This window comes from Hibiscus syriacus, unplaced genomic scaffold (genome assembly GCF_006381635.1).
Source record: "Hibiscus syriacus cultivar Baekdansim isolate YM2019G1 unplaced genomic scaffold, ASM638163v2 tig00110348_pilon, whole genome shotgun sequence".
Lineage (NCBI taxonomy): Eukaryota > Viridiplantae > Streptophyta > Magnoliopsida > Malvales > Malvaceae > Hibiscus > Hibiscus syriacus.
The window spans coordinates 2,695,280-2,767,368 of record NW_024062699.1 but is presented as its reverse complement, the minus strand read 5'-3'; the positions used below and the strand labels follow the sequence as shown (position 1 = coordinate 2,767,368).

At 35.2% G+C, this 72,089-nt stretch overlaps 2 protein-coding genes, 1 long non-coding RNA gene and 1 pseudogene across 4 annotated transcripts; 1 reads left to right on the top strand and 3 right to left on the bottom strand.

Moving 5' to 3' along the window:
• Positions 1-12,469: 12,469 nt before the first annotated feature.
• Positions 12,470-12,809, bottom strand: LOC120120844. Its single transcript, XR_005515938.1, has 2 exons — positions 12,709-12,809; positions 12,470-12,621 (listed from the first exon to the last, which is right to left on the bottom strand). It is a non-coding gene; the product is annotated as an uncharacterized LOC120120844 (long non-coding RNA).
• Positions 12,810-13,700: 891 nt separating this feature from the next.
• On the bottom strand, positions 13,701-16,763 carry LOC120120843. Of its 2 annotated transcripts, XM_039140373.1 has the most exons (8): positions 16,704-16,763; positions 15,638-15,776; positions 15,446-15,554; positions 15,273-15,355; positions 14,871-14,934; positions 14,636-14,753; positions 14,148-14,302; positions 13,702-13,949 (listed from the first exon to the last, which is right to left on the bottom strand). In XM_039140373.1, the coding sequence occupies exons 2-8, from the start codon at positions 15,763-15,765 to the stop codon at positions 13,875-13,877; spliced, it is 732 nt and encodes a 243-aa protein (XP_038996304.1). In that variant the 5' UTR covers positions 15,766-15,776; positions 16,704-16,763; the 3' UTR covers positions 13,702-13,874. The 2 variants fall into 2 exon arrangements, with proteins under 2 accessions (XP_038996305.1, XP_038996304.1); XM_039140374.1 differs by lacking the exon at positions 16,704-16,763 and having other exon boundaries at positions 13,701-13,949; positions 15,638-15,778.
• Positions 16,764-21,939: 5,176 nt separating this feature from the next.
• LOC120120935 lies at positions 21,940-22,725 on the bottom strand. Its single transcript, XM_039140421.1, has 2 exons — positions 22,261-22,725; positions 21,940-22,227 (listed from the first exon to the last, which is right to left on the bottom strand). The coding sequence occupies exons 1-2, from the start codon at positions 22,723-22,725 to the stop codon at positions 21,940-21,942; spliced, it is 753 nt and encodes a 250-aa protein (XP_038996352.1).
• A 39,963-nt stretch (positions 22,726-62,688) lies between these two features.
• Positions 62,689-70,382, top strand: LOC120120830 (annotated as a pseudogene).
• Positions 70,383-72,089: the final 1,707 nt, after the last annotated feature.

Genomic DNA, 72,089 nt, shown 5'->3' with positions numbered 1-72,089 from the left:
TCAGTGGTCCTTCGAGACATATCAGTGGTCCTTCGGGACATATCAGTGGTCCTTCGGGATATAGTGGTCCTTCGGGACAAATATTCAGTGCCCCTAGTGGGAATTATTCGAGCTGTTGTGACAACATTTGTGCACAACCTCAGTGTACTCACGTACCTTCTGTTCTCAATAATGTACATGGGCAATTCAAAGATAAAAATTTAAGTGAAATTTGCATAAGAGGATTATTTGCATATGTGCATAACATGATCATATTTGTTATAGTTTAGTAGACAAACGTAAATTTCAATGTTATGTTTGATTCTTTGTGAATTGCTCTAAGTGATTGATGATGTGCACATTTAGTGAATATGAGATTATATGATAAGAAGGTTTGATAATAATGCTAAGTGTGAAGATGATAATATACATGTGCATGCATGTATATGTTATATGAAATATTATATGTTTGTGAATGGTAGAATCATATTAAGTGTTCATGCGTTGCTCTGAGTTAGAGTTTCTATTATATGTTTTTTATGCCTCACTAAGTCATCGACTTAGCGTGTGAGTGTTCACATGTAGGTTTTGGAAAGCGAGAAGAGAAGTGAAGAGGAGTAAGATAGGTCAGACTCTCCTTTCCACAAATCAGATCAGAATGGTAGTTAAGTGTAGGTATTTGTTTGTATATAGTGTGTTGGCATGTAACAAAATATTGGATTTCTAATGCTCTGATTAATTTTGTTTATTTTGGTCCAACTTGTGTAAATTAACATCTTTTATTTTAAAGAAAGTTTAAAATTTTCATATTTTTTTTAAGAGTCAAGGTTTGAAAAGTCAATGTGACATCTCGGACTTGTATCTGAGTCGGGTACGGGTTGGGGTGTTACAAGGTACATGTAGGGTTGTAAATAAGACGAGACAAATCGCGAGCTACTCAAGATCGACTCGATAGAGGCTCGATAAATACTCGGATCGAATTGACTTGACTCGAGCTCGAGTTCGACTCGAGTTCTTAACAAGCCGAAACGAGCTACTCGATATTCGACTCGAAAAGCTCGTAGCTCGTGAGCAACTCGAAAAAATGTTATATTATAATTTTAGATTTTTTAAAATTACATTATAAAAAATTTATTAAAAATACATTATTGATAATTATAAAATTTTAAAAATATATTAAAAATTCTATAATACAACTACCCTCAATTTTTAATTTTTTTAATTGAGCAACCCAAGTTCAATTGTTACATTGTATATTACTAAAATAAAAATAAAAGTCCATTTAATTAAACACTTGTTAGATTATACTCTAAACTTAAACCCTAAATCTTAAACTCTAAACTATAAACCCTAAATTATAAATCCTAAACCCTAAATCATAAATTATAAACTCTAAGTTATAAACCCTAAACCCTTAATCCAATTATGTGATAGGGTACTAAAGGAAAAATAAAAGCTCATTTAATTAAGCACATGTTAGATTATACCATAAACCCTAAATTATAAACTATAAATTATAAATCATAAACCATAAACCTTAAATCTCAAATCTCAAACCTTAAGCCATAAATCCTAAGCCCTAAACCCTAAATCGTGTGACGGTGACCGGAAACATTGGTTTGTATAGATTTTTTTATCTACTGTGAATAATGAAGCAGTAAATACTGCATTTGTACGAGTGCTTCCGAAGTTACAAGCTTGAGGGTTGTTGAGGTAACTCTACAATGGATATGTTCCGGGACTGATTTTGAAAAGTTATGTGTCACCCTTGTTCTATTAACTGTGACATGTTATATGTATCAAATATGTACTCTTATCCGATGTACTAGAGTCAAGTAGCATAGGTGATTGTTTCTCAATGTTGTATCTTGAGTTCTACGTGAAACTATATTCATTAAATAATAGCCTTAACAAAATGGACAAAACAAAAACTTCAAATCATGTGCCAACTGTGATAGAACTGCAACAACTTATTGGGCAAAGTATTGTAAGTTGTAACGGAAACAACTGGTTTCATTCAAACTCGAACGCAAAGTTTCTAAAAACAACCAAAACCGAACCAAACAATACGTTTTTCAGACATTACGCCATTATTAAGCAAATGAAAACTGAGCACAGGTGCCACTTTCAATGGCACTACAATGGCACTATAGGTTTAAGATCGCCTCTGGCACTTCTTTTCCCACCATTCCATGAATTTGGCTTGTGCAGCCATTGTGTCCAGCCTGTAGAGTTGATGCCAGTGGTTTGCAATTTCTTGTCCAAATGTCCAACTCAAAAACGCCTCCTCCTAAGAAAGCCAGTTCGGCACCTGAGACAAAAATCAGTTTGAGAAGCTTAAGATAATTTATACTCATTTCTCGTAACATTAACCAAATCAGGTTCTAACACCGAACTCGCAACCTAGAATTTTCTTCCAAGCCTTTTCGTGTTATTGTATCCAGAAAACCAGTGGGGAGAAGCTTAAAATAACTTCCCTTTAGATCCGAACAGGGTGTTGAAGAGGGTGAAGAACACGGGATAGAGGGCGAAGTTCTGGCCGTATATCCCACACAGAGCATGTGACCTTATATCTCACATCTTTAAGATAGAAGTAAGTTCGCCACAAGTGATTCTAAAAATTAAGGCGCAAACTCAATGGCTCAATTTACAGAGCCACATAGTGTGCACTTGAGCTTGAATCAAGCTTGAATCGAGCTCAAAATCGAGCTTTAGTCTTGAGCTTCAACCGAATTCCTGAATTTTTTGTTTGAGTTTGAACATTTTCGAGTTCGGGTCAAGTTTCAATATTTTCTTTCGAGTTCGAGTCGAGCTTGAAAATTTTAGGCTCGCGAGTTTTCGAGTTGAGTCGAGCTTACATTTAAAGTTTTCGAGTTCGAGTTGAACTTGACAATACTCGAGTTCGACTCGACTCGTTTACACCCCTAGTCAAATGGAATCTTCCAAAAAGCAGCAGGCTGCTGGTGGTCAAAAACTCCATAGACGCGGTCTCCACCAGGCTGCCTAGAGAATGATTGAAACAGAATGATAAAGTAGTATGATTGTATCATTCATCTGTGCTGCAATAATGGAAGTGAAAAGAAAGGAGCTATAAATAGTACCCTCCATTCAAGTGCTCCTCGAAGATAAGATCAAATACTCGGCTTAACTCCATGATGGTGTATAACTGATCCTGATATATAAAAGCAATAAAATATAAGTTGATTAACAAAACCTATGACTGCCCCATATTAAGAAATAAGAGAGCAGTTTAGAGGCTCATTACACCAGCAGCATCCACAGCAACATATATACCGAGATGGGACAACTCTGCTTCAAGTTCTTCGATGCTATTGTTAATTAAAGAAGTATTCCAGGAAGCTGGGCTCTAATTACAGATTCGAAATGTTAACACCGAACAAATATTCTATAATAAGTAAAACATACACGCTAGACAGAAAAGCAAATAGGTGGGAAGAACTGGCGCTTCTTTCGCCTAGAAGCAATCGTGTCGACATTTTTGTTAATATCAGCTTGTGAACGGTTGATGACTCCAACCCAATGGTGTTGAATACTCGAAGTAGGATAACCTCTTCCCTCCAGAACCTGCATTTAATAAAATAGAAACAAACATGCGTAAACTGCGAAAGGATGGGAAATAAGCCTATTTTCAATGTAAAACAAAGATCCTTGGAAAATATTATAATGTTGTAGGTGCAGCGATCCTAACCACATGCTTCTTGCATGCAAAGTGAGCGCTCTACCTGTTGCGGAAGACGGCTATCGGATAGAGTAAAATCGCAAATGATAATTTGAGAAAATAAAAATGAAGATAAAAGAGACACAAAATTTACGTAGAAAACCCCTAAAAATTTTAGGGTAAAAACCACGGGCAACGGTAGAAAAATTTCACTATGAGAAAATAGGAATTACAACCTCTCTCGATCTACCAAGGAGAAAACAATGATAATTCTCTCTAGATAAAAAAGAGAAAACAACTCTCAAGAAACTCTCTAAAATCTCTCTAGTATTGGAAGAAAGCTAGAATGCTTTGGGATGGTTTTGAAGCTAAATGAGCTAGGATATTTATAGTTAAAGCTTTAAAGACTAACTTGTAAATACCCTAAATTACAATGACTAAATTATGCTTATACCATTTAGCAATTTCAACAATTGTATGCTCCTTTTGACCATTGCATCGAATTGTGCATTAATGCACCGTTTTCGGTGCTGACTTTTAACAATCTCCCACTTGAAGATTTGATTGGAACAATCATATCTTCACACCATTCTTTCTACCTTGTACCATCATGTTGCTTACGTTTCTGACAGGCCACATGAGGATCGACACCAAGTATATTTATCGGTATTGATTGCCTTTGTCATAAAATCTGCTATGTTGTCTTTGGTATAGATCTTCTGCATATCTACCGTCCCTTCTTCAACCTTTTCACGAATGAAATGGTACTGAACTCGTATGTGCTTTGTCCTTGAATGAAATGATGGATTCCTTGCTAGATGCAAGGCGCTTTGACTATCACAAAATAGAGAGACATACTCTTGATTGTGCCCAAGCTCCTCCAATAGCATCTTCAACCAAATTGCTTCTTTACTGGCTTGTGTAGCTGCTACATATTCTGCCTCTGTTGTGGATGTAGCCACAACTGACTGCAATTTTGAAACCCAGCTTACAGCTCCACCAGCAACTTTGAACACATATCCTGTAGTAGATTTGCTTTTATCCAAATCCCCTGCATAGTCAGAATCTACATACCCATTGATTAGTAAGTTTGATCCTCCGTAACATAATGCAACATTTGAGGTCCATTTGATGTATCTGAGGATCCACTTTACAATATTCCAATGCTCTTTGCCTGGATTCGCCATGTACCGACTAACCACTCTCACTGCTTGTGCAATGTCTGGTCTTGTGCATATCATAGCGAACATTAAACTTCCCACTGCTGATGCATACGGTACTCGAGACATCTCCATCCTCTCTTCTTCACTGCTAGGACTCATACTGGAGGATAATTTGAAGTTAATAGGAAGAGGGGTAGAAATTGGCTTACAATCTTGCATGTTGAATCGTGACAAGATCTTCTTCAAGTAATTCTTTTATGAAAGCCAAATCTTCCTATTACTTCTGTCTCGGTGAATTTGCATCCCTAAAATCTTGTTTGCTGATCCCAAGTCCTTCATTTCAAATTCCCTAGCCAGTTGTGCCTTCAATTCTTCAATATGATCTTTGTTGGGTCCTGCAACCAACATGTCATCCACATACAACAGCAATATAACAAAATCGTTACCACCAGACCTCTTGAAATAAGCACAAGGGTTTGCATTAAGTCTGTTGTATCCAAGGCACATAATGAAGGAATCAAATCTCTTATACCAACACCTCGGCGCCTGCTTTAGACCGTACACAGATTTGTTCAACCTGCAAACCAAGTTCTTCTTTTCGTCTTCTTCAAAACCTTCAGGTTGGAGCATATAAATCTCTTCTTCAAGATTTCCATAAAGAAAAGCTGTTTTAACATCTAGTTGCTCTAGATGTAAGTTCAATATAGCACACATTGCCAAAACTACTTGAACTGTTGTTAGTCGAACCACAAGAGAAAATATTTCATTGAAATCAATACCTTCTTTTTGAGCATATCCTTTGACCACCAGTCTTGCACGATACCTCTCAACTTGATCGTCACCATTTCGCTTGATTTTAAAGACCCATTTGTTACCAATTGGCTTCCTTCCTTGTGGTAGTGGCACAAGGTCCCATGTATTATTTTTATAAAGGGCTTCGATTTCTTCTTGCATCGCCATCATCCACAGTGAAGCATCTGAGTTGTTTATTGCCTCTTGGTATGTTGATGGCTCACCGTCCTCTGTTAAAAGGCAGTATGCAATATTACCTTCTATAATATAATCTGAGTGCCAATTGGGACGTCTTCTCACACGATCTGATTGACGAGTTGTTGGAGCTTCAGAACTCTCTGGTTCTTGTTCATCATGTGCTGGTTCTGCTTCAGAAGAATCTCATTCTTCAAACTCTTTTTCCACATGTATCTGAGTAGTCTCTGACTTTTCAGCGCTATCATCGTCTTCTTTTCTTTGTATTTTATCTTCTACAAAGATAACATCTCTACTAATGATCACTTTGCGGGAAGTGGGATCCCACAAGCGATACCCCTTTATTCCATCAGCATACCCCAAGAATTTACATTTCCTGGATTTTGGATCCAACTTTGAAATTTCTTGGGAATTGTACATCACGTACACTATACTTCCAAATATATGGAGGTTTGAATAATCAGCTGATTTTCTAGTCCACATCTCCATTGGTGTCTTCAGTTCTATTGCAGTTGATGGAGCTCGATTCACCAAATAACAGGCGGTATTGACTGCTTCTGCCCAGAATGATTTTTCTAGGCCTGCATCCCTCAACATTGCTCTTGTTTTTTCTAACAAGGTTCTGTTCATCTGCTCTGCCACTCCATTTTGTTGAGGAGTGTTCGCCACTATGAACTGTCTTTTGATGCCTTCTTTCCTGCAAAAGTCATCAAATTCTTCACTTGTGTATTCTCCTCCATTATCTGTTCTGAAACACTTGATTTTATTTCCAGAATCAAGTTCCACCCGCGCTTTGAAGTTTTTGAAAGTTGAAAACACATCTGACTTCTTCTTAATAGGGTACACCCAACATCTCCTGGAGTAGTCATAAATAAATGAGACAAAGTATTTTGCTCCGCCTAGGGATGTAACTGGTGCTTTCCATACGTCAGAGTGAACCAGTTCTAGAACACTTTTGCCTCTAGAATTTGATGTGTTGAATTTCAACCGGTGTTACTTACTTGTTATGCAATGCTCACATAAAGTAAGTGATACCTTTGTTAAGCCTGGAAGTAGCTTTTGCTCCACAAGGACTTTCATTCCTTGTTCTGACATGTGTCCAAGTTTCTTATGCCATAGCATTGCAGAATCTGAACTACATGAGGCAACAGAGGCTTCTGCTTCTAGCAATGTCTCTCCCTTCAGCATGTACAAGTTTGCAGCTATCTTTTCACCTTTCAGCACCACAAGCGCTCCACGGAACACCTTCATGATTCCTTTCCGTGTTTCAACCTTGCTAGCATTATTATCCAACAATCCATAGGATAATGAATTTTTCTTCAGACCTTTCACGTGCCGCACATCTCGAACAACTTTAATTGTTCCATCATACATCTTCAATTTGATGGTTCCCACGCCAACGATCTCTAAGGCATGATCATTGTAACTATACACAGATCCTCCTGAGACAGGTTCATAATGATGGAACCATTCTCTTCTTGAGGTCATGTGATATGTTGCTCCCGAATCAATGAGTCATATATCTGCAAATCGTTTTCTTCCTTCCACGGTGGTTGACGCTTCACAGCATAGAGCATCTCCATCATCTGAAGTGTTTGCGGTATTGCCTTGTGGATTGGAGTTTTTATTTAGACTCCAACAATCCTTCTTCAAGTGACCCTTCTTTCCACAGTTGTAACACTTTAAATTCTTCTTGCTTCTTGACTTCGATCTACCATGTTTGTGACTGCTGTTTTGGCCACGTTCTGTTGATCTCCCTCTCATCGTTGTCATCGTTGTCAACGCTTCTGCTTGTTGCAGATTTACTTGTCTGTCTTCCTTGTTCTTGCGCCGATTTTCTTCTTGTAGAACAGCAGCTGCAACGTCATCGAAGACTAGACTGGTGACATTACTGTTTGTCAAGTTGATGATGAGTTGATCATATGAATCCGGTAGACTTTGAAGTAGAAGTTCAGCACGTTCTTGTTCTCCTATTTTACAGCTTAAGGATGTAAGCTGAGAAAATAAAGTGTTCAGTGTATTTAAGTGCTCCGTCACTGAAGTAGATTATGGCATACAGAGAGTGTACAATTTTCTCTTAAGGAAAATTTTATTGTGCAACGATGTGGCCTCGTACAGTTTGGTGAGATGATCCCATATCTCCTTAGCTGTCTTCTTCTCCTCGATACTTGACAATACTTCATCTGCTAATGCTAGATGAAAGTTTGCCATAGCATTTCCGTCAATTTCGATCCATTTGTTGTCGTCTGTGAAATCTACTGGCCTTTCGCTGATAGCTGCTAGACAACCGTCTTTCCTCAGGATGACCTTCATCTTCAATTTCCACAATGAGAAATTTCTCCCATTGAACTTTTCAATATTAAATTTCATTGCCATTGCTTCGTTTACGGATAGCTCCCACTATTTCACTATCGTGAATAGTTCTCTGGAACCTTCAAAGAATGGGTAATAACTTCTTACTTTCTTATTTTGGAGGATCCACCTTTTGGTGGCAACCACAAAGACAATAAGCAGATATTACACACTCTAATCTAGCTCGGATACCAATTATTGCGGAAGACGGTTATCGGATAGAGCAAAATCGCAACTGATAATTTGAGAAAATAAAAATGAAGATAAAAGAGACACAAAATTTACGTGGAAAACCCCTAAAAAATTTAGGGTAAAAACCACGGGCAACGGTAGAAGAATTTCACTATGAGAAAATAGGAATTACAACCTCTCTCGATCTACCAAGGAGAAAACAATGATAATTCTCTCTAGATAAAAATGAGAAAACAACTCTAAAGAAACTCTCTAAAATCTCTCTAGTATTGAAAGAAAGCTAGAATGCTTTGGGATGGTTTTGAAGCTAAATGAGCTAGGGTATTTATAGTTGAAGCTTTAAGGACTAACTTGTAAATACCCTAAATTACAATGACTAAATTATGCTTATATCATTTAGCAATTTCAACAATTGTGTGCTCCTTTTGACCATTGCACCGAATTGTGCATTAATGCACCGTTTTCGGTGCTGACTTTTAACACTACCATATGAGCTACACCCCCCAGTGCTTGATTTGTTGTGAGAACTTTATTTTGATAATGTTAAATATCGTTTTCCTTAACACCTTAACATCTGGAATCATCATATGATTCAGAGTGGATTCTTTACATATCTAAAACATCATTATCAGAAGTAGGGCATAAAGGATAACTATGCTGATTGTTGACCATATTTCTATTGAGACAAGAGTTCTTTTCTTCAAAGTAAAGGGGTCAATTATTTTCTTATTAACAAGTGATCAAATTACTCCATGCCCACCCTCCGCAAAATTGTGTTTTTTACTCTCTTCACGAAACCTCTACAAAGCTTCATTTGCAGCTGCTACATGGAAAGCTATTCAACTCCTGCTGAAGTCCAAAAGATGAAATTACGTTCTTCCACTATCCCTAAAGTATCACAACTTCATCCATGAAGCTCTTTCAAAACAAAGTGCCTCCTAGAGAATATTCCTTTAAAGAATGAAAATGCAATAGATATTTGGTTTTATTTTAAATCCACAAAACAGCATAGCATGAACCCTCAGTAAAGAAAACGCCTACAAGGCTACAAAACCCTTCTATTCTCCAAGAAGAAGTAAAAAATAACAGAGAACAAAGCAAGTTATAAAGAAAATGCCACCTTAAAAAGGGAACTTAAAGCATCAACAGAAGCCTCCACTGGGTCTGAAGTAACTAAAAACATCAATGAGACGTCGGCAGCCTTGCTCAAGCGTGATTAAATGCAGTTGGTACCCATCTGCCTCTAAGACTACTTTCTTTATGTTTTGCAGTGACAAATGACGGTCAAATGGAAGCTTCCTTAGAGCAGCAGGCAGCTGGTGGTCAAAAACTCCATAGATGCGGTCTCCACTTGACCGCCTAGAGGATGATAAAGTAGTATGATTGTATCGTATTATATGATTAATCAGTTGTGCAATAATGGAGGTCAAAAGAAAGGAGCTATAAATAGTACCCTCCATTCAAGTGCTCCTTGAAGATCCGATCAAATGCTCGGCATAACCCCAGGATGGTGTATAACTGAGCCTGATATATAAAAGCAATAAAATACAAGTTGATTAACAAAACATATGAATATCCCAACATCAAGAAATAATAGAGCAGTGTAGAGGTTTTATACATTGCAGCAGATACCAAAACAGTCAAATTGTGAACAAACTATTAATGCATATTAATAGGGAAGAAAGCTTACATCTATAGCATTTGTTCCCTTGTCCATCAAGTCAAGCTTGATTAATACACCAAATCCTTTCACCTAATACAATTAACAATGGCTATGATACTATACTTACACGAAAATCCGATTACACTGTAACCAGAAGTGATAAGCAGACAGATACCAGTTGGATCTACCACTCTATACAGCTTCATAGCATCAGATGTGGCTATATCTTGATTAACTGGAGTTATTAAAAGAATTCTTTTTATGAGTTGAGTTTGTTGTCTACAAAGACTAAAAAATATGCGCAAGAGAATGATAATAATTCCAACAGATAGGGAAAAAACACCAGAGTTCTTTTGAAAATATTAGAGAAATGTTACGAGTCTTTCAGATTAATGTGATGATTGTTAAATGGAGGTGCGGAGAATCGAACCTCGTGCCTCTCGCATGCGAAGCAAGCGCTCTATGATACACCCCCAATGTTGTTGGATCATGAGCTCCTTTATTTAAGCCATCGTTTCCTTAACACCTTAAAATCTGAAAACATCATTTTATATACGTGTGTGTGTGATTCTGAGTGGTTATTTACATGATCTAAAACAGAATGATCAGAAGTAGGGCATAAATGATAACAACGCTAACCGTGTTTCTATTGAGACGAGTTCCTTTCTTCAAAACAAAGGGGTCAATCATTTTCTCATTAACAGATGATCAAACGAGCAGAGCATATTACAATGGATAACTCAGTCTTTAAGAGAGTTCTGAAACCACCAAAGACCACCGGCTATAAGCTGAAAAAGCAGTCTATCACAGCAAAGAAATATCATAACTGCAATTCTGAACTTACTACATGCATTTTGTACGGTACTAATTTTACGTACTTTAATAAGATTTAGTATGATCGAGATTTTAGCAATCCAACCGTTGAATTCATCGATATAATTATGCTTATGATACATGTAGATTTTCGAATCAATCCAACATCTTTATCACGTTGATAAAAAAGTAATATATTTATTAAAAATTTAACATAAAATATTTAAATGAATAGAACATGAAATTCAACAGTTGAATTGTTCATATATGAACGATAAAATCCGTGCATTTGCTATGAAATTGTGTTCTACGGGGTCTCTTGGATTCAGTGTACAATGTTTTTAAAACCGTCCAAAGAGACTCCCGATTCATAATTTGGTAACTTTTCCCACAACTAGCATTATGGATTTCATTGCCTATAAACAACATTAACACTTGACCAAGCGCTCATTCGCACTGTAGCACAAGTGACATGAAGGAAGCATCTCTCAACTGCATAAGGACTAAAAGTTGCCAAAACGCCCTCCCCCACTGGTCATTCTTCGTTGAACTTTATTTTTCATATTCACCACTAATATTTGAAAAGTTACATTTTGGTCACGAACATTGTATTCACCCACTTGTTTACTATTGTACAGGAGTTACAAGACCTGAAATGTGAAAAAAATTGTTTAATACCTAATTTGATCCATCAACTTTAGGGTTCGGCCATGTATTGTTTGATCGGGTTGCTTCTCTTTGTGAATTTACAACCCTCTTCTCATTGGTATGAAGAGTCATGCCTGCTTTGTACAGGGCCTGAGAAGAAATAATTAACTTAAAAAATTGCAGTATTTTCTTTTGAATAGAAGTTGATAGTCTTATTTAAAAGTAAAAATATCGAAAATTACAATAAGAGTTTACAACTATCATCGTAAATTAAACACATAATTTGAACATTTTCGTATAATTTTGACACAATAAACTAACCACTTAGATCATATAAGGAGCAAACACGGAAAAGATTAAAAACCAAACCAAAAGATTTGAACAAAAAATATATATGAACAAATCAGATTGTATCAACAAACGAACCATAAAAGATGATTAAGTTATTGAAAAACTATCGAGAATGGTAAATTAGAACCGAGCGTCATGAGAAACTATCAACAAACATAAAATCGCATATCTAAATTCAATTCAAAAATTCAAAATAGGGAAGATCAACAGGATTACAATTTACAAATAAATGTCATCTTGATCAGTTGTGATATCGTCAAATCCAATCCTGAGAAAACATAAAATAAAAAAAATGACCAAACGACCGAATAAGAAAACAAAAAATACGTCATAAAACAGAATTATTTTATTAAAAAATTATAAAAGAAAACCGATGATCCACGGTCAATATAAAAAACCCGGAGCCGGCGCCAATTAAACAAAGTTAAAGAAAAAATGATCCAATGTACACAGAGCGGCACAAACCCTAAAGAAGCATTAGTATATCCACTTATTCCGATTAAATAAAGATTAAGCTTAACTTGATTCAATTATTCTAAAATTGCAGTATTCCATTCTACATTAAAGAGGCTAAAAGCGATTATTGCTTCTTTTTTGGGTTCGACAACAAAAACAAGGGATTGCCATTTCCCCCCCCCCCCCCCTCAATTACTGATTAATGGATGCCTCATTAGTTGGCTCCATAGACCCATTTCTCTGCGTTGCTTGTATGGCTAACCAATTCTTGTGGCTTGAACCACAAGTTGATTTCATTCTTGGCAGTCTCAGGACCATCACTCCCACGAATTACATTTCTGCACAGCAGAAGATATGAATCTAAGATTCCGTGGCGAAGTTAGCAAATGCAAAAGGTAATCTACATTAAAAACGGATGCTTCTACCTTCCGACAACCACTGCTAGTGCTACATCACCTCTGGTTGTTCCTGAGGATCAGTTGCTCCGATGAGTTTCCGACCATATTTGATCACTTCCTGAATGGGGTTAGCCTATCCCGGCTTAAATCAAATACGATAATAAGATAAGATGTCTGTCTAGTGTCTCCTTACCATAGCAAAAAGAGGGCCAGAGCTGAGGAATTCGCACAGGGCGTTGAAGTAGGGTCTTTCCTTGGAGTCGTCATAATGTTTCTGGGCAAACTTCTTTGAAGGAATCACTATGTATCATGTTTCATTTCATAATATTCAAAAACTCTTAAAAGAGGAGAATACCACAATGTCCTCCATATTTTATGCATACACTACAACATACAGAGAGAAAATGGGAGGAAGAGGAGAAAATAAAGAAAAAGAAAAAAGTTATTATTTAGATCAAAACAAAGTTGCTTTGATAAACGATGTCATTGACTGTCATAGAAAATCACCAAAACGATGATACTAATGGCAAGAGACGAAGGTTCAATATTTTATTTTAAAAGATGGGTGATCCATGTGGGTCAATACACTCACATTTAGTGACGAAAAAATCTGTTAATGTAATTATATCATTTGAATTTTATCCACCGGTGTTTAAATTAAAGACAAAACCAAAGTTTAAATTTATGATTGAATCAATTTTAAGTTAAATAATAAAATTAATATAAATCTTAAAGTTCAGTGATATGTGGCTAGTTTACCTGTGATAATATTTTTTTTAATTAATTTGAGACAAGGTAATATCTGTTTAAAAATAATTCTCACACACAAGAAAAGAATTTTGGAGAGGCTTTAAAAAGTTGTCTGTTCGGAATAGTTTTGAACATCCAACAGCTTCATTAGCATGCAAAGCCAGTTTATTACAAGAGAAACAGGAATCAAACTCTAAGAGATCATACAAGACGGGAGCTAATTCTAATCATATGTACATCAACAAAAGAACTGTTAGTGGCATCCCAGTCCCATTAATTCAATCTAAGCTGTGTTCAATATTATACTTTTGATCCATGTTACATGGACTTGGGATGAGTATCAACTATCAAATACATACACTTTTGTCCGATAGTGATATTTTCCATTCACTTCATCTATTCGGAGAATCGGTTACTGTTACCAAGAGAACCCGTAAATGGTATTACGTTGCACTTGGGACTTTTACATCAGAACCTATATTGCAGTCTGTCTGCAAAGCTGATAACCAAGTGTCCACCTAGGAAAAAGAGAGAAAAGAATCAAAGTTTTTTTTTTTTAAATTTTAAAAAACAATTATATGAATATATATTGTTCAATTGTAGGTTGTCTAGAGTTCAACTTTGCTCCTAGGGGTTCTATTGAAGTTGTATTGTGTGGGAATAAACATTGTACTTTTTTTATGTACGCATATTATGTATGAAAAAACAAGGTATACCTGTACTTTAGAAACATGTGAACACTCGTAATGCAACCCTTGACGTGTTAAGATATAAAAGGTGTATTGTGTCCCTTCGTCTTCTCTTATAAAGCTTGGCAGAGAACCTACTTCAACAACATCAGACAGAAGTGTGGAATCTTGAGGGCTCAAATCTGCAAAGTGAAAAGTTGATCAGAAAGTAGTTTTTATAGCCCACAGCCTGTGCCGTGTTTATATTCGACCAGTCTATTGTATGGCCATGATTGACCAAGTTGAGCTAGGAGAATCTTGAAAGACATTATTTGAAACCGAATGATGTGTCCATTAAAGCTGAGAACAATAAAAAACTTGAACATCTTGAATTTGAAATTTCAGCTACTCCTGACAGAATTTTTTATGTCATTTTCCATGTTAAGCCAACCTTGCATCATCATGCATCACTGAATCTGGATGCAATTTGTAATAGTAAAAGAAGAATAAAGGAGACTACACCAGAGGCTAATTGCCTGTGGAGAATAAATAGAAGAACATACATTGGCCATGAAGAACAATGAATCTAGGAAGCCAGTCATCAACATCAGTATCGTCAACAGGAGCAGGTTCTTCAGGTAAAGCTGTCCACCTCTGTGAATGAAAAGATTCATAGAAAAATCATTACTGAGAACAATACAAGTGCATGAACAGAGAGGATGCAGCATAAACAAAATATGTCGTAAAATAGGAAAGGGAGCGTATTCATACAGTTCGGATGTACAAATAGCCAGAAAGACGTGCAGACCGCAAAATTTCATCAATATGTTCCAACCTGCATAAAATAGAAACAACAATAAAAGAAATGTAGAAATATTGTGTCTAAAACTCCTTACATCAATTCTGCTAGGTAATGTGGATATATCATATCAGGAAAAAAACATAAGTAAACACAGAAACACCAATGGTTCAGGCCTCAGGGATATTTCTTTGCTAGAAAAACTCCATGTAACTGCCAGTTTCAGAAACAGTAATTCAAAATTCTAGAATCAAGTATAATTATTTCTATTAATTAAAGGCTCAAATTGTCAAACATAGTCCAGCCACTGCATTAAACTACGATGAACACACATACATAGCTTATGGTTCAAAAGTCAAGATTCTACTCCTTACTGAGCTTTCAAGTGAGCTTCTCTCTCTTCTATATTGGCAAGTTCTGATCTTAGTGATTCCAACTCCGCAGCAGTCAACTGAACCTGCAACCGAAAATAAAAAGTTTGGAAATAAGAAATGCCCGACTATCAATAAAACCAAATGGCAATAATCAAAGAGGATAGGATACGAACCTTTTCCTGACCATCAGCACCAATCCATGGCAAGCCTTGTAAACTAAATAGATTCAACATGAATGCAGCCTTTCTAAATCTTTGACGAGACCATAAACTGCTACGGGACCTATCCTAAAGCAGAACCAAAAGATATTGAGATAAGATGAACTAGAAATACTTATTCTTTTTTTGACCTTCAGAAAGTAATACCTTGAAGAATTTCCAGTACTTGGTTGTGAATCAGGTGAACTTCTGTTTTGGAGAGAATCTCCCCTGGGAGGAGTTGAGACTTGAAAATGATCTGAGATCACCTTGATATTCCCAAAACCGTCATCCATAAAGTTACATTCACTGTAGGATTATTTACAAACTTATTACTGATAAAACCAAAATGGCAGCCGAGTCATAAAGTACAACAAAAACTTAAGAAGATAGAACAAGCTTCCAAGTCCTGGATTTATGTAAGAAAGCAGAAGGAGTCAGTGCTTTGGTCACCAACTTATTCAGCAGGCTTTAAAACAAAGGGCAACATTCCGGAGAAGCTGATATGAGAAAACTTGAGTCCAAATGATAAGCAAATTAATTTCCCAAAGGGAATTAAAGTTCTTTCAGAAGAATAAGTGTATGACCTTAAAAACATTCAAAATATACGCTATAAGATTTCAGGTTCATATGGAAGTATACAACTAAGAGATCTAGATGGACAAGTTAAAATCAATAAAAATGTTAGAAGAGTTATTCCTCCTTGTCAACTAGCTAATCTCTAGAAAACTACAAGTACAAGGTGTCTACCTTAATGAAAATTTACGAAAACTAGTGAATGTATCAGCCCCAATTATGCACCAGAAGCACACAAAAAAAAAAGAAGAAGAAGAAGAAGAAGACTTGAAAGTCACAATAAAAATCATCAGTTAGACTTAATATAATTATAGTTGCTCAAAGCTCTACTGTTTCCTAAGCCCTAACCAGAAATTAATTAGCCAACATAATATACAACAGGGACAAGGTTTCCATGAAAAGGAAACAAACAAACCATCGAATCTATCTATTCTTTATATACATACCAAAAGAGGATCAATTAAACCGTAACTAACTGCTGGAATAACCGAAAGATAATTCCCACGAAAAAAGAAAAACAAGTGAAAACCCATGATCAACAGCTAAAACACCAACTAAAAGAAAAGCCACCCGGAAGAAGAAAAATAATAAAAACAAAATTCAAATTAATCTAAATCCGGTCAAAATAAGAAAATAAGCAAGGTTGTGCAGTGCTTACAGAAACAGTTGATCTCTTGAATCGTAACAGCGGCAAGAGGAGAAGAAAAAAGAACAAGTTGGATTAAGAAGCCTTTCCCTTTTTATATTTACCGGTGGAAAGAGACAAGGTTGATGAAGACGAGCAATTTGCGTTTCACCAAAACTGTTTCGACTCTCGACACTTTCCTAGCCATCACCCGTCTCTCGAATTTTGACTTTGCATCTTACTCCTATATGGAAAAGACCACCACACCCCCACTTTGTTTTCCTTTTCAATGTTTGTTTAAACTCACGAAAATAAATTAAGGCTAAACTATCAATTCAATCAATAATCTATTATTTTCTTTATACTTTATTCACACATCTATTTTTATAGAAACATATTTAATATTCTATTTTTTATTATCTATTATTTAAAAATAATAAAGATATTAATATTATATATATATATATATATTTTTTTTTTTAATTTTCATATTATTATTTCATTCATCATCAACATTTTGATGATATCTAATAAGTTTTTACTAATAAGACAATAACACATGCTACCATCTTTCATAAGAAAATAAATTCAAACAAGATTTAATACCTATAACATGTTTTTATAATTATTTCATCGACTTATATTTAAATTATATTATATTATTCTATCCAAAAAATACTTTATATTACTACCACAAGATAAATGATTTTGATTAGATTTGATATTCGAATATAAAGTATGAGAATAACTAAATATAAAATTATTTCAATTTTATTTAAGAATAAAAGTAATAATTAAATAATTATTTAATTTTTTTATAAAGTTAATATAAAAGCATTTTTAAAAATTAAATTTGTAATAGAATATAAATTTTAAATTAGATAAATATTGTTAAAAATCCTGATGACTTGCTTCAATTTAGAAATTACGAAGATAGGGGAGGAGATGACATGTTTTAGGTAAGTTGTAACGATTATAGTTTCTTTACCAAAATGACAAAATTTATGAAACATTCTAAGAATTAAATTAAAATTTATAATTATAAAAAATATGAAATTATTTTAAAATTAAATTAAATCAATTAATCTATAAATATAGAGTACTAAAACTATTATTACTCCAAATAAAGACATCAATTTTGTTGTATGAAGCTAAAGGATAAAGTATATTACTACTCTCTCGATTATATAATATTATTTTGTTGAATCCCTGATTATTAAAAATTATAAAAAAATAAATTATATAATATTATTTTGTTGAATCTTTTAATTATTAAAAATTATAAAATAATCGCTCACTATTTTATACTCCTCTTTTTATTAAAAAATAATATTAATATATTAATTAAGATACGATAATCTTTTAAACTTTGAAAATTAGATTTTATTATTTTATAACAAATATATATAATACTCTTTTAAAATTTCAAAATTAGATTTTATTATTTTACAATCTGTAATTTAATATCCAACTTAGATTGTAATTAATTTTTTTTAAAAAACGAAATTAAAATATATAAATAATTGAATTACAAATTTATAACTTTTAATAATTAAAAATTCAATAAAACAATAATTAAAAAATTCACCAAAACAATACCCTACAAAACCCTACGGTCAATTCACTATTCATGCTTTTTAGAAGTGAGAAACTTAACAAAACAATGAAATATGACAAGAGACCATTTGTATACCCTAAACTAAATAGATTATTTAATAAAATTACAATCATAAGCCCTCGTGTTATTTAGCCTTTCAGTCTTGTTCGATCGTTAGACCTATTGTTTAGTGAATCTTGTGTAAAACAGAGAGGGATAAAAGAGATGAATATGATGGTTCGGTCCACCGGTGGACCAGTCGAGTATTAATCGCGGTCATTTGCACTGGATGATACCTAAATCGGGACCGACCATTACGGGATGGTTTGTAATTTGCATTCCCAGAGGTGAAACAACCTACAGATTTTTATACCATGTTTGAGGGCTATGCAACGGAGAAACTTATAAATTAAGGTCAAGAGAAACGTTTGGGAAGTTCTCAAAAAAGGCAGCACATCAATCTCAGTTCCTGAAGTTTTCAAAAAGGAAATTATGGGGCTAGGTTCACCAGAGGATTTTCGGGTGCCGAAAAGGGGTTAAAGTTCATCGACGAAAGGCCACCTATTGCTACACTTTCTGCCGCAAAGAAACCAAGACCACCGGACTTGCCACTGTTGATGCCTAGGATGATGGCAATTGTGAATAATCCTAACCACCCGTCTCATATGTACTGCAGCAGATCTCTCATGGAGAGGTTCACAATTCGCCTCGACAAACTTTTTTTTTTTGAAATAAAGTATTGCTTATATTCCAATAGCATCCTCAATTACAAGTTGTTTAATACATTCAGGTTCATCCAGAAAAAAATCAACTGGATTGTGGTTCGATAAGGCCCATTGAGCCAAAGTATGAGCAACTCTATTAGCGTCCCTACTCACATAAAACACCTTTAGTGAAGGGAGATCAGTTAACAATCGCCTAGCCTCATTGAGCAACAATCCAATTGTAGAGAAATCCTGACTCTGATTCGACAACCTGTAAACAATCGAGATGGCATCACCTTCAATAATAGCATTGTTCCACCCATTCTCTGAAGCAAATCGAATACCCTCAGTGAAAACAAGTGCTTCGGTAGATTCCGTCGTAAACGGTGGGACAATCTTCCTTGCCAGACCCCCTAACACCATCCCATGAGCATCTCTAGCAACAACTCCAAAAGCCGCTATGCGAGAAGATTTGCAAAAAGCCCCATCCACATTAATTTTAACCTCATCTCTATTCGGCTTACTCCAATTGCGCGATCTAGTAATCTGCAGCACCTCACAAGAACCACCAATTGGATTAATAGTGATCTTATAATCCCCAATAAGATTAGAAGAATTAACAATAATTTCTCTGTCCGATTGTAAATCCCCATCATGGACCAATTTGTTACGCCTATTCCAGATATTCCAAAGCAAAGCAAGAAACAGATCAAATCCTTCAGATAGCAACACCGACCGGGCGAAGGACAGCCATCTGATACATGAATCACCGCTCCACTCAACCACCGCTTGAGGAAGCCCCGATAAATTGAGTACCGTCTTTGATTTGGGACAATCTTTAAGCACGTGTAACGCCGATTCAACCTCTCTATTACAAAGCGGACACAAGCCATCCCCTAATTTTGCTTGCTTAATTTTTAACCCTGAAGGAATCGCTTCATGACACAATCTCCAACCGAAAATTTTTATCTTTGGGAGAACTTTCGCCCTGGCCACCTCGTTCCAAATCCCTTCCGCAATCAACAAAGGGGAGTTCTGTAATTTTAACCAATTGTATCCCGACTTTGCAGAGTACATTCCCGAAGTGTGATGAGACCACAACATAAGATCAGTGTGAACCGAGGCAATTAACGTGTTAAGAACCTTGGACGCATCATCCGCAATAAGCACTCTATTAAGCTTATTCTCATCCCACCTCGCACATCCTGGGATCATGAACTCCCCCACTCCCACCGGAACCTCCACATTATCCAGATATCTTTCCGACCACGACAAAGGCTTAGAATCCCCCCACTTATCCGCAAACATAGAGACTTTGCTATCAATGCCCACTCTCCAGAAAAAACCTTCCCTAAGAGCCTCTTTAGCCTTCATAATACTCGCCCAAGCATAGGAGTGTCTATCAGCAAGTTTCGCCTCAAAGAACGAAGTTGAAGGGAAGTACTTAGCCTTAAAGACCTTAAACACCAAAGAATTTTCATCCTGAATAAGCCTCCAAATCTGATTACCAAGGAGTGCAATATTAAACAATTTAAGATCCCGAAATCCCATACCACCAAATTTTTTAGAACGTCACACCTTGTCCCAAGCAACCAGAGCCCATCCTCTTTCATTCTGTTTCCCCGACCACCAGTAAGATCTCGCTTGTGATCTAATATCCTCAATAACTCCGTCCGGGATGAGATAACATGACATTGCGTAAGCAGGAAGCGCTTGAACTACCGATTTAATGAAAACTTCTCGTCCTCCAAAAGAAAGAAGTCGCTTGGTCCATCCCTGAATCCTCTTCTCGGTCTTATCTCTGATAAAATTAAAGGCTACTCGTTTGCCTTTTCCAACAGCTAACGGTAAACCAAGATAATTCCCCGGTTCCGAGGCCTCAACAACTCCTAGTTCATTAAAGAATCTCATCCTATCCGCATCAGGAGTATTAGGACTAAAGTAAATACTTGATTTCTCGAAATTCACTTTTTGTCCTGAGGCCTTCTCATATTGGTTCAAAATGCTTTTTACTTTGCACACCTCCTCCATCGAGTTCTTCACAAACAACGGGTTATCGTCGGCATACAATAGATGTGAAATCCTTGGCCCTCTTATGCTCGCTCTAATTCCTTTAATCTCATTCCTACTTTGAGCCTTGAGAAGTAATGCGGAGAGTCCCTGAGCACAAAACAAAAACAAATATGGAGATAACGGATCTCCTTGTCGGAGACCCCTCTCAGGAATGAAAGAGTCAGACAACACCCCATTGATCCGAACTTGAAATGAAACCGTTGAAATACATTTCCGAACAAGGTTAACAAAAGAACAATCAAAACCCATACGCAACATAACATCCAACAAAAAACCCCATTCCACTCTATCATACGCTTTCTCCATATCAAGTTTTATCGCAGCTCCCTTATTAGGACCATTTTTAGACCCTTTAAGATAGTGGATAAGCTCATGTGCAACTAAAAAATTATCAGATATACGTCTACCAGGGACAAACGCACATTGATTTTCAGCAATACAACCATGCATCAACGGTTTAAGACGATTAACAATAGCTTTTGACACGACCTTATAGATGACCGAGCATAAGCTAATCGGTCTAAATTGCTTCATTAAAGTAGGGCTATCAACCTTTGGAATAAGAACAATAATGGTACGATTAACAAAATTAAAATCCATCGTACCATTCAAAAGACATAGACAAAGATTAACAAAATCACAACCCACAATATTCCAAAAAGAGCGAAAGAAATGACCTGAAAGGCCATCAAACCCAGGAGCTTTCGAAGGATTAATTTGGGCAAATGCACTGGTGACCTCCTCCGCAGAAAACGCTCGGCAAAGCAAATCATTATCACTCTGAGAAACGCATCGATCAATGGCTTGAAGGATCTCCTCATCGGGAGCCGCTTCGGACGAGCAAAAAAGAGAGGAAAAGTATCTTATAGCAACACCGAACATGTCCTCCAACTTATCACTCCAACCCCCCTTCACTCAGCAGCCCCTCAATCCTATTCTTTTTACGGCGCCCATTAGCCCTAGCATGGAAAAACGATGAGTTACGATCCCCGTCCTTAAGCCAAGCAACACGGGATCTCTGGAACCAATAGTTTTCATCTTTATCCATAACCTCCTTAAGATCCACCAAAGCCTTGCGACGAAGCTCACAATTCACATCCGTGATCGGACCTGATTGAAGTCGAGTTAAGTAATCCCTTAGCCGCCTCTCTTCCCTCTTAGCTTGAGTCCTCCTCGACCTTTGCTAATCTCCAAGAGAAATGCCAATTTTCCCCACCTTTGCCGTGAAAGAATCATCTTGTTCCCAAATCCGTTTCACAATATCCCTACATTGGTCTTCATTAGCCCAGCAGAAGTCAAATTTGAAATAATCCTTTCTAGTATCGCAAATTCTTTCCTCCCCAACCATCTTCAACAAAATAGCTGAGTGATCAGACATTGCCATCGGAATCGTTTCAATCGAACAATCCTGAAACTTAAGCCTCCAATCATTTTTCGCCACAAATCTATCAATTCTCTTGCAAACATAAGTCTTAGCCCGGGTACCACTTGCCCAAGAGAACCAACCGACTTTAGGTCGAATATCCCACAGATCGGCTCCGCGAAGACATTGAAAAAACTCCTCCATATAACTTCTAACCGGTTTCCTCCCCCCTCTTTTCTCATCAGAGTGAATAATTTCATTGAAATCACCTCCCATACACCACGGGAGCGAAGAAGTCGAAGCCAAACGAGAAATCATCTCCCAATTGTGCTTTTTTCCGCCCAAGAACTATGCCCGTAAAACGTCTTTTGAATAAAATGGATGATTTTGCATTGATTTGAATAAAATTAAAAAGAGTCGCCATCAACCTTTGGGTTAGGTAGGTCGAATACCTAAAAACGTCTTTTAAAACAATTTTAAGAAAAATCATTTTTTTAAGACAAGATTCGGTCTGCGTTACCAAAGATTCATTTAAATGGATTCGGAAGTCGGTTACGCGTGGGGAAGGATTAGCACCCCACAGCGCCCAAAATTGGTACTGTGTCACTTACACATTGTCATAATGGTGGAAATTACAAATCGAATATAAAGTTAATTTATGATCCATTTATCGAACATTAATTAATTTGCTTCGAATTATTTAATCAGAGAAAATTCTTTAACTCGAAAGGAAATCTTGAAATTAGCAATCCTCCATCGGGACAACTAACTCGAACTATTTCTCATTCGTAAAAGAATATTCTATCATTGATTATGTTAAAAATACAAATCGAATATAATTAAAAACAATGTTTACATACGAATAAATTGATTAACTAAAAACGTGAATTGAATACAAATTAAAATATTTGAAATTTACATTCACATAAAATAAAGTAAATTGTCATTTAAAATAACACACATTGCATCGTTTGAACAAATTTATTAGCAAAACATACTCGACTTATTTCAAGTTTCTATGTCGTTAAAATGCCGTACCAGATCACACCACTTCGATCAAGTGGTACTTTCCACGCTCATTCTACGCATACATGTTCTTGAAAGTATTCTAATAATATTAACAAATAAATAAAACCAAGGAAATGAGCACGATTAAAAATAAAATAAAACATGTACGATAACTAGAACCAATAATATATACGTTCACAATAACTACATTATATAAAATATTCATACATAAAGGACTAAAGTAAAACTAAGATGAAATTACAAATCCAAATATAAATATAAATCAAATAAACACATAGGATAATTTCGGGGACTAAAATGACAAAACATGAACTTACATGGCTAAAATAGTAAAACAGAAAGTTAAAGGAATAAAATAGCATAATCATGAATTTAGGACTAAACTGAAACAAATAGAAACTTAGGGACTACAACAATAATTACAAACAATCAGAACCCAAGTAGCAAATGTTAAATAATACAATATTGAAATGGAAATAACCCAAAAATGATGATAAAGGATTAAAATGACATAAAAGTAAACATACATGCTACATTCCATATTTAACACAAAATAACCAACAGTGACCAAAACAAAAATTCATAAATTCGGTAGCCAAATTTGAACATCAAAGAAAATACACAAAACACAAGATTGGTGACTAAAATGAAACTATTACAAACATTGGGACCAAAGTCAAGTATGACCATAATAATATTACCTTTAATAATGGGACTAAAATAAGATATATATATAACTGCAGAATACAATGTACAAATTTATAAAAATATTAGCAACAGAAGATCTAGTGACCAAATACAACTATATGAACATGGTATACAAAATACAAAATATATAAACTGTAAGAGTGACCAAAATGTAACATGCAAAAATATTAAGGCCAAATTAAAATATCAACAGAAACATAGAGGGCCGAACAGTAATTAAATCAAATAATAAACAGTGACTAATATAAAATATTTATAAATTTAATGTTCAAATTCGAATATACACAAAAAATGATAACATATAAGAAATCAGGACTTAAATAAAAACAACTAAAAGTAGATGCCCGAAATAAAAATTCACAAAGTTTCATTCATGGCTAAATAACACGGTTACAAAGCATCAGGGACCAAAAGAGTAGTTATCCCGTAACTCAAAAAATCAGATAATATTGGGGCAAAACGACTGCGTTTCAGATGGGGAATTAAAAGCCCAAAACACGGGCTAATTTCCTCTCATCCTTCATTTGCTTCACTTGAACCAAAAACCAGAGAGAGAGTTGGAGAGAACTCTCCCAACTCTCTCATCGGAGAGGGTGCCAACCGCTGCCGCCGGCGGAGTCCACGGCGACGCACGGTGGCCGGAGGGAGCAACCTATCTCAAAAAAATCCCCCTCGTTCTCCTCAACCCAAATCCCCACCATCTTAGTCTAAAACCCACTCTAGGCCCCAGATCTACAAGTTTACCTTTCGAAGTAATAAGACACCGACGACCTTTGGTGTTCTCGATGGCTTCCTCCGACCGAGGTAAGGGTTCTCTCCTTCTCTCCTTTGGCTTGGCTATATAACTCTTGGCTTTTTCTCTTTTTTCTTTTTTTCGGAAACCCGAATGCTTTCTCCTTTTTATGGTTTTTTCGTTTACTCTCTCTGGTTTTTCTCCCCTTTTTCTTTTTTTTTTACCGAATGCCTCCTCTTTTTTTTTTGTTATCACCCTTGAATCCCCTCTTTTTCTGGTTGCATGCTTGATTTATTAGGGGGTTTGAATGAAATCATGAAGCCTACGGGGGGTATGGGGATTGTTTCTCTGATTTGGTACGATTGAATCCCGAAAAAATCGGGATTTAGAATGATATTTTAATGGGTTTTAGATTTGATTATTTTTTTTTGACTGATTTGGGCACTGTGGATGACGTTCAGTTACTGTTGAAGCTGGATGACAACGGCGGTGGCTTGGGATCGTCGGCGGCACTCACTCGGCTGAGAGGCTGGAACGTCAAGCGGCGGCTGGAGCTGGAAGGCCAAACGGCTGAGCTGAATATTTTAGGGTTTCAAACCCTAAGCTCTGCGTGATCTGGACCGTTGGATGGGTCCAGATCCAACGGCCAGAAATGAGGCGGCTGGAACATTTAGGGTTTGAAACCCTAATCTGTTTTAGGGTTTGAAACCCTAATCTGATTTAGGGTTTGAAACCCTAATCTGATTTAGGGTTTGAAACCCTAATATGATGGGTTGATTGTTGGGCTCCGGGATTGGGCCTATTGGGCTTCGGGTGGGCCTTGTTGTATTGGGCTTGGCCTGCAAAATATGTAAAATGTAATATTAATAATATAGTAAATAATAATAATAATAATAATAAAAATAACGATAAAAAAAACCCGGACAAAAACGGGTGTCTACAGCTGCCCCTCTTTGCACATTCTTGTGTTAACAAGAATAGGGCAAAGATGATAAGACAACACGTTTTTGTCTAGTTCTCTTCCATTTATACATAGAAATTGGATAATATTGGTTGTTGGGGACGACACTGCTCATACGTGATGAAGAGTTCTTGGCTATCTAAAGGTGATAACACGGTTCCTACGTGATGAGGACGGCTGGTTATCTATGGTTGACACGGCTCCTACGTGATGTGGAGATCTGGTCTGGGGATGACACGGCTCATACGTGATGAAGAGTTCTGGCCATCTAAAGGTGATAACACGGTTCCTACGTGATGAGGACGGCTGGTTATCTATGGTTGACACGGCTCATACGTGATGAAGAGTTCTGGCCATCTAAAGGTGATAACATGGTTCCTACGTGATGAGGACGGCTGGTTATCTCTAGGGATAATGGTTTCAAGGGAGACCAACTCAACGATGTGTTTCAGTAGAAACAAACTCAAAGATTGGATTTTGATAAAAATTGTCTCAAGGGAGACAAAATTCGTTTCAAGAGAAACGATCTCAAAGATATTTGCTTTGTTTCAAGTGAAATAAACTCAAAGATAAGTTTTTCCAAAGCAACTGTCTCGAAAGAGACAAAATTCGTTTCAAAGGAAACAACCCAAAGATTTTTTCACAAAATTGTCTCAAGAGAGACAAAACTTTGTTTCAAAGTAAAATAGACTCAAAGATTTTTTCCAAAAGAAATTGTCTTTAAGAGATAAAATTTTGTTTCAGAAGAAACAGACTCAAATGATGGATCTCATCTTAAGTGAGACCAAATTTGTTTCAAATGAAACAATCTCAAAGTTAGTTTTTAATTAGAAACTATCTCAGAGACAACATTTGTTTTTAAAGAAATAGACTCAAAGATGATTTTGTTAAGAGAAACAAACTCAAAGATTTTCAAAATGAACATATTCAAAGATTTACTTCAAAAGAAACGGTCTCAAGAGATACAAAAATTCATTTTAAGAGAAACAGATTCAAAGATTTTGTAAAATTATCTTAAGAGAGACAAAATTTTGTTTCAAAAGAAACAAACTCAAAGATTTTTGTTTCAAAAGAAACTATCTTAAGAGAGAAAAAAATTTTGTTTCCAAAGAAACAAACTCAAAGATTTTTCAAAAGAAACGACTCAAAGATATTTATTCAAAAGGAACAAACTCCAAGATTTTATTCAAAAGGAACAAACTCAAAGATTTTTTTCAAGAGAAACTGTCTCAAGAGAGACAAAACTTTGTTTTAAAATAAATAGACTCAAAGATTTTTTCAAAAGAAACAACTCAAAGATATTTATTCAAAAGGAACAAACTCCAAGATTTTTATTCAAAAGGAACAAACTCAAAGATTTTTTTCAAGAGAAACTGTCTCAAGAGACAAAAATCGTTTTAAAAGATCCAAATATTGTCGATTTTGTTTATATGGAAATAATCTCAAGGGTGTTTTCAAAAGTGTTTATTTTGTTTCCAATGAAACAATTTCATGATTTGTTAAAAGGGAAAACTGTCTCGTGCGAGACAAATCAGCTTTGAAAATCTCAAGTGATATTAATTTTGCTTTAAGTACAACAACCTTGAAATTTGTATTATGAGAGAAAATGATGTCTCAAGCGAGACGAAATTTGCTTTAAGATACAGTCTCAAATGAGACAAAATTTGTTTTTAGAGAAATTGTCTCAAGCGAGACAAAGTTTGTTTTTGAGAAAACGATCTCAAGTGAGATCAACTTTGTTTAATGTGAAACAAATTCGAAATTTGGATCTCAAAGGGAAAATGTCTCAAACGAGACGCAATTTGTTTTGAAAGAAACAACAATCTAAGGTGAGATTAATTTTGTTTTAAGTGAATCAAATTCAAAATTTGTATCTCAAAGGAAAAATATCTCAAGCGAGACGCAATTTGTTTTAAAATTCTCAAAATTTGTGGAAAAATGTCTCAAGCGAGACGTAATTTGTTTTAAAGAGAATGTTGTCTCAAGCGAGACAAAATAAAATTTGTTTTAAGAAAACTATCTCAAGTGAGACGCCACTTTATTTTTTTAAAGAAAATCTCAAGAGCTCATAGTCTGTCTATTGATTCCTGCATGTTGAGGAAACGTCTTCAGAAGATCTGATTGCTGACTTCAGGAAACCAAATATGTGGATTACATTGTTCTTTCAAGTTGAAAACATCTGGTTACTTCCGAGCTCTGATTTCCTGAGAGATCAAAATGATGTATTTTTGACTGACTATCTTGGATGTTATGATGGATGTCAAGATGAAATTTATTTGATTTTTTTTATTGAATTTGTCCTCCAGCGAGGAGAAAAATGTCTTTAATACACATGATGATAAATGTTTGATGCAAATTTATGTATCATGTATGTATGTGTATGTATGTATGTATGTATGTATGTATGTATGTATGTATGTACTTTTCTCGATCTAGAAGGAGAATGATCGCGAGAGCAGTCTTCACTCTATCATTGATTCAACTTGTCCGTATTTCCACCAATGTGTACTCTTACAAACCTTGACCGGAGACCATTTGTTTTCTTTGCCTCATCAAATTTTGCCCCAAAATAGCTTCTCTTGCCCAACTTCGACTCTGAGCTTCGGAGATATATTGTTGAATTCCAAGATACGCCTCCAGAGAGATTATCTTGTTTGAAAATGTTTTTCTTCTTCTTTTATTTTCAAAAGTCTGAAAATATCAATAGTTTTGAAAAATGTTTAATCAAAAGTTTTGAAAATATTGCTCCTTTCAAGGTTTCACAATTGACAAATCATAAAACAAGAGTTCATTGGATATCAAAGAATTAATTACTCTTTTAATCTTTCAATAAATTATAGCTATTTAACAAGTGTCAAGATCAATGCTATCTTTGAGAGATGGTTAAGTAAGGAAGGATAAAAAGTCTCAAGTGGTTAATTTTGGTCAAGAGTATAGTGTTCTCATTATTGATGTTCTCTGATCTGATGGAGTAGCTTCTGTACTCAGTTATTGGAAGTGTTCTCTGACTCCCAACTCTCATGTTCTCATTCATGTTGTGTGATGCCTCATCAAGGGATTTGAGCAATCGTCTCCGATGTAATAATCTTCATATTCGAGCCGCCCTTTCAGGTTTTCAACTCGAATCCTCCTTTGGTTTCAAAACGTTATTCATGATTTACGTCTTGAACCCCCCTTTGTTATTTTCTCTATCATGCATTAAAGATTTTGGAAAACCTTTTGTAAATAAAAGATTAATCCTGATGAGCGGAATGAAATCTCAAGATAGTCTTTTTGTTTAGAAATCCATGTATGATTAGAATGGACTTTTAGGCACGTAATGTAGGCCATGGTTCAGGGTTATGAAAGAAATGGATAAAGGCCCAAACATGTGTTTAAAGGGTACTTGAACCAAGGATCAATTAACTCTGATGCCTTCGATCTTGTTTTGCTCAATTTGAATATACTCGCATGTCCTTCTCTTGATGTTTTATGATCTTCGAGTCAAGTGATTCTAGAGTGATTGTTTTTGATTAATCTCACGGTTTGAAGCTCAATGCGTCATTTAAGTCAGGAGACTCTTTGTCTGTGTTCTTTGTCCTCTTTGTTCTTTGCTTTTTCTTTGATTTTGCTTTAATTTCTCTTGCTCTTTGTTTTTTTCTTTGGTTTGATCTTTGCACTCTGCGTCTGGTTCACCTTTCGGTATCTCATTTGGATCAATTTTCTTCACTCAGATTTCCTTCATATTGCCCCCCCAGTGTGGAGAGTGATCCTTGGTTAGGGTTGAATCAAAAGAAAATATCCTTCAGGCTCAAAGGGGACACAAGGGATATTTTCTCTTTTGTGAAGGGATAAAGAAAGAAAGCCGTTCATCATCTCATACACAGAAGTCCTTGCAGAAGAGGTATCCCTAGGGGGATAGATTTTCAGATTAATTGTTTATTCACATGAAAAATGTAATTAATGCATGATAGAATTATTTTGAATGAATTCTATTTTTTCTCTTCGCTTTGCTCTCAACATGTCTCATGCTCATGCTCGTCTTCAGAAAATTGATGCGAGATGCCCCACACTGTGTCTTCTTTGTAGGAAGGTTATGTTCAAGTGAACATCTTGTACTCAATGTCTGTAGGTTTATTGGTAGAAAAATGTTGGTTTTACGTCTAAGAAGACGATTGTGACTTTATTGACTCAAAGAAAGGTATGGGTATGCCTTTTGTGTCTAAAAAAATGCAGTGTTTCAAGGTGGGAAGAATGTTTCAAGGTCTCAAAGAGATAGAATGTCAAAAATTGGTTATTTGGTATTGACCAGGAATTATTTCCGGTAAAAAAAATCGAGAGATTTTATTTTGGGTTTAGACGGGATAAGATAGGTCCAATCTTGGCGTATGTCAAAAATCTATAATCTTGAAGAATTAAAAGAAATGTAATTCATTCGATATTCAAAGAACTAAAGATTAAAATTTGTTCAATTATTTAACCTTAGAAAGTATCATCATTTCAGTCATCAAAGATTAAAATATTTAAGCAAATATTGAAGAAAGAACAAAACGAGTTAAAACAAAACAATCTCTATGGATACAAGTGGTTGATGCAATGACTTCTCTGGCTTAGTATTAGGATACCCCTGAATAAAACATATTATGGATTTTGTCCTTTAGTGTCTTGCAGTTTTTAGTGGTATGCCCCGAGCTCCCAACATGATAGCTGCATATGGCGTTAATATCATGGCCTTCAGGATACGGGTCTCTCTTGGTCAAGGTTCCTCTCAACTAGCATTGGGAGCAATTTTTCATATGTCATTGGGAGTGGATTGATGCGACAGAATGCCTTTTTACGAAAAACATTATGAGACACGGTCCCTAGATTAGCTAAATCCACTAGACTGACCTCAGGTCTTTCCTCAATGTCAGTATGGCTAGTACCACATATCTGGCCATTATTAATAGCTCTTTCAATCATTTCTCCACACCTGACAATGTCAGAGAAACTCTTAGTGGCAACCCCTATCATGTAGTCGATATAAGGAGACTGTAATGTATCTATGAATATAGTGATGAACTCTCTTTCAGTCATTGGTGGATGCACTTGAGATGCAATATCCCTCCATCGTTGTGCGTACTGTCGAAAACTCTCATAATTCTTCATCCCCATATTCTGAAGCATTGTTCGATCGGGGGCCATATCAATCATGTGCTTGTATTGGCCCAGAAAAGCACTAACCAAATCCCTCCAGGAGCGGACTTGAGAACGACTCAGTTGGTGGTACCACCTTGAAGCAGGTCCAATCAAACTGTCTTGAAAGCAGTGGATCAACATCTGATCATTGTTAGTGTATCCCGTCATTCTTCGAATAAACATCGTGAGGTGGGCATTGGGGCAACTGGTTCCCCTGTACTTTTCAAACTCGGGCATCTTGAATTTGGGCGGGAGCACCAAGTCGGGAACTAGTACTAGTTCCGTTGCATCCATCCTGTTGTGAGAATTTTGTCCTCTCATTCCATGGAATGTCTCTCTGCACCACTGTTTCAAATTCTCTGGGATCTCGTTCTTGGCTCTTCTCGTCGCTTGGTGACTAGGAATCCTTTTTCTTGGTTGAGCTCAGCCATCTTTGCTACCATTTGGTCAACTAGGTCTTTTTGGTTTTGCAAGATACAATCCACGGTGGTCTTTTGCATCTGCTCCATTTTAACCTCCCACTCAACTTGCATCTTTTGCAAACTCTCGTTCAGCTCTTTCTTTAATTCCTCATATTTTTGCATCCATTCTCAGCACTGTGTGAATGCAATTGCACAGTTAGAAGTGCTTCCTCAAAGTTTCCAGCAAGGTATGATTAATGCATGTAAACATGCTTAAATGAATGTTATGCAAAATGCAACGATGCAAATGCAAATGCAGAAATGGGATCCCAACAATGAATATTTTAGAACAATTTCACCAGAAATAAAAGTTTTCACATTACAAGACAGTCCACTTTACAGACTTGACTTCTCTTAGATGTTGAATCTGAAATGGGTCGCTACTTCATCTGGGATCTTCATCCTTGAAAATGATGCCCCTCAAGCGTTTTGTAAACAGACTCTTTTAACGCCCCGGCGATGCTGAAGTCAGTGCATCACTCTTCGATGAATAACGTCGGAACGATCGTAAATAATCTACTGCTGGATCAATCCTCAGACTTCAGTCTTAAAGGTTGCACGATCTTCGAGCTCACTGCTTTGTCTCGGATCTTGTATTTGGAACTGATGCCCCTAAAGCATTCTGTAACCTAACTCTATTAATACCCCAGTGGTGCGGAAGTCAGTGTGTCGCTCCTTGATAAATAGCGATGAAATGATCGTAGATAAAAATCGACTGCTGGATCACTCATCGGATCAGTGGCTCATCATTTTAATCTCGAACGTTGCACGATCGTCTTGAGCAATTCTCCTTCTTGTACTCTGTGCATTTCCTTTTTAGCCTTCGGCGCATGTCTGTGTACGCGACTGCTTGGTTGAAAACTTTTATCTCTTCTTGTGAAAATTTTCTCTCGAATATCCCCTTGCTGATCAACATTTTCGCATTATGTTATGATGCAAATGTAAAGAAGAATGAAAAAAAACAAAAACAACAGAAAATAAATAAGTTAGTGCACACAAAGAAAAGAAAAGAAATTAGTTAGTAAAGGTAAGACAATCGATATATATATATATTATTTAGAGATGAATATAACATACCCCATCATGATATCTACCCAAACATGCTTTCAATAGATAACAATCCTACCCGGACATGCTATCTACCCAAAATTGATTTAATTTCAAGAAAATAATCCTAACCGCATGGTATCTAGTTCGCATGCTTTATTCAAAAAGAAAACAAATTCTACGAAATTAAAACAAAAGATAAGGGTTTAGAATATTCCTCCTTTGTGTACACCTATTTTAGGTACCTACTGACGGACAAAGGTTCGGTATGACTATACCTAGGGTGATCGTTCGACGGTTCACTATATGCTTGGTTTCGGCTCTAACGAAAAAAGGACTCGAATTGTCCTTGATGTCGGTGCCCCTTGGGCTGCCAAACCCTCGATCCTTACCCATTACAGGTTTCAAGCGGAACGAGTTCAATTCGAGGGGATTCACTGTCTTATACCCATACGAGGAATAAATTCCTACGAAGGTATAAAGTATGTATCCCATGGGTTATTTGCTAAAACTCATACGAAGAATAAATTCTACGAGAGTAAAAACATCACCCGACTAACTTGGATCGAAGCTCGTGTCTAGAGCTCATGTTATGTGAATGCACGTGATGTGTGTGAGGAGGAACATACCTACCTTCGACCCAAAGGAAAACAAAACAAGGAAAAGATGATAAAATCTTGATAAAGCTGAAAGCCAAAATAAAATGTAGTATGCCAAAAACGAAGCAATTAAAAATTTCAATAAACGGATCATAAGTTAATTATGTACTAGAAATCATAATTTCCACCAAGACGACAATGTGTAAGCGACATACAGCTTGACTCTCTAAAAAAAAAGTCCCCAGCAGAGTCGCCAAGCTGTCATAACCATTTTTTTTTAAAACAATTATATTATTTTTAAAAAACAATTATGACTTTAATTTGGAAAAATGGATGATTTTGCATTGATTTGAATAAAATTAAAAAGAGTCGCCATCAACCTTTGGGTTAGGTAGGTCGAATACCTAAAAACGTCTTTTAAAACAATTTTAAGAAAAATCATTTTTTTAAGACAAGATTCGGTCTGCGTTACCAAAGATTCATTTAAATGGATTCGGAAGTCGGTTACGCGTGGGGAAGGATTAGCACCCCACAGCGCCCAAATTGGTACTGTGTCACTTACACATTGTCATAATGGTGGAAATTACAAATCGAATATAAAGTTAATTTATGATCCATTTATCGAACATTAATTAATTTGCTTCGAATTATTTAATCAGAGAAAATTCTTTAACTCGAAAGGAAATCTTGAAATTAGCAATCCTCCATCGGGACAACTAACTCGAACTATTTCATTCGTAAAAGAATATTCTATCATTGATTATGTTAAAAATACAAATCGAATATAATTAAAAACAATGTTTACATACGAATAAATTGATTAACTAAAAACGTGAATTGAATACAAATTAAAATATTTGAAATTTACATTCACATAAAATAAAGTAAATTGTCATTTAAAATAACACACATTGCATCGTTTGAACAAATATTAGCAAAACATACTCGACTTATTTCAAGTTTCTATGTCGTAAAATGCCGTACCAGATCACACACTTCGATCAAGTGGTACTTTCCACGCTCATTCTACGCATACATGTTCTTGAAAGTATCTAATAATATTAACAAATAAATAAAACCAAGGAAATGAGCACGATTAAAAAATAAAATAAAACATGTACGATAACTAGAACCAATAATATACGTTCACAAATAACTACATTATATAAAAATCATACATAAAGGACTAAAGTAAAACTAAGATGAAATTACAAATCCAAATATAAATATAAATCAAAAAACACATAGGATAATTTCGGGGACTAAAATGACAAAACATGAACTTACATGGCTAAAATAGTAAAACAGAAAGTTAAAGGAATAAAATAGCATAATCATGAATTTAGGACTAAACTGAAACAAATAGAAACTTAGGGACTACAACAATTACAAACAAATCAGAACCCAAGTAGCAAATGTTAAATAATACAAAATTGAAATGGAAATAACCCAAAATGATGATAAAGGATTAAAATGACATAAAAGTAAACATACATGCTACATTCCATATTTAACACAAAATAACCAACAGTGACCAAAACAAAAATTCATAAATTCGGTAGCCAAATTTGAACATCAAAGAAAATACACAAAACACAAGATTGGTGACTAAAATGAAACTATTACAAACATTGGGACCAAAGTCAAGTATGACCATAATAATATTACCTTTAATAATGGGACTAAAATAAGATATATATATAACTGCAGAATACAATGTACAAATTTATAAAAATATTAGCAACAGAAGATCTAGTGACCAAAATACAAACTATATGAACATGGTATACAAAATACAAAATATATAAACTGTAAGAGTGACCAAAATGTAACATGCAAAAATATTAAGGCCAAATTAAAATATCAACAGAAACATAGAGGGCCGAACAGTAATTAAATCAAATAATAAACAGTGACTAATATAAAATATTTATAAATTTAATGTTCAAATTCGAATATACACAAAAAATGATAACATATAAGAAATCAGGACTTAAATAAAAACAACTAAAAGTAGATGCCCGAAATAAAAATTCACAAAGTTTCATTCATGGCTAAATAACACGGTTACAAAGCATCAGGGACCAAAAGAGTAGTTATCCCGTAACTCAAAAAATCAGATAATATTGGGGCAAAACGACTGCGTTTCAGATGGGGAATTAAAAGCCCAAAACACGGGCTAATTTCCTCTCATCCTTCATTTGCTTCACTTGAACCAAAAACCAGAGAGAGAGTTGGAGAGAACTCTCCCAACTCTCTCATCGGAGAGGGTGCCAACCGCTGCCGCCGGCGGAGTCCACGGCGACGCACGGTGGCCGGAGGGAGCAACCTATCTCAAAAAAATCCCCCTCGTTCTCCTCAACCCAAATCCCCAACCATCTTAGTCTAAAACCCACTCTAGGCCCCCAGATCTACAAGTTTACCTTTCGAAGTAATAAGACACCGACGACCTTTGGTGTTCGATGGCTTCCTCCGACCGAGGTAAGGGTCTCCTTCTCTCCTTTGGCTGGCTATATAACTCTGGCTTTTTCTCTTTTTTTTTTTTTCGGAAACCCGAATGCTTCTCCTTTTTATGGTTTTTTCGTTTACTCTCTGGTTTTTCTCCCCTTTTTCTTTTTTTTTTTACCGAATGCCTCCTCTTTTTTTTGTTACACCCTTGAATCCCCTTTTTCGGTTGCTGCTTGATTTATTAGGGGGTTGATGAAATCATGAAGCCGGGGGTATGGGGATTGTTTCTCTGATTTGGTACGATTGAATCCGAAAAATCGGGATTTAGAATGATATTTTAATGGTTTTAGATTTGATATATTTTTTTTTTGACTGATTGGGCACTGTGGATGACGTTCAGTTACTGTTTGGAATGGATGACAACGGCGGTGGCTTGGGATCGTCGGCGGCACTCACTCGGCTGAGAGGCTGGAACGTCAAGCGGCGGCTGGAGCTGGAAGGCCAAACGGCTGAGCTGAATATTTTAGGGTTTCAAACCCTAAGCTCTGCGTGATCTGGACCGTTGGATGGGTCCAGATCCAACGGCCAGAAATGAGGCGGCTGGAACATTTAGGGTTTGAAACCCTAATCTGTTTTAGGGTTTGAAACCCTAATCTGATTTAGGGTTTGAAACCCTAATCTGATTTAGGGTTTGAAACCCTAATATGATGGGTTGATTGTTGGGCTCCGGGATTGGGCCTATTGGGCTTCGGTGGGCCTTGTTGTATTGGGCTTTGGCCTGCAAATATGTAAATGTAATATTAATAATATAGTAAATAATAATAATAATAATAATAAAAATAACGATAAAAAAAACCCGGACAAAAACGGGTGTCTACACATAAGTCTTAGCCCGGGTACCACTTGCCCAAGAGAACCAACCGACTTTAGGTCGAATATCCCACAGATCGGCTCCGCGAAGACATTGAAAAAACTCCTCCTATAACTTCTACCGGTTTCCTCCCCCCTCTTTTCTCATCAGAGTGAATAATTTCATTGAAATCACCTCCATACACCAGGGAGCGAAGAAGTCGAAGCCAAACGAGAAATCATCTCCCAATTGTGCTTTTTTCCGCCCAAGAACTATGCCCGTAAAACCCTGTGAATCGAAATTTATCTCCCATCCCTGACACTTCCACATCAATATGCAAATTGGAATAACTCAGCAACGAAACATCAATTCGTTCATTCCACAACATCATTAAACCCACACATCCCTCCGCTCTTTCCACCTCAAAACATCCATACATCTTAGTTGCCAGTCTGATAGCTTCCGTCTTATTTTTCCGTAATTTAGTTTCTGAAACAAACACCAACATAGGGTCCTTAATGGAGATCATTCTCCTAAGCTCACGAACTGTCGCAGGGTTCCCAAGCCCTCGACAGTTCCAGCACAGGATCGTCACTACGACCGGCGGGGCTGAACCTCAGCCTCCGCCAATGCAAGAATGTCCTCCGAGTTCTCCTCTGGAATTTCGCTAGGGTCCTCTTCCTCACTCGTACCCACCTTGGAATTCAACGTAGAGTCTGAAATGTGCACCAACTGCCTGCTTATGCGTTTAGCCTTCCTCTTTGCTTTGCTCGATTCCCCACTCTTCCTTTTTCCCGTACTTGAAGAACCGATTTCTGCTCTGACACTTGGGTCACGCTCCGGCTGCTTTCCTTCCATATCTGTACGCGCACAAACCACAAAAACCTCCAAAAATATATGGGGAAGCGAATTATCAGAACCAGCGTTATCCGATGAATCAAAACCATCTCCTTGGTTGGAATTTGACGAGAGCAACAAGTCTCTTCCTAACATCCATGGTCTTCCACGAGGTGCCCAAACAGTTCTTTCAGCAAGTGGGCTATTTGCCGAACTCAACAACGACCGGCTATTGCTCATTCCTTCCGCATAAACTATCCCCTCCCTTCTTCTGCTGTTACCCTCTTCGATCCTCTTCATGCTTGTCACTCTGAGCCATTCTCCGAACTGGAGTGGCTGTTGTACATGTTCCGAAAATCCTGTGCATTCCGTCAGAACATGACCGATTAGCCCACAATGGTGACAAAATGAGGGCAATCTCTCATACTTGAGTAGACATTTTCTCGGTTGACCATTTGCATTCACCCCCATCTTAGCACACCTCTTCAAAGGTTTGGTGCAGTCAATTTCCACCCTCACACGCAAATATTCACCCATCCGGCCCTCTCCCGGCCTAGTATCCGTAACGATGGTTTTCCCCACTCTGTTGCCAATCTTTTCCGCTGTCTCAATACGCATCAGCCCCATAGGAAGTTCGTAAATCCTCATCCACACCCCCAAAGGGCTAAAATCAAATTCCTCAAGATTTAACGTAAGGTCGAAGTGAGCTAAAGCCAACAGTGTTCCTTCAAAACTCCAAGGGGTACGCTTCAATATAGCTTGTTTATCCGCTAGTGTTTTAAATTTGAACATGAACATTTGATCTTTAAGAATGCTAGATTCCGAAATCCTAGCATGCCCCCAAATTGACCGGAAGACTCTTAGAACCGCCTCACTCTCAACACGTTTGTATCCAATAATCTTAGCAACAATCCATTTGTCCATCTCCACTAGATCATCTTCGGAAATAACCCTTGGGGGGGAGATATCTTCTGATTCCTCCTCTGTAAATTTCAGCTGCTCCATGAGATGTGCTACCTCTTCAGACATGATACCCGAAGCAAACCCTATCAATAAAACCAAGATCACTCCTCTTTTACACTCTTCTATAACCCACAATTGGACACCTTGCAAGAGAGAAATGCTAACAGTACACGTCTGCCTCTTTTTAGAAAGGTGATAATAACAATTATCTTTCTTACTCCTTAGTCTCTTTCTCCTTTTCCTACTAGCATTCTTCAAAAAATGACCCATTAATTGTTGATCTGACTTTGCCCACCTACTTCCTCTATCAAATCTTAATAAAATCGGAAATATAAGATATTTCTTGAGGATTCTATCCAGAAAATAATACTTAAGGAATTCCAGCATACCAACTCTGTTCAAAATCCCCCAGATTTTCCAGCCGCAAATCCTGTTTGAACAGTAAAAACAACACCTACTCTTACAGTAAAAACAGAGCATGTCCATACGATGGTTACCCGGTTTGCTGGGTCTGTCCACCTGTTCTTCCTGTCTGAACCTTAATTTCCCTCCCCGAGATTGGGCTCTGCCCTTGTCACCCTCAACCCGTATGCAACAGTAGCCTACATTGACCGTCCCCATGCTGCCAAAATATAGGAATTCCTGCTGAACAAGCTGTAACCAATGAAATAAATTATAAAGAATTTCTTTCACCTGACACCATCTACCTTCATACACCAATCTCCACATATTTATCCGTATTCCAACATCCCAAAACCATCTCCGAATCCTTCCATAAATCCCATTAAAAATAATCATAACACAGATTTCCTTTGATATTTGATGTATTTCTCTATTCAACAGCTCCTGTTTCCATCTCCACATCACATCACATTTGGATTTCTGCTGAAATTTCGTATATTTCTCCTTCCAATTGTAATTCTGAACTGGAACAACGATTAGCTTGTACCTCCCCTTAATTAATCCATATTCTTCCTTAACACATTTTGAAATCCAGTGCCGATCATCTTCTTCCTGTCCTTGGCCTCTTCTTCCTGCTTTTTCCGGCTCCATGACATACCCTAATTTATCCTTTGCAACCAAATAAACCAACCTTTTCTTACACCTAAGAATTCCCCATTCCTTCTTCCAATGAAGCCCTTCTTCCTTAACTCCCCCCTCCTCTACCACCCAATGGCCGTTTTTCCCATAAGATACTTTCCCTCTCTCAATGTCATTTCCTCTGCAACAGCCTTTAAGAAGATCCTGCAAGACATAAATCGCAAGTAAAAAATTCCAATGATAACAATAATAGCTTTTACCTTCAACATTCTCCGCATCAGAGGAACACCGAGAATGACTTTTGATTTTTGAGGAACACCAAGTACATCGCTTGAACTTAGAAGAACACCAAGAACATCGCTTGAACTTAGAAAAACACCAAGAACATTTCTTACTTTTTGAACAACTTTCACCTTCTACAGAACCATAATTTTGACTTAACAACAACCTGACTTTAATGAAATTAAACCGTTTTGAGATCCAAGAATGAATCTCGACAACCATATGTCCATGAAAAAACATGGAAGAAACCCTTGAAACCACCCATTGTCCCATCTCGAAGAGAAATCCTAGAGAGAAGGGAGAGCAAATTCTCACTCTAAACCCCACTACCAGTAGACATTGCTACCAGTAGACCCGCCTCGACAAACTTGAATGCAAAGAAAAGGGCCCTCCAATAAAGAATCATAAATCTTCTATTCTCAAATCTAGCATAGGGATAAACTCAAAGAGATGATTCCATTTCATTCTGTTAAAACTTTTGACCGACTCTTTCAACTCCTCAAAACCCCTCAAGTCCTTGCAGAGACCCCTTGTAGAGACACCTCGCACAACATGACTTCTGCTCCAGTCTCCATCTTATTGCGTGGACAACACTCGCTAAACACTACATCCCATCTGAGATGCCATTGTATCTAGACCTATGGAGGCAAGGCCAATTGCCCCTTGTGCTCCAACCATGAGACAACATGTGGCACCTCAAGATAAGGAAAGACCGCTCATATATAAGCCATTGCTCTGCTTAGAGGCTTGACTGACCCTAGACATCCCCACTCTTCCTGCCAAATCAACTACCTTCTTCCTCCCTACTTTCATTCCCGTCCCGACTACAACATTTTATGGCTCTCCACCTTCTACAGGGTGAACCATCATGGACCGCGACAAACTCAACTCTCATATATAAAATGTATGAAATATGAATTATGTGCAGTTTATTTAAAGCTTAGTGGAATCATGGGCAGTGATGCTTCAAATATAAAAACTAACAATATCACCAATAACATTAAGAATAAACATTAATAAAGTACTTTAGATATTCAAATATGAATCAGAGAAGCAGGCCTTAGTTCAATTGTCTTTCTCCGTGTTTATTCAATAAAAATGGTGTCACCCCATTTTCAGTTAGTTTGACAGTAGGACAACGTCATTAGAAATTGAAGTCCCAATACTGTGTTATAAGAAAAATAATGAGAAAATTAAAAATCCATGAAATTATCTTCCCTGTTGAAACTTCATCAGACAATCAGACGATCAGAAACAGCCACCCAACTGCCAAAAAATAGTCGGAAAAGGATCAATATAATGTCAAACAAACTACAACAGGGGTTTCGAAAAAAAGAATCATTCTTCCAGTATATATATATACAATAAATTGGATTAAAGCACTTAGCATGACAGACATTTCTCGCAACAGAATAAAAGAACAAAGAGGGAATACCATATCATACAAACAGTTTTACAAACTAAACATAACTACTAATTCATGTCCAACCAGACATCATAGAAAACTAGCAACATTCTTTATTGCCCAAGTACACTGGCACATAAAAAATGATATCCCAAAGCCTTATTTAATACGGCTTCAAAGCATGAAGACCAGAAGCACTAAATTCCCTGTTGAGTTGATCTCTTATAAGTCAGGTTAGTGTTCCTGAGGCGTACAATGCAGTTAAAATCTACTCAAAAGTTTCATTTTCCTTAGAATATTCGTTTCAAACACGTGTTCACAGATTAAGATCTAGGCATATGATACGATGTTCCAAAGATAATAAAAACTCCAGTTAACATAGGTTAGCATAAACATCCAATAGAAAAAACATTGAAATATAGACAAAAAGGAGGGATTCGCGTACCAAAATAGCCTCCATTTCCTCATTGGAAACAGGTGTTTTTGGGTTGAAGAGAAGCTTTGCCTCCAACAATTGAAGGAGCCTTAGAACTGGAGAAGAAAGTTAGATCACCATCACCAGTTTGCCACCACCATGAGACTGCAATCCTGAATCTGCAAAAAAAAAAAAAAAAAGAATCAATTTCTTATCTTACTTTATTTTTCATCAAACCCAATTAATTGCATTGTATCTTAAAGCCCCTGATCAACAAACAAGGTTTAAAACAAATAATCAAATTGTTTAAGAATTTTTTTTTAATTTGGTATTTTTAAAATAATATTTGATAATAAAAAATGAAGATGTTTATTAATGCTGAAATTTTCCTATATGGTTATGAAATGAATTTTTTTTATTAATAATATTTAAATTCATAAAAATTAGTAGATATAAAAAAACTTATAATTTTTTGAAAAATAGTAAAATTAGTAGAGAAAATTGAAAATATTGATTTTTTTTCAAATATATATATATATATATATATATATACTAAAAATTATAAATATAAAATATCATATCATATATCTTGCGCTTTTGGCAGATGACAATAGACAGGGACAGATGCCCTGCTCAAAGCATCCGGTGCCTGAACTTATTATTATTTTTATAAATGTTATACTTGTATTTTTTAGCTAATTTGGTGCTTATATTTGTCTAAGGTTTTATATTTGGTACCTGTACTTTTTAAATCAATTTTAAATTTTATAAATGTGACATGAATGCCACATTATAATTTGTTGTAATTTAAGTAAAATAAATATATTGATGAAAAAATTAATTTATTAATTACTTTTAGATTATTTAACATGAATCATTTTGTGTACTGTTGAAAAATACAAGAATCAAATGTGTAATGTTTGAAAAATAGATACCAAATGGGTTCAAAGCAAAACATAGTTGCCACATTTGTATAAAGTGACAAATTTAGGTGTTAAATGTGTAATATTTGACAATTATAAGTACTATATCATAAAACTGAAAAACTAAAGTACCAAAGGGTTTATTAAACCAAAATCAAACTATAGAATTATGATAAAATAATATTATGTTACGGTAAATATGTATATTTTGGTATTTAAATTTTATGATTCTATTTCCAACTTTTTATTGATTCAACTAGATACTTAAAGTTGATACTACTCTTTCCATTTAGTCACAAATATAATTATAAATATAATTCTCGCTGGAATTGTCACAACCATTTAAAACGAAACTATCAATACAAATTTTAGAATGAAGATAAAAATTAACACAATTATTAATGTGATTATTCCAACTGTAATTAGTATCATGTAAGTTAAAATTATAGTAGTGGTCATCGCTTTTCATTCCATTATTCATATAACTAGAATTACGATAACTTGAATGATTATGATGTTGGATCATCTAACATTCATCTTGACAAAAAATTATCTATATAATATGAAAACTATGTATCACATGGGAACACATGGGCGTTTATTTGGGGATTAAGCCTTCAAGTTTTAAATGTTTTTCAGTGTAAACACATGGGAACAATAAGTTTTCTTATTTCTTCCCGGACAACCTAACAAATTGTCTCTACTTCAACTGTGCTTTCCAGTTTGATGTTTTATTTGAATGCAACTATATCGTCTCATGCTTACCAACCATCCTATGAATTCGCTTTCCCCAAGCTCAATAGTTCAGATTGAAAGCAAACTATATTAGCTTAATTCCATCCCAACGTTCTCTAAAAATAAAAGAATATCCCCCATGAAATAAAGATGACCCAAAATATAAAATTTCATTTGAGAATAAGATTACTGAATTTTTACATTATTTATCATATTACTTAGAATGTTATATTACATTGTTTGACTTGTTTAGTATGAATGTATGATTACAGTGTTCGATTGAAGGAACATATATCAAATTATCATTCAAATATATATTTACTTTTTAACAAATTTAATTCTTAATATTAAAGTCAAAATATTTACATAAAAGTTAATAGAAAATATAATTATTTTTAATTTATATATTTTTAAGTAAAATTTGTACATAAATAACTTAACTATATTCTTTTTAATATTTTATTTTTTTATTTCTTTGAAAACAGAAAATATTTACACATATAATTATCTGTATATTTTTAGGTACAAAGATATGAGAGATGTACATATTTACATCGGTATAAAAATGTGTTTTTTTTAGGTATCAAGATATGAGAGATGCATATACTTACACCAATGTAAGTATGTGTTAATTGCTACATTTTTTATTTCATTTATGTTATGTGTATGAGTTGTACAACAAAATATTATATCTCTCCCTCCCTTCTCTTCCCCTCCCTTTTTTCTTTACAACTTGTGCCAATTTCTATAGATCAAATCAATTTTTTTCTTTAATTATGCTTAGCCGGTGACAACACCGATTTTGATACTGATTGTCGATTGCTGATTGTCTTTTTTTTGGTTTTTTTATAAGAATAAATATATTTTGTAACATGTTTATCTTTGTTTTTATTACACGTTTATCTATGTTTTGTGGCACGTTCTTATATACTTTTTGGTAGTTTTCGATCGTTTAGTTGTTGTTTTTGTTTAACTTTTTTCTCATTGTTGAATTTGGCATCGTCACAACTGATCAAGATGACACTTATTTGTTATCATGTTGATATTCACTGCTTTGGATCCTCAGATTGATTTGGATATGCGTTTTGCGCTCGTGGATAGTTTTCTCAAGTCGCTTGACTCTGATTTACGATTTTTCGGTGGTCTTTCAGTAATTTCATCCCCTTCTGTGGTTCGTTTGCCAATGCAGTCCGATTTAATCGTATCTTTATTTTATTCGAGCATTGGTTAGATTTTTTAACCTTTTCCTTCTGTGGTCATTGTGTGATCTATGTGACTAGTTTTTGTGTCAATGGTTATAGGAAAATGTCCTAATTATAATTTAGCTTATGTTTACGGTTATGCTTGTAAATCTTCATTGTAATTCTGGATATTTTGTATTTTTAATAAAACTAGCGGCTTTCAATAAAAAATAGAAAACATAAAAACTATAATATAGAAAACCTTTTATGAAAATTATTCTTAAAAATAAATGTAATAAAACACAGAAAAATAACTTGAATCAAACACATACATAATAAATAATCAAAATAAAATAAAATATTGATATTTTTGTTTTCCTTTTAATTTTATATGCATCATATTATTTTATAATAAGTATTAAAAAATTAAAATTCATTGACAAAGAAAGAAAGTAAATTTATAATCGTACAATTATATATAAAAGTAAAAATTATTTCGAAATAACTATATTATTTTAGGGGTATTATTGTTAGAAAAAAAATTGTCTAACACTAAAAAGAAAAAGGAAGGAATGATATTGTCGAAAAAAATAACTAAAAAATTGTCACTGTTAAAATATTTTATTATTGAGAGAAATACTCTTAAACTAAATTGAGAACGTAATTAAAAAAACTCTCTCTAATAATGATTTAAAAAAAAAGCACACCTTAATCTGATTCGGGACACTTTCTTGCATGAAACGGGTAGTTCTGCGGTGCGGCGCCTAAAAAACGGCTAATATACGGCGTGACCGGTTAAATAAGTGACCGGTTAAAATTTAGACCGGTTATGTTATATTATTTAACCGGAAATATTAAAGTACAATAACATACTAGGTAGCGCTTATATAATGTAATAGGTAGCGCTTATATTTACCTATTTATAAGTAAACCGGTATATTTATACCGATAGCATTGCAAATTTACCTATTACATTATATTATATTGAAAGTGTCCATACTTTTTAAAAAAGGATCGATACTTTAACAGTGTTTCATGTTTTTCACCTACAATATTAATTTAATAATTCATTTGCACAAAAAAATTATTTGATTGTTTTGATATTTTATAAATAATATTTAGAATTTTTAATTTAATAATAATATATATCGTAACGTAAAAAATAAATCATTAGACGCCTATAATTACTAAATTAATATCTTAAAACTCACTCAAAAGATAACCTTAAATTAATGTTTTCCACAGTGAAAAAGTATGAACACTTTTATAAAAAGGATAGACACTTTACAATATAACCACTACCTATTACATTATATAAAAGATACCTATTACATTATATAAGGGCTACCTATTACATCATATGTTTACCATTATATTGAAAGTGTCCATACTTTTTATAAAAAGGATCGATACTTTTTTTAAAAGTTATGTAATTTATGTTTTAATTTTTTTAACAGTGTTTCATGTTTTCCACCTACAATATTAATTTAATAATTTTTTGCACAAAAAATTATTTGATTGTTTTTATATTTTATAAATAATATTTAGAATTTTAATTTAATAATAATATATCGTAACGTAAAAATAAATCATTAGACGCCTATAATTACTAAATTAATATCTTAAAACTCACTCAAAAGATAACCTTAAATTAATGTTTTCCACAGTGAAAAAGTATGGACACTTTTATAAAAAGGATAGACACTTTACAATATAACCACTACCTATTACATTATATAAACGATACCTATTACATTATATAAGGGCTACCTATTACATCATATGTTTACCTATTATATTGAAAGTGTCCATACTTTTTATAAAAAGGATCGATACTTTTTTTAAAAGTTATGTAATTTATGTTTCAATTTTTTTAACAGTGTTTCATGTTTTCCACCTACAATATTAATTAATAATTTCATTTGCACAAAAATTATTTGATTGTTTTGATATTTTATAAAATAATATTTAGAATTTTTAATTTAATAATAATATATATCGTAACGTAAAAAATAAATCATTAGACGCCTATAATTACTAAATTAATATCTTAAAACTCACTCAAAGATACCTTAAATTAATGTTTTCCACAGTGAAAAAAGTATGGACACTTTTATAAAAAGGATAGACACTTTACAATATAACCACTACCTATTACATTATATAAACGATACATATTACATTATATAAGGGCTACCTATTACATCATATGTTTACCTATTATATTGAAAGTGTCCATACTTTTATAAAAAGGATCGATACTTTTTTTAAAAGTTATGTAATTTATGTTTCAATTTTTTAACAGTGTTTCATGTTTTCCACCTACATATTAATTTAATAATTTAATTTGCACAAAAAATTATTTGATTGTTTTGATATTTTATAAAATAATATTTAGAATTTTTAATTTAATAATAATATATCGTAACGTAAAAAATAAATCATTAGACGCCTATAATTACTAAATTAATATCTTAAAACTCACTCAAAAGATAACCTTAAGAACACTTGAAGAAGCAAGAGAACAACTATCCAAGCAATCAAAAACGAGAAAATCCCAACATGATAACAACTGAACATATCATATCAATGTTCAAACTCAAGTTGTAGATTTTGATTTCCTTTTGCTTGGCATCATATGAGATTTGGATTTTGATTTCCTTTTGCTTGGCACCATATGAGCTTTGGATTTTGATGAGCATCGGAAGTATTTCAGACTTATGATTTGGGTGTACTCAACTTATGATTTTAGTTGCTATTTGTTACATTTCTTGTATACCACCCAGATCATACGCCCGAAACGTTTGACGCTTTAAAGTTGACCAAAAAATAAAATGGTCGGGATTTCCCTCGCGTTTATACGTTGGAAAAAAACAATGGAAATTAGGAATAATCAATGATAACATGCATATTGGCTTGGGCTAATATTTATAGTGGAGCCGAAATATATATTGAAATTCAAACTCAAATTGAAATTTAAATTCAAACTCCAATTACATATGAAATGAATTTGAAATGCAGTGTTAAATCGAACATGAAAATTGCATAATTGATTCATACTGTTCAAGTAACATGCTTTATGAACCATCAAGCTAAAAGACAATATTGATTGAGTTCAAAGCTGAGTTGTGAGTTGATGGAGTTATCACACTTGTCACATGGTTGTACATACCTAAATTTAATGATAATATACTTGTAGTTATTGTACATACCTAAATATGTACTGCGAATTTAATGTTGTACCCACCCTTTAACTACCACTACCAATGCCACATCCTATTGAAAGTAGCACGACAGAAACATGTTCAAATGACCTTTGTTTACATATCCATCAACTCCTGGAGCACTGAACTTGCACAACAAAATTTTGCCATGGATAATACTGATGTAGACAATGTTAAGCCACCGAGGAATGCCATGAAGTACATAATGTTGATGAATCTGACAGATTGGTTGGTCAGCTCTTCTGTTCACGTGATCAAGCTTGGCACTTTTACAAGGGATTCGCACGGGAACATGGGTTTAGTGCACGTAAGGGAACAACACGGCTTGACGTGGAAGGGAATGTGAAAACACAAGAATTTTGTTGTTCCAAAGAAGGGTTTCGAGTATCAAAAGTCAATATTGTTGATCGTCAACGTGCTCATACGCCAGTCACAAGAACAGGATGTAGGCTGAGTCGTAGTTACAGCAACAAATACAAACGATCAGTGGGTTATAAGTAAGTCTGATCAGAAACATAATCATGCATTGTGCACATCTGCTATGACACCATTTATGCGTTCTAATAGAGCTGTAAGTAAGGCTGATATCGATGAGGCAACAACATTGAAAGAGGTCGGTGTTGGCACGTCACAAGTAATGAACTATTTAACGCAGCAGGCAGGGGGCTATCATAATGTTGGATTACACATAAAGACCTCTACAATGCACTTCAAAGAGGTAAAGCAAAGGAAATCGTCGATGGGATGTGAATGCGCTTATTGCCTACTTTGATTATAAGAAACATGATGATCCCGGGTTTTTTATGACATACTCGGTAGACGAATCGGGGGCATTGTATAATCTTATTTGGTCAGATTCTACATCGAGATCGGATTACACATGCTTCGGTGATGTAATTGCGTTCGACACAACGTACAAAGATAATTGTATGTCGACCAATTATGCCTATTGTTGGTGTCAATCATCACCATAACACAATTGTGTTTGCCACTGCCATAATCGCTGACGAAACGTCTCAATCTTTCGAGTGGGTGCTACAGAATTTTTAGAAGCCATGATGAATAAATCACCTATTTCTGTTGTAACCGATGGGGATAGGGCAATGCAGAGGGCTATCAAATCGTTATCCCTTATGCTAAGCACAGATTATGTTCTTGGCATCTTTCTCGCAATGCACAAGCTAACATTGGTGACCCAAAGTTTACAGCAGCATTCTCAAAATGCATGGCTTCCTGGTGGACAACCAAAGAATTGATATTCAATGGCGTTCGATTGTTTCAGAATTCAACGTCCAAAAGCATCCATGGGTGATTGAGAAGGGAAATACACGACACTTATGGGTACAAGCATCTAACCGGTCATTTCTTTGCCAATATTCGCTCAACACAAAGGTGCGAGTCTATGAATGCTTCACTAGCTATTGCACTGAAACACAAGAAGACATATTTAGATGTTGTTCGTGCAATTGAAGATGGAATTAGTAGAATGCGTATGAACGAGTTGAAAGCGGATTACTTAAGTTCCCATACGAAGCCCTTCCGATCACAAAACTGGTCGACCTTGAAAGCCATGCCGCTGCGATTTTTACCCGCGAATCTTTTCGTGTGTTCCAAGATGAACTTATACGGGAGACATTGTACCGGATTGAGGCAGAGATTAAGTCCTTATCAGATGAATGTCAACATTATATTTTGTCAAAGTACGCAGAAAAAAATAGGAAATTTGAAATTAGTTTTGATTCTCGTACGAAAACTCTAATTTGCTCCTGCAAAAAATTCGAGACCGTTGGACTTCCGTGTCGCCATCAACTTCACATTTTGAAGCAATTGGACTACACATATTGCCCGGGACTTTGATTCAAAGTAGGTGGACTAATGATGCGAAGGCTTCTGCACCCAGCTATGTTGATTTGAATGTGTCTCCAGAAGTGATGCAAATGGCAAGGTTCGCTGCTCTACGTTCAACGTCAAGTAGGTTATGCTACATTGCATCAAAGACAGACGAGTCTTTCAAAACCGCAAGAGATGAGATGAAAAAACTAATAGAAGAATAGAAAACTCATTTGGTTTGAATCATTCAGTCAACCAGAGCATTGTAGTAAACAATGTTCGTGACCCTCAACGAAAACAACGCAAGCGAAAAGAAGTGCCGAAGAACAAGGTCGAGAAGAAAATTAGGCGATGTGGGTACTGCACGGTGAGGGGCATAACAAACTAACATGTCCTCAAGTCAAGCTTAGTTTGAGTACAAGCACACAGCCTACATCAACTGATTTTTTCGAAGACGGAATGGAATGACAACGATCTCCATATAATATATCGTAAGTATCAACATGACTCCTATTGTATGTACATATAAATATTTTGAATGAAGGAAGAAAAACCGCGTTACTTCAAATTACCGACACTTTTTTAAATGGTATCGACACATTTTTATTCCAATCGGACATAAAGTACCGACACAATATTATAAAGTGTCGATATAGGTTGTAGACCTTCGCTCATAAAACCGGTATATTATACCGGTTATATTACAAAATTATCTATTACATTATAATTATGGGTTCCGATGTGTAAAATGTCGACACTTTTTAAATCGTATCGACACATTTTTCTTCCAATATGGACCTATTTTATTATAATATGTTGAAAGTGTCCATACTTTTTATAAAAAGGATCGATACTTTTTTTAAAGATATGTAATTTATGTTTCAATATTTTTTAAGTATGTTTCATGTTTTCCACCTACAATATTAATTTAATAATTTCATTTGCACAAAAATTAGTGATTGTTTTGATATTTTATAAAATAATATTAAGAATTTTTAATTTAATAATAAATATACCGTAACGTAAAAAATTAATCATTAGACGCCTATAATTACTAAATTAATATCTTAAAACTCACTCAAAAGATAACCTTAAATTAATGTTTCCACAGTGAAAAAAGTATAGACACTTTATAAAAAGGTATCGACACATTTTTATACCAGTTATATTACAAAATTATCTATTACATTATAAATCTGGGTTCCGATGTGTAAATGTCGACACTTTTTTAAATGGTATCGACACATTTTTCTTCCAATCTGAACATAAAGTACCGACACAATATTATAAAGTGTCGATATAGGTTGTAGACCTATTCGATCATAAAACCGGTATATTATACCGGTTATACAAAATTATCTATTACATTATAATTATGGGTTCCGATGTGTAAAATGTCGACACTTTTTTAAATCGTATCGACACATTTTTCTTCCAATATGGACCTATTTTATTATAATATGTTGAAAGTGTCCATACTTTTTATAAAAAGGATCGATACTTTTTTTAAAGATATGTAATTTATGTTTCAATATTTTTTAAGTATGTTTCATGTTTTCCACCTACAATATTAATTTAATAATTTCATTTGCACAAAAAATTAGTTGATTGTTTTGATATTTTATAAAATAATATTAAGAATTTTTAATTTAATAATAATATATACCGTAACGTAAAAAATTAATCATTAGACGCCTATAATTACTAAATTAATATCTTAAAACTCACTCAAAAGATAACCTTAAATTAATGTTTTCCACAGTGAAAAAAGTATAGACACTTTTATAAAAAGGTATCGACACATTTTATACCGGTTATATTACAAAATTATCTATTACATTATAAATCTGGGTTCCGATGTGTAAATGTCGACACTTTTTTAAATGGTATCGACACATTTTTCTTCCAATCTGAACATAAAGTACCGACACAATATTAGAAAGTGTCGATATAGGTTGTAGACCTATTCGATCATAAAACCGGTATTTTTATACCGGTTATATTACAAAATTATCTATTACATTATAAATCTGGGTTCCGATGTGTAAATGTCGACACTTTTTTAAATGGTATCGACACATTTTCTTCCAATCTGGACATAAAGTACCGACACAATATTAGAAAGTGTCGATATAGGTTGTAGACCTATCGCTCATAAAACCGGTATATTTATACCGGTTATATTACAAAATTATCTATTACATTATAAATCTGGGTTCCGATGTTTTTCAATCGACACTTTTTTAAATGGTATCGACACATTTTTCTTTCATTCTGGACATAAAGTACAGACACAATATTAAAAAGTGTGAAAACTTTGTTGTGGATATCGAAAACAATGCTATAGTCATGTGTTTCGATACATTTGCAAGTAGATGTAAAATATATTAGTATTGATATTTCAACAATCCTCAAATGTATATGTACACATAGAAGCGAATATGGAATAATTAATGAAAATATACACACAATATAATCACACCAATTATAAATACACAAGAATGTTCAAATAATGTACCGACAAACAAAATTAATCCGATGAAAAAGGGTTGTTTCTAACGAAGTCCGGAACATTAGAGGCCTTCAACAAATTTTCCAAATACTCTCGTATGTTTCCGCCTTTTTCTGAGGACATACATAAATAATTTCAATTATCAAACTAATGAGGTGCAATTTTACTAACAATAAATTAATTCGCATAAGCATGATAATTTGTGTCATACCTAGAGCTTTGTCGTTCGAATGGGAAGCAGCGTCAAAGGTATGTGACATATGTAATTGTATTTCTATATAAACACATAAGTTGTTAAAATAATCAATGTCTGAACACCTGTTCAACTGGAAAAACATATTGCATAAATGCAACTTACCGGATTATAAATCATTTTTTCTGCTGAATCATCGACCAAAAGTGTATTTAGCTCGTTAAAATCTGGACACGCGTTCCAAACATCATTGAGATCTTTACAGTAGGTAACAGAATCGTATGTTTTGCATTTTTTTGATCCTGTTCACAACAGTCGAACATAAATATGTAGGAATCATAGACAACGAAAAGTCAGCAAACTGTAATGACATTCATCTTACCCACACGAATAGAAAATGCTCGGAAAATACAGGTAGTTTCTCAAGTACACGGTCGACGTTATGCCTGAGATTGTAATCAAGTTTGAATGTTAACATTCAAATGTATATTAACGATTTTGACTACAGTAATTCAATTGCCTCAAACATGTTCTAACCTCATCTTTGAAGACCAAGGCAACAACAAAATTGTCGACACAAAATTGCATAAATTCAAATAATCCTCTTCTGAGGACAACATCTACAACATGAAGAAAATGAGATTAAAGTTCTACGCTTATATGTTAAATAATGGATACAAAAGAATAGAATTAAAACCTGCCGGCAGTCTTGGATGTAGGCAAGGACACCATTGAGATCAAAAATTAAAAGTTTTCTTGAAGGCGGCGTTGCAGACACGATATACTTGTTTGGATCATCATCTTCATCATCATCATCATCATCGTCATCATCTTCATCGCCAGCTTCATCGTCATCATCATCATCATCGTCATCTTCATCGTCAGCTTCATCTTCTGCGACCGCTTGGTTTGTCCACATCTGTTAAAAAAATAAATAAAGTTCAGAACGTGTAATGTTAAGAAACATAGATAATGAATTACCTAACTCGTTTGATGTCGTTGACGTAATTCGTTACGCAACATGGAGACTTCACGTTGCAATGATGAAATATCGGATCGCATTCCACTCACAAGGGAATCAATATGCTCCCGAAAATTGACCATGTATTCCAACACGGTCTTAATTGTGACATCCTCTGCAACTGGAGCTTCTTCCATCATTGCGTCTCCACTTGGTTGCTCTTCTTCATGGCCAACGGGTCCATTTCCTCCTCTCTTGATCTAATTCGACCTCCTTGACACGCTTCCAACCGAGTTTTTCAACAAATCATATCCCGCTTTTTTAATAAATACCATGTCAATCTTGCGGGTTAATCGAACAGGGGCGTCATGCGAAAAATCAACTTCCTTCTTCTTCAACAGATGGGTGATGACACATCCATATGGTAGTGTAGTTGAAATTGTTGCTCCCTTTGTGACCATATATACAATTGTATTAAATATGAGTTTTGCAATGTTTGGAGCCGTTTGGATTTATACTTTGCTATCCACCAATAATCGCTGTCTCGAAGCGTTGAATGTTTTCCCCCACTAGGCCGGATATACCATGTGAGCATTTTGTGAAACACTCTCGACTCTACATCGAGGTGAATTGGGCTATTTTCTAGTAACCCGTTTAATTGTAGACCAATCTACACCATTTTCATCTGAATCCCCTGTATTCGCTACACCTAAACCCTCCGTAATCGTTTCTGGAGATATATATATATCCTTCCCCATGACATGTGTATTATTCCTATTATATTAGTCTTATTAGGCTCGTGCTGTAAGGAAGCATTGTTGTAGAAGACTCTAACTAGGTTGGGATAATTCTTGGTTCTACACCAAGGAATTCAAGCCAACCCCAAGATGTAAATGTGGATTTAAAACTAAATGCATATTTATCATCAAACAAGAAACCCAGGTCAATGACACGTTCGGGACGAATCTTCCTTACTTTAAAACTCGTATGCCATCTTTGTTTCTCCATGTTGGATCTAAAGTTCAGAGTTTCGAAGGACCTGATTTCCTCAGAAGAATCGTTTGTTACAGAAGGAGGTGGTTGAGAAGAACTGGGTTAGAAGAGCTTTGAGAAAGACCTCGCTTCTGACGCTGACATTTTGGAGCCATTTTGGTTGGATGCTACCCCTATTACAATGGAACACAAACACATTCAGGATAAAAACTCCAATATAGAAATCAATCAACCCATAGAATATCGATAAATTTACCTGAATATCTGATCGTCACTTATGATAACGGTAGAAGAAAGAGGAAGATCTGCCTGCTTGCATTTATGTTTAGGGTTTCTCGATTAAGAGTACTATATATCGTAAACGGTGGAAAACACTTGATATTTAAATTAGTATCGACACAAACTATAGTGTCGACACATTATTTAGACATATTCTCTCATAAAACCGGTATAATTGTACCGGTTAGATTGAAAATTACATATTACATTATACTTTTGGGTTCGATGATTTTGGGATCGACACTTTTTATATATGGATCGACACTTTATGGGTGCACCTTGTTTTCCATTCATTCTGGGAAAAAGTATCGACACAAACTATATTAGTGTCGACACATTATTTAGACATATTCTCTCATAAAACCGGTATAATTGTACCGGTTAGATTGAAAAATTACATATTACATTATACTTTTGGGTTCGATGATTTTGGGATCGACACTTTTTATATATGGATCGACACTTTATGGGTGCACCTTGTTTTCCATTCATTCTGGGAAAAAATATCGACACAAACTATATTAGTGTCGACACATTATTTAGACATATTCTCTCATAAAACCGGTATAATTGTACGGTTAGATTGAAAAATTACATATTACATTATACTTTTGGGTTCGATGATTTTGGGATCGACACTTTTTATATATGGATCGACACTTTATGGGTGCACCCTGTTTTCCATTCATTATGGAAAAAAAATATCGACACAAACTATATTAGTGTCGACACATTATTTAGACATATTCTCTCATAAAACCGGTATAATTGTACCGGTTAGATTGAAAAATTACATATTACATTATACTTTTGGGTTCGATGATTTTGGGATCGACACTTTTTATATATGGATCGACACTTTATGGGTGCACCTTGTTTTCCATTCATTCTGGGAAAAAAATATCGACACAAACTATATTAGTGTCGACACATTATTTAGACATATTCTCTCATAAACCGGTATAATTGTACCGGTTAGATTGAAAATTACATATTACATTATACTTTTGGTTTTCGATGATTTTGGGATCGACACTTTTTATATATGGATCGACACTTTATGGGTGCACCCTGTTTTCCATTCATTATGGAAAAAAAATATCGACACAACTATATTAGTGTCGACACATTATTTAGACATATTCTCTCATAAAACCGGTATAATTGTACCGGTTAGATTGAAAAATTACATATTACATTATACTTTTGGTTTTCGATGTTTTTGGGATTGACACTTTTTTATATATGGATCGACACTTTATGGTGCACCCTGTTGGTCATATTGTAAATTTGCCTTTTACTTCCAAGTATCGACATGACCCTTAATGTGTATAGAACATGTACAACAACATACTGCTAACTTTTCTCATCTCATTCATAATTATATTCACATACAAAAATATAAATCGTATACAAAATTATAAATCTTATACAAAATTAACTCGACATTTACATCATTGCATCTTTTTGTTATTCTTATGTAATATTGCAGCTTTTGTTATCTCCTGTCTTCGTTCATTTTGATTGTGGCTTACGAGATCGTTTAATACTCGCGATCGATCCCAGTCTCCAACAACCTATATTCAAATTGTCAGAACGTTAAGTATTGTCAACTACAGCATTCAATCTACGACTTTTAACAATTTTACCACAAACATTTTTTCTATCCACTTACAAAATCACCAGTTGCCCCTGTAGACCGATCGATTCCATCCACATCATCACATACATGCCGCAATCATATCTGTTACAAAATTTGAAAACCACACATGTCAATTATGATGAATACTGCATAAATTAAGCTTTCTATTTGTGATAACATCTCATACCCATTCAATTGCTTATTCTTCTTATGCTCCACAAATTTGAAATTTTTCAAGGGATACTTTCCTAGAGATCCACATGACTCAACCCAAATGCGTTTCTTATTATAAGAATCTAATATTTTAATCTGCATTAAAATAGAAGAAGTTATGCACCAAAAAATTATGCATTATATTTACATAATGTCCTTTCATACAGACATACATACCAATCTCTTAGCATCCTTCACTCTCTGTTTAGCTGCTTCAGTTGTAAACATACTATCATATATTGTTACAACATGATCTACCATATCCAACACCAACAGTTACCAATGTGAATTATGGTAGTTTATTGTGATCATTATCTGCAACAATTTCACACCCAATTTGACAAAATTCAACATTCTATATCCGAAAACATCATTTGCAATTGGTATGGTGTCTTACCTTCTCACAGTCGGTGAATTTCACATAGTTATCCAATATGACACCCCAGAAGGTAGAAATATTCTCAACACTTTCTTTGTTGTTGGCTTCCAACGCCTGTTGCTGTAATTACGCAACAAACATTATTAATTTACCGTCTATAACACTACTTTTCAATATTTATTAATTTAACTCACCACTAAGAGGTATGGAAGGTAGCCAATCCTCCGGTGTGACTTTTGAGAATCGTAGCATATGGTCCAGGCGAGCAAATCGATAACCTAACAAATTAATTACACAATCAGAACATATTCAATAAGTTTTATTTATTTCTACTTTCTACTTACCACACCGCCAACCCATTCCGTAGGCTTCAACGTTGCAACGTCGTATACAGTAGCGAATTGATTTCCCATTGATATTACAGAATATCTGTATGAATCATTAGGATTAATATCTTGTCATGAAATATTTAAATATCACTCACAAACAATATATTTCACTTACCCCGATTCTAACTCGCTATTCCATAAATAATCACAAATTGCAGCTTCGATGTCATCAATTCCGGTTGGAATATCCGCTTTTTCAACCTACAATTTTGCATACAAATTTTTGTCACAACAACATAATAAAAATCAAATTAAGTATTCTTTTATTAAACTTACCTTCTGCTTCTTCTTCTGGGTGCAGGACATTCCGAATCCAAAACTGCTGCTATAACACTCTCCGGTGTATAAATGACATCGACTTCCTTCCTCCTCATTTCTTCCATCTCTTCTTCTTCCTCCTCCCTCTTTTCTTCTTCATATTTTTTTCAGTTCATCGTACTTTTTTTCTACATAGCTCTTCATATCTTTTATTTCACCCTTCAATTGAGCTCCTTCATCCGAGTATTTATCAACCACCCCCTTCACCCCCGTAAGTTCACTCCTCAAATCAACAACCTCCTTCACCACTCCCTCAAATTTTTCTCCCGTCACCATCTTAATATCACCCCTTAACACCCCAACTTCTTTCACCACTTCACCCCTCAACACCTCTACTTCTTTCACCACTCCATCTATTTTTCCTTCCACTACCCCCTTATTCCTCTCGAGTGTATCTTCGACTCTCTCGAGTTTCTCTACGACTTGATCAAGTTTCTCTTCGACTCTTGATTGTCTTTGCATGATTTCAATTGGATTTTTTTGATATCAGCCATTCAGACATCAAAATGTCGAAGTTACTCTATTTTGCTTCACTGTCGTCCCACTCACCTTCATCCCCCAATACAACCATCCCTCCTTTCTTCTCCTCTGCCTCCACTGCCTCCTCTACATCCTTGCCAATAACCTTCAAAAAATTAAATTACAATATTAAGACATTGATTATATTCTTAATATTATTTAATTACATTTATTACCATTTCTTGCTTCTTCTCTCTATCCAACTTCAACTTCACCATCACTCTAACCACCTCTTCCTTCCCCCATGCACGGATGCGTGCCACTCCGGTTCTTTCATAAGCCGGCACTGCCTCACAGCCCGACCAAAAATCGAACAGTGCAACCTGCATTTATAATAAAATTTATATTTTATATAAAAACACAAAAAGTGATTCACTCATTTACCTCTAAGATTGCTATGCACCCTTTGAGGTATCTCTGGCTGCCCTTTTTAAAGGTGATTATTGATTCAATCAATCTCGAATGGATATATTCAGCCCAATTGAATTCACCCTTCAAGCCTTCATCGCAAATGAGCTTCATATATTCCTTGTTCGTTGACGTATCACTCGTTGGATAAAGAAATATCCCGACAAGGTACAATAGAACTCGGGCCTTCAGCTCATCCCCCAAGTAAGATCCACTTTTGATATCCTCTTCAACTTCAGTATATGTCACCTTATGATTCAAACCATATTTGGAGGCAAGTGCTTTCCAGTTCTTACTCCTACAGACTTCTATAACACTTTTGCCTTTGTTTTGTACCCCCAATACGGCTGCAGCAGTCGATACCCCCAGAGGGAATGAATAATCACCATACTTAGCCATACATTGACTGACGTCAAATTGTGCCATCAAGGATCGACACAATTCCCTCCGAATAGGTCGATCCCTTACTCCGATCAACGATCCAAAACCTATTTCTCCCAGCACATTCAACTGACCCTTCTCCTTAAGGTGTTTAATTAATAAATTCACCCTTTTAATGCTGCATCTTGTCGACACTTCCTACATTTTTTAACAATATATAATGTTATAGTTCTTATATATTTGTATCAACGTATTACAAGTTTAATGAATACCTTATTTTCATGTGCTTTCCTCCGTTCTTTGTATTCTTTACTATCATTCCTTGACTGTGTGATGTAAGGTTCCTTTTCAGCATCACTCATTGAATTCCATTTGGACCTCACATCTTTTTTCACCTAATATTAAACATAAACGTTTCTTAATCAATACATTAACACTAAATACTAATACTACTCAATGTCAATTTCATTTTACATACCGAACCGCTCTGTGTGCCATCTCCCTTCATCCTTTTGCATTCGGCCATACTGTTAACATTTAAAATTTGTAATCAATTTAAAGTTTATCGATACTTTAATCCAATTACCATTTCAACAATAATAACAAAAAGACATTGATACTTACTAGAAGTACATATCCACCCTTTGGTTGCTTTCGAGTCTCGGCCTCAATTTCAAAGTCATCTGCTCCACCAACAATTTTCCAACCCATTGACTCCATTTTTCCTTCATATATTTTACGCAAATCAAATTATTTTGTTACATACACTTTTCAATATACAAATATAGATAACTACTCTTGTGGTAAACGGTTTTCTTCAAAAGAATTTGAATGGCCACACCAAATGTGTCGGCACATTTATACAACCTATAATATCATTTTCTACCTATAATATTTAATAAAAGTATCGACATTTATATTTTTCCTTGAATATCTATTTCTACCTGCAATCGGTCCCAAATGCTTCCTTACTCCAAAACCCCAAACAACACATAAAAACCCTATCGCGATTACTGTAATAATAAAAATTAGGGTTTCGACAACATACTTTTCGATTCGACTGCAGCAACAAACAAACAAACTTCGCTTTAGAAACGCTTTCTGAAATGCAGCAACAATTACTCTTCGATTTCAAAAACTCGTCCGTTCTATCTTTTTTCAGAGGATATTTAGCTATGGCCTTTATATTTTCATCGGATATGTTATTTATATTTAATCGATACAAATACAAAGTGTCGATACTTTTATGTCAGTGTCGATACTTTCGAAAGGATAATTACCTATTTCTTTGAAAGTGTCGATAATTTATTACACGTACTTACGAAAGTGTCGACACTTTCAATATATCCGGTATCATTTTACCGGTTTTATCATTTTGTTACCGGTTTTATCATATTTTACCTGTTATATCGTTGTGGATCGATATATTTTTTTAAAGTATCGACACATTATAGGCGCTATAACTGCTTCTCTTTTAAATTCACAAAGTGTCGATCCTTATATAACGTATCGACACTTTTAAATTTACCGGTTTTATCATTTTGTTACCGGTTTTATCATATTTTTACCTGGTATATCGTTTTGGATCGATATATTTTTAAAAGTATCGACACTTTTTAGGATTTAAAACTGCTTTTAAAGTTATGTAATTTATGTTTCAATTTATTTAATAGTGTTTCATGTTTTCCACCTACAATATTAATTTAATAATTTAATTTACACAAAATTATATTTGATTGTTTTGATATTTTATAAATATTATTTAGAATTTAAATTTAACAATATTAACCAAATATAATAAATATGTTTTCAACAGTGAAATAAGTATGGACACTTTTATAAAAATGATATATACTTTTTTGAAAGTTATGTAATTTATGTTTCAATTTTTTTAATAGTGTTTCATGTTTTCCACCTACAATATTAATTTAATAATTTCATTTACACAAAAAATTATTTGATTGTTTTGATATTTTATAAAATATTATTTAGATTTTAAATTTAACAATATTAACTAAAGATAATAATAAATATATTTTCACAGTGAAATAAGTATGGACACTTTTATAAAAAGGATAGATAATTTACAATATAACAGGTAAAAATATGACAAAACCAGATTCATTATGACAAAACCGGTAAAATTTACTTGATATGTTAAACGTATGGACACTTTTATAAAAAGGATAGATACTTACCGATAACCAAAGTTTACCGGTTACCAAATTTTTTAATAGTTTTTCATATTTTCTACCTAAAACATTATTAGTTGTCAACATAATAGGTACCGCTAAACCGAATTTATTAAATACATTTTAATGTATCCGGTAATGCTATATATTAGCCGTATATTAACCCGCCTTTCCTGAGACATTCCCGCATGAAACAGAAAACAATCCATCTTTGAACGGAAAATCAAATAGACTACCGAGGTAGTGTGGGTCCGGCTGCCTATTTTATTTTTTAAAAATATATATTAAATTATTTTAAAAATTAAGTTAAATGATTTATTTATTATATAATATAATATATATTTCAAATTAAATAACTATTAAAAATTATTTTTATCATAAATAATTTAACATTTATATTTATTTTATTACTATTAAATTAATAGAAGATTTTTATGAAGTTAAAAAATCGTATTTATTTTACTTATTTATTTTTATATAATTTTTAATAAAAATGATTTATATTGTTAAATAATTTAATAATTTAGTCATTAATTAAATAATTATATAAATCAAATAATTAAATACATATTTTTAAAATATAACTTTTATAGACTAGCTTAATTAAAAAATTATATTTATTTTATTATTTAAGTTTAATTCTTAGTTTTAATTAAAATTTATTGTTTTATTGTGATAACGAAGTATAAATTAAATATAAGTTGTGGGGAAATAGTATAAAACAACTTACTTATCACAGCGACCAAGCCTTTGTCTCTTTGCTATGAGAGTAGGGATGGACATAGACCAAACTCAACGGGTTTCGATATGATCGATTGGATCGAGTCATTTAAAAAAAAAATGATCCGGGTCTGGTCAGATTCAGGTTTAGAGTGAAAAATATCAGATCCGGCCTAAAAAAATAATTTTACCTTATATATTTAGGAATAATTACAATAATACCTTTCAACATATTATTATTTTTCAATTAAATCATTGTTTTTATTGAATAAAAATAATATTTTTTTTATTTCGGGTAAGGTCGGATCGGATTCGGATTTTATCTCAAAAAATCGGATCGGGTTTGGGTCGAATGGATGTTGGGTTATGGGGTCCAGCGATCACCCTTAGAGATCCTATCGTGTATGGGCGCGATATCGGTACGTGACTGTCCAATCTGTCGAGGCCCACGTGTGCCTTGCGAAGCCTCTAGGCCCGCTTGCAACACGCTATAGACGCGGGGCTCTGCAATACCATGGTGAACTGTGGGGGGTGCCCCACAAGATTTCACCTTGGCTTGGGGAACCCAATGATCACCCACTACAAAGATATAAGGTTAAAATGGTCCACATACTTATCACTAATTGGTTTTAAGAAGGAATGGTGACCATTCGCTTCAGATCTATGTAGTTAAGCGTGCTTGGACCAGGGAAATCTACTGATGGGTGACCCACTGGGAAGTTGTTCAGAAATGAATGACTTGATCCTACAATGGAGGGTATATATTTTTCAGGTCGGGTCGGGTGAAAGATGTAAAATTTTCGGACCGGGTCAGGTTGGCCAAAACCCGACCCTATGAGAGTGTTGGTTAAGTCCTATGGTAATGCAAAAATGTGTTTATTTTATTTCAATAGGGTGGTAACACATGTCGTCATCTTATTGGTTAATTAAAAAATAATTAAAATATGTTGTTTGATTATTGACATAGAATTTGAAAAAATATTAAAAAAGTATCACATTGTGCCATGCCAACTTTGTTAAGATTTTAATGGTGAGTACTAAAACGAAATAAAAATTAAACGTTAGATATGATTTTGTAAAAATTAAAAGTTCAAATACTAAAATGTACCAAAAATAAAACTTTAGGTATTACCCAACTTTTAATTGGGTCCCACTAATATTTATTCAAATGTTAAGTTATATATGTATATAAAATAAAATTATTTTAACTAAATAATAAAAAAGAAACACATATATACAAGGCAATAAAATATCAAATGACAGCCAGTAGTTGGGCTAACCTGGACCCAAATTTGACAAAGGCGGCCTATTCTATCTACCGTAAGAGGACGGGATTACCCCCGAAGAGGGACTCTTACATTGCGGCCAAACAAAAGAGCTGTTTCCGGGGAGTTAAACCCTGTTCTGTTCGAAGGGCGACACTCTGTTTCGAACAAAAGAGATTGAAACGGTGAGTTTTCTCTTCTTCTTCTTCTTCTTCTTCTTTCCAGTATTGTTGTATTTCTTTCTATTCTGTTTTATTCTTTAAGGTCCTAGATTCTGGCATCAGCATTCTTATTGGAGTTGTTTTGTTTGATTGGTATAAAAGGTCAATATTTTGTATTTTTAATGTATTTATCTTGATCTGGTTATGCTTTTAAACTTTCAATTGTTTTTTTCCTTTTTTATTTGATTAGAGGAATTTTTCTTCTTCGTATCAATGGCGTTTAGCCGTAGCCTTTCCCGAAGAGCAACTCTAATAGCTAGACGATATCAACCATCGTTTGCCTACATTTCCCTTGATGATGAGCTTAAGTCTCATCCTTTAAACGAGTCCCAATCGCAACAAAAGCCGGGTAATTTGGGTCAGCAGAGATCTTTTGGAACTGGGATTAGTAATCCATCCTCAGGGTTTGGTGTGTTGTTCCAAGATAGAAGATGTTCCCAACTAGCTTTCTTCCTAGCACGGGGATCTGTTTTGGTCGGTACATGTCAACTATGGCTAGTGATGGGGCTAAAGAGGTCGAGCTTATGACTGATGTTGCAGAAGCTTTTAAGGATACTGCCATTGAAGCCGTGGCTCAGGTTCCTGCTGTGAATGAGGCTGCCATTGCTGCTGCTGATTGTTGGTTGCCTGTTGCTACGTTGCAGTATGTTATTGATTCTGTTCATTCCTTTACGGGCTTCAACTGGTAAGTTGTTGCATTTACTTGAACAACATGTGCGATGTTAATGGTTTCATCCATTTTGTTGAACTAGCGAATCTCTAATGTAACAGTTCAGTTAGTTGCTTCAAAACTGATTCTTTAGACCATCTACCCCAGCCAACTTTTAGATGATGAAAAGGGGACGACATAAACTACCAGCGCTATAAATATAAGGATTCCTGTCGGTGAACACCGGTTAGACTTGCATGCTTTATCATTCCATTATACTAGCGCTTTTAAGTTTCTAGTCAATCAATCGGCCTTTTATTCTTTTATGAGGTTGGATTAATGATGAAATTGAATCCTGATGTGAATCTGCAAATGTCTTATGAAATATTCTGAGTCTGACCTCTTGGTTTATGCGAATCTTGAGGTTTTGATTAATTGTAATTGAGATTTAACTTTTAGTTCTTTTAATAATATCAGTTTGCTATTGATTTCAGGTGGGCTTCCATAGTAGTGACGACACTTTTGATTCGTGGTTCAACTCTTCCACTTTTGATAAATCAACTTAAAGCTACCACAAAAATGACGGTGTGTGATTTTACTTTTTACATCCTTATGTTCATTTTATTCCTGCGTGCTCTGTAAACACTTCCTTTTTTATGCATTTCACCTGATTTTACACACATGGCATAATTTTATAATTAGTATGCGTTTTTTTAGGAATTAAAGCTTTATAATCTGAATATGCTGGATAATTTGGCGATGCAAATTGTGTTCTAGTCTAGTAATTATACTGCCAACATTGTTAATGGTCATAACCAAACGAAAGTACTGAGAGACATAACCATAGTGTTCTAGTTCTAAAAACTTTAGTCTGCCTCTGCTTGACTTGTACATTTTGGTACCCTAAAAAAAGAATATTATAGTTTGCTTTAGCATGCATACCAAAAGAAAACTATTAATTTGGCATGGACAAAGAAGCATGTATGGCTCTTCTTCTAGATATTCTTTCTTCTTGTGAGTAGTTTTGCAGCTTAGACACTGTTAATAGATTGATTAACTTGAATCTTGCTATTTCATTTAAGTATTGATCTCCGTATTTAGTAATTTGTGTCTATCTTGCAGCTAATGAGGCCACGCATGGAGGAAATCAAGGAGCGGATGGCAAGCCAGGTCTGGTGCCAGCTTCAACTATAGTTTTGTCATTATTTTGAACCATCTATATTCTTTAGACAGCATGCTGTTTTTTAGGTGTTGTGCATGATCGTGGAGAATGTTCAGATTCCATGGACAATTTTATTTTATTTTATTTTATGATAATATGAAGTTCTACAAATTTCTACTTGTTTTTTCTGCAGGGTAATGATTCCTTGTCAATGGCTGATGGTCAAAATGAAATGAAAAAGCTTTTCAACGAGTAAGCCACTTTTCCATTCGGATGAGGCCATACTTGTTGTAATCTATGTTTTAAAAGGCGCGAGGCGCTCCAAGGCGATTAGCTACCCGAGAGCCTCAATTTTTGAGACGCTTTGAGGTGAGGGATTCACGTACGCGAGGCGCTTCTTTTGAGTTCCACATAACCTTTCCCCCTCTCTTGGATTCCAGAAATAATTGTATTGACACCATGATCCCCGTCACCCCTACTCGGCCCTACAGACTGCCACTGGATCAAAACATCATCCGTTTCAGTTTGCAACTCACCATTCTGCCCCCCAATAGACTTCTCATTCCCAACCCACTTAACAGGCCCGGTATGGTTGGATTTCCTAATTGAAGTAGGTGCAACACCATAGTTAACCGAATGTGCAGAATCATCCGAGAAGTTTGTATTTCTCGATTCCAGACCCACGTGCTTCCCACTTATTTTTGTCCTATTATCACTGCCAACTGGCAGCCCACTAACTTCTAACATACTTGTTTTAACATTGCGCCCATCTTCTTGATCAGCCTTATCTTGGCCCAAGGTGACAACCCCCATGCTTAAACTCCTCTCTCTCCCATCAATACAAACCCCCGACACAATCTGCTGTCCTGGAACTCCACCTAATACTGTCTCCTCAAAACATAAATGGGTAATCGTACGTGAATCGCTAAAAGCATCGCCTTGTCGCCTCTCGCCGCCTCCGATGACTGAATCGCCGCCTCATGTACTCGCCACCACCTTGGTGGTCGGAGGCTTTCTTCTAAACGCCTCGCCTCGCCTCGCCTAGCGCCTCAGGCGCGCTTTTTAAAACACTGGTTGTAATAGATTCCATAGTCTTTGTTTTTTTTTTTATAGAAGTTGGAGGTCTCATTAAAAACTCCCTTCGTATTCGTTCACATACTAAAGGTATGTTAACGAACATTGGAAGGAAGAAAAGAGTACCTCAAATTTTATTGATAAAATACCCGATACAAAAGACACCACAGAATATCCTCTCATGGTGATGTACACTATTACAACAAACACCTTAACCTCATATGACCTTATCCAAAGCCACAGTCTAATCACCTTACTTCTAATTACACCACTAACAGTAGGAATAAAACAGCGCAACAGAACATAATATAAATTAAAAGCAACACCTACAACCATATAGACTAAAACAACCACAATTGAAGAGACAAGATCTAATGAGACTCGTCTTTTTCAAGAGCCCAAGAGTTTGGTTTGAATGAAGGTTCTATCTCATGCACCATGACCTTGAAGAAGTTGTCACCAACCTTCAATTCCACCATCGCATTAATTCTCGCATCAACCTTTGTGAGGACTTGAATTTTTGCCCGATCAAAGGATGATGGAGACTGACAACTTTCGTCGATAGCTAGTAATAAACCCCACTTATAAGCAATGTTCTTAAAAGTATCCCAATTCCATGCGTGAAAAGGAACACCCTCGCAAACTAACCATACTCGACGACACTCCATTACCAAACTCTCTGACCAAGCTTCGACTATGGAGAACCACTCTGCGAGAATCTTTGATTTATCGTTCTTCACACTTCTCAATGAAGCATTGTCTTCGAAAATCATTAAAATCGCATTACCAGCAGCTCTCATTAAGGTGAAGCCAGTGAGGCCCTTCGCTTGCATTTGTCTAGCGAGATGACCAATTTTGACAAAGACCTTGCACCACCCCACTAGACAATTGCTCAACACTTGAAGTTTTTCTTCATCTATAACATCTTCAACTTTATAATAATTCTTCCTCGAAACATCTTCCATCCCGGACTTGCGAAGAACACATGTCGAGGACTTCCTCCAATAGGAATGTCGAGGTTTGAATTTAACGAAAGAAACACCAATTTTGCTACCGTCGATACGAGAGCCATTCATATTTGAGATCGCTCTCCTTGCTTCTTCAATTGTAGCATAGCGAACAAAACCAAAGCGAACCCCCTTCAAATTTCTTTTTTTAGGAATGAAAGCATCTAGAACCCGACCATGGGAGCGAAATAAAGATCCAAACCTCTTCCAGTGAATGTTCTCTGGTAAGTTATCAATAAATAACGTGTAGCATCCAGTCTTATCATTACTGCACCCCTTTGAGGTGGACTCCAACAGCATCCTCTCATATTTTTCCCCCGCCGCTATCTTCAAAGTCGGCGCCTGGTGCTCCACTCTCTGTTTATGAAGCTCCGATTCTGTAACCTTCGGCACCAAAATCTCCACTCGATTCGCCTTCTTATCCGGAATTTTCAAACTTTTTCCAGCCTCTTTATCCCCACTATTGGACTGACGGCCAGCCTTAGCCCCGAGAGCTGCGGCTTCAACCCTCATCTCATCTTCTTCCTCGCGCTTCTTGGTCACCTTTTCCTCCAGCACATGGACATCATAACTTGATGGACGAACTTCTTTAGGTACGGAAGATGAATCTGTTGTCTCCCTCCCAGCTGCAAGCTTGTCATCGATAGATTTCTTTAAGGTTTCTGCATCTTGCACAGCTTCTCTTGCTTCCCTTAGTTTAGCTGAAGACTCTTTAACGAGCTGCTCAATATCAAGCCTTGTCTTATGCAATTTGTCACGTAATTCAGCGGTGTCTTTAAGTGAACCTAGGGAATTAACAAGGCGATCAAATGCCACAATAGCAGTTCGTATCTTGGAAATCCCCGCCTCCACAAACTGCGAAGCCGAAGCATGTTCTGCAGCTAGCCTTGGCTTTTGCCGAGAGGACTTGAAATGGTGAGGGGTAGCAAGACCCACTTCAAGTTTCCGGGAACTCATTTCTTTTGTGTTGCTTTATCGTTGAAGAAAAGCAAAGGAAGAAAGGGTGATGAACAGAACCAAAACTGCAGCTAAAGATCAGCGGCGAACGTGGCTGACTTGATTGCTTTGTGGTGAGACAACAGACACAAGGAGATGGAGAAAGCAAAGATAATGACTATACTGATGTTATAGATCACGCCGTCGTCGGAGAAAAAGAAAGAAGAAGCTTCGCCAACAGCTAAAAGTCGAAGGGCCACGTCCAAGATCCACCGAGTTGTAGGCTCTCCTTGGTGAAACGAAGCCTAGATCCTTGATGCTGGCGTCGAGTCGAAAAAACCTGGAAGTTTTGGTGTTCAACTGCCACCGGACGTGACGGCCAGTGCGGCGTCTGACGGCGACGACGACAGCGGGTGGCTGATGACGGCGGCGGACAACGGGTGTAAGTCGGAGGAGAGAAAAATTTTCAAAAATGCCTGGGGGAATTTGAAATTTGAAAGCCTTGACAATATTACCAGCGTTACATAACGGTTCTTTAATAACACGGTAAGACCAAAAGCAATTAACCAAACCAATGCAATGGCCATAAAATGAGCAATGCCCGTTCAAATTCAAACTAAAACTAGCTGATCCTAAATTACTCCCTTCGGTGCCATTCTTCTTCAGAATTAATATTGACCTGAAGTCGTTTAGGTAAATTCTCCCAGGGGCTTTCTTCCTTGATCGCTTTCAAAAACAACTGTTCCTCAACCGTAGAAGGAATGTCTTGCATTTTTATTGATCACTCGATCTCCTCCCTCTCTGGAAGAGAGAGAACAAGATGGAGCTTTGATGGCGGCGGCGGATCGATCTAGGGTTTTGATAAATCGCGGTAAACGGAGATCTCAAATCAAAAGAATTGACAATTCAGGAACGCAAAATGCTGGAAATTGCTTCTACTTGCGTGGATTTGGATTGCGGAACGCTCTATCCATAGCCTTTGGTTCCATGATTGAATCACAAAAATCTGTTAATTTGGCTTTTCATGCTATTATCTCTTAACTTTTCGAAGGGCACTGGTTTCTAATTCCACTTGGATATTCTGTTGAAGGAAAATATGCTTGTAGCTTCACATTGATTGAAATGTGATTTAATTAATCTATAATGCTCTTATCCCTCTCCATAATAAACGGCTCCAGGTCCCCGTATTAGTCTGAAGTCATGATAGGTTCTTTATGTTAGCATTTACCATGAAATCTGTCTGGGAGGATGCTAAATGGATTTATTTTATACACATGAAGTAGAAGTTAAACATGAGTTGTTTTAGATGATTGGTGGTATTCTCTAGGTTTTGACTGATCAGAAATGTGCTTGATATAGTCGATGACCTAAATGGCATTTTTTACTGATTTTATCTGACAATTTCATTGTTTGTGTTAAATAATTGCAGATATGGTGTGACTCCATTTACACCGCTAAAAGGGCTTTTTATTCAGGGGCTCATCTTTGTCAGCTTTTTCCTGGCTGTAAGAAAAACGTTTTTTTTTTTGCAGTAACTCACTCTGGTTTGGTTTTTAGATTGAATGGGGTACATTTAGAATTGTATCTGATGACCCATCTTTTACTCCAGATATGGACGATGGCTGAGAAAATGCCATCATTTAAGTATGGTGGAGCAGACTGGTTTACAGACCTCAGCACCCCGGACAGTTTATACATCTTTCCAGCTTTGACAGCACTGACTTTTTTGATAACGGTGGAGGTAAGCTTCCTGTTTTGTTGATAAATTGAAGCATCGAGCAACATTCTGTATGCCTTTCTTTTGTTAAATCGGTTTTAATTAACGGCTTTGTGTAGTGCAACATGCAAGAACGCATGGAAGGGAATCCTGCTGCTAAAACTATGAAAAATGTTTCTCGGGTCCTCGCTGCTCTTACAGTTCTGTTTACCATGAGTTTCCCAAAGGTATGTCACCACTTCCTTTCCCGGCTTGCGCACGTTGTTGCATGTACCATCAGCTGCCAATATCATTTAAGATTTTTCCAACTCGAACGGGTCATTGCGTATGTTACAGTTCTAGTTAACAAGCTCATAGAGTACATTTGTATTGCCTACACTAACAAGCTGGTTTTGGAAAATAATGCCAAATATTTACTTACTGATTATAATTTTCATCTCACTTCACTCGGCAGGCTATATTTTGTTATTGGATCACATCAAATTTGTTTTCCCTTACATACGGACTAGGTGAGTCGGTTAATTTCATGTGATCAATCTATTTAACATTTGATTGTGAATACCATGAGAAGCGGTTTGCTTTTTCGAGTTTCTTTGAAAATTTTAAATTTGCAGTGCTGAAGGCTCCTGGAGTGAAGAAGGCTTTAGGTGTTCCTGAAATACCGCTGCAACCAGCCGTTACTACACCGCGGCCTAGTATCGATCTGTATACGGCTCTGAAACAAACACTCAAACAAGCCAAAACAGCATCACAGCAGTCTACCTCATTGCCTGTTGAACCAACAAAAGCGTCAAACCAAGGAACTCCTCCTCCTTCAACCATCAATCAGAGGCTCAGAAATTTAGAGAAACAAGTTAAAGGAAGGAAGAAAAACAAGAAGAGGTGAGAGAAGCTTTCCTTCCAGGAATTGATCCGCCTATACTTTCCACTTGCTGGTGTTATAGTTGAGGATTAAGGGTGCATTTGGTTAATTGAATGTAAGATTATCGGTGAGAATAAAAGATTATCAGTGAATAGGATTATTGGGAATGTTACATTACTGTGTTTGGTTGTTTTGGCATGAATGTAAGATTACAGTGTTTGATTGAAGGAATAAAAGATTACTGAAATGTATATTATACCAAATTGTCATTGTTCTATATTTTTTAACAAGTGAAATTCTAAATATTTAAATAAAAATTATTTATATAAAAATTCTATTTGTTGATAATATATTACTTGTGTATTTAAATATATTATGTATTATTTTAATTTTAATTAATATTAAATTTTACATAATTTATGTAAAATTATATTAAAATTTTACATAAACATTTAACTAAATGTTTACATTGTGGAAATTAGCTTCGATTCATACGTGACACATTTACTGTAGAGCACAAGGTTCTTAATCTTGAGGTCGTGGGATCGAGTCCCACGAAGGGCATTTCATAATTCGGAGGTCTCTTATGGACTCTCAACCTGGTGTTGGGGGTAGCCTACTATCTTATCTCCCCCTTATCCCATATATATGAGAAAAAGGGACATCTATTTTTTTATCATAGATATTCATAATAATAAAAAGATATAAATTATTTTTGTTATCTAAGATATAATATTTATTATATCTTCTATATACGATAATTTATTTATTTATCTTTTATATTTATACTTAATTCTAAATATTTTATCATTATTATTTATCTAATGAATTTTTATTACAAAAACATAATTCAAATAAGTAAAAAAATATAACACTAAAAATCATATTGTCTATAATTTTATATTTTACCGTCATTTATTATTATTTTTGCTAATATTTTAATTAAAGTATTAATACTCAGTCCTAATCTAATTTGTACTTAACTCCTTATTACAAAAAACAAACAACCCAATAATTCAAGTTTCGCAACCTTTAATTTCTCTCCGAACATACAAAAACCGACAGAGGTCAAGCTTTGAACCTTCAGACAGGTAGTTGGTCCTGCACGGTTGCACTCTTGATATTGTGGTTATACTCGGGATGTCTTCCAAATCCTGTTTCAAGGCTTCTACGTAAGGCCTGATGTCAAACTCTGCATCTCCCATTTTGTCATCCTTGCTAAAAGTGTCATGGTCATACACTGTCTGGAGAGTCATGCAAACATAGAAAATACCATAAACAAACTAGTAGCAAAAACAATCTCGTACATTAAAATGCCAAAAGAACAAAAAATGATTACAACTCTTGTAATTTCTTCAAATCGAAACTAATACATTTTTGTGTAAATATTTGATAAGATCTTGGTACGTTTCTTAAATCTCAAGACATTTATGCTTTTGCATGGGGTTTGCTGTCTAATAATGAAACATGGAAACACCTTGAGTTCTACACCTCTTTTGTTTTGTTTGCTTTTGCTCTTTGATTCAATGCTACGCCACACAATCATGTATGCATGTAAATATTCTATCATTTGATTGTGTTTTGCAGTCTATCAGCAATTCAGAAAACTGTAGAAGGTTGCTACACAAGAGACTGACCACTAAACCCATCTCAACTGTCTGAATATTTCCACAACAGAACGTTTGGCATTAAGAGCTGGGCCTCATTGCCGACCAACTTATATATTTATAACAACCATCAAGAGCTGTGAATGCAGAGGAGGATACAAACCTTGCATATATTTAAACTACGATTCGTCCTTGCCGGAACCTATGCTACTTGGACTTCGGACATCTTATAGAAATACAAAAACATGAAAGTG

Coding starts and splice junctions, on each gene's coding strand:
- LOC120120843 (XM_039140373.1), bottom strand. CDS start 15,765: ATGGATGACGGTTTTGGGAATATCAAGGTGATCTCAGATCATTTTCAA. Junction 15,555..15,637: donor AGTACTGGAAATTCTTCAAG/GTATTACTTTCT, acceptor GCTTTAGGATAG/GTCCCGTAGCAGTTTATGGT. Junction 13,950..14,147: donor CACATGTTTCTAAAGTACAG/GTATACCTTGTT, acceptor TCTTTTTCCTAG/GTGGACACTTGGTTATCAGC.
- LOC120120935 (XM_039140421.1), bottom strand. CDS start 22,725: ATGATTTCTCGTTTGGCTTCGACTTCTTCGCTCCCGTGGTGTATGGGA. Junction 22,228..22,260: donor ATGATTCTTTCACGGCAAAG/GTGGGGAAAATT, acceptor CTTGGAGATTAG/CAAAGGTCGAGGAGGACTCA.